The sequence below is a fragment of the Netta rufina genome (genome assembly GCF_964035555.1).
Source record: "Netta rufina genome assembly, chromosome: Z".
Taxonomy (NCBI): Eukaryota; Metazoa; Chordata; class Aves; order Anseriformes; family Anatidae; genus Netta; species Netta rufina.
This window is the reverse complement of record NC_140126.1, coordinates 67,017,126-67,089,214: the sequence shown is the minus strand read 5'-3', so window position 1 is coordinate 67,089,214 and position 72,089 is coordinate 67,017,126. Positions and strand designations below refer to the sequence as shown.

The 72,089-nt window shown below is 41.5% G+C and overlaps 2 protein-coding genes across 2 annotated transcripts; one reads left to right on the top strand and one right to left on the bottom strand.

Moving 5' to 3' along the window:
* Positions 1 to 5,108: 5,108 nt before the first annotated feature.
* LOC311221527 (interferon tau-2-like) lies at positions 5,109 to 17,171 on the top strand (the record flags this gene model as incomplete). Its single annotated transcript, XM_084305590.1, has 2 exons — positions 5,109 to 5,678; positions 16,860 to 17,171. The coding sequence occupies 2 exons, from the start codon at positions 5,109 to 5,111 to the stop codon at positions 17,169 to 17,171; spliced, it is 882 nt and encodes a 293-aa protein (XP_084161716.1).
* Positions 17,172 to 30,645: 13,474 nt separating this feature from the next.
* Positions 30,646 to 46,719, bottom strand: C9orf72 (C9orf72-SMCR8 complex subunit). The gene is made up of 10 exons (XM_084305803.1): positions 46,671 to 46,719; positions 45,328 to 45,813; positions 41,284 to 41,379; positions 40,549 to 40,613; positions 38,455 to 38,527; positions 35,445 to 35,561; positions 34,498 to 34,733; positions 33,931 to 33,988; positions 33,206 to 33,315; positions 30,646 to 33,130 (listed from the first exon to the last, which is right to left on the bottom strand). The coding sequence occupies exons 2-10, from the start codon at positions 45,769 to 45,771 to the stop codon at positions 32,944 to 32,946; spliced, it is 1,386 nt and encodes a 461-aa protein (XP_084161929.1). The 5' UTR covers positions 45,772 to 45,813; positions 46,671 to 46,719; the 3' UTR covers positions 30,646 to 32,943.
* Between the last annotated feature and the right edge of the window lie 25,370 nt (positions 46,720 to 72,089).

The following is a 72,089-nucleotide window of genomic DNA, read 5'->3' as shown; positions in this document are numbered from 1 at the left end:
AATGTTATGCTAACTGTTTATTACAACTGATTGCAAGCAGATGAGAACAGCTGAGTCACAGAAATCTAACACGAAGAATTTGACAGAGCAGCCAGATGGAAATTCCCTTGGAAGACCAGTCTCTGTACGGTATTCCACCTCTGTTTTCCCAGCAGGGTATATGTGGCCCTTTTACCTTCTCCATGGCAGATGCTCCAGTAAAGACTGATCCCTGCAGGTGTTCCTTCACTTGTACAGCCTTCAGTAAGGTAAATACAGGATGAGGTGGGTATTTCATAAGCATTTAGATGAGACTGTGGATTTCCTGTTGGAATTGCTGGTCCCCAGCTGAGAGAAAATGACCATAATTTGTTAGGGTGGGCAGAATCTGACAGCCCCATAGAGGCAAGGCTGCCAGAGCTGCGTGCCTCCAGGTCCAACCTGCTGCAAGGAACACACACACACAAACACGTACACAGTACCCATGCACACACACATGCTCACTGAACACCCCTTGGTAAGTCCCGTGCAATCCTGAAATGCTCAGCTCCTGCATCCCATAACGTGTCCCATACCTCCAGGCCGCAGTCTGTAAGGTGCTCCAGCACTGGTCCTTCTTGACGGGTTCTTCTACCAGCCCACAGGGCTGAGGCTCTGCTGGGGCAGCTTGGAAGCAGCCCTTCCTCACAGTCCTTAATTTGGGTTCCCACCTGCCCTTAGGATGGGCCTTGCTGGGCTGATGGCTCCCGTGATGGGCCTGGGGCAGCCCACACAAGTGTTACGTGGACTCTCCCTGACACTGCCTCTGTGCTCTGACGCTGGCAAGCTTTTGGCATATAACCTAACAGAGTTAGGTTATCACCACTTCTTCAGCAAGCACACAGGCCAGTATTGAATGAAACAAGGATAATCCAGAAATTCATGTAGCCTCTCTCTAAGGACTTACAGCATCACCTGGATTCAAAACAAACTTGCTCTTGCCACTTATTTCCCCCATTTTTCCCACCATTACACATGACACACCCACCAGACAACCTTGACACAAAGCCTGGATAAAGCCTGACAAAATCCCAAGGCATGTAGTAGCTAGGTATATTTACCTTGTAAAGATACATTGAAAATACAGGAAAACTAAATGGCAATTTGGATGCGGGCATCATCTAGGCGAATTCAGATGGGGATCTCAGTTTGATTCACTTGACTCCTAGACATTTGCACTGGACCTGTTGCTTCAGCTTTAACTTCTGAATTTTGTTTTCAGCTCCTACCTGAGCCACAAAACTTTCACATCCTCAGCTCCTAGGGCACAAAATAGGATCTACAGGACAAATAAAGTTTTTTAGCCATTGCTGAAGGACAGCTGAGCTTGTGTTAGTACAGCCACCAGACACCCTGCTCCTACTTCTTACAAACATACAAAATCTATAATGGAATCAAACTTCTTTTTTAAAACAACAAAAACATTTTTTCTTTCTGTATTTCTAGAAAATACAGTTCTTCCACGGACTCTAGTTCCTTTGACCAAACTCCAGATGAGTGCTTGGGAGGAAAGAATGTAATGCGAAGTTTCAGAAAACCTGGAGCACTGAAACAAAAACACAGATTCATAGCTCCTGCTTTGTTCATTCAAATCATTTTTCTCATTTCCATGGGGAAAGTATTTGTATGTCTGCAGTAACAGCCAACAACACGTTCAGAAATGGCCTGTGTGATGAGACTGGTCTCAGAGTGTATGGTTTGCAGTGTTTCTCTTCCTCTCTGATTTTTGAGGAGAGGAGAGTTTTAATTCAGATGGCAATCTTCCTGTGGGTAAACAGATGTCCTCCAAGAAAGGCAGTTGCACAAAACATTGTGTAGAGACAATGTAACTTCCCCAGAGAGCAGCCATCTTCACTTGTGCCTAGATAAGAAGCACCAAGCCAACATGCCGGCGATCTCTAACCAAGGCCAAAATATTCATCCACAGTGAACACATCTCACTCCTTCACCACCTACAATCAACTCATCTGGAAGTGACTGTGGATGGTTTTTTCCTTGTTTATTCTTCTGGGAGAAAAGGAAGTTTCTTCGGTTACTCCTATGACACCTAAAAGACTTTTAATTATTGCTCAATCTCCCACTGAAAATGTGATGTTTTTCACAACAGCCAAATAAGTCATGGATCATCTATGAAATCACAATGCAAGGAAGACAAAGGATGAATGGGGATGTGATTATTCACTCCAGTGTGTAAACAGAATACAAAACCAAAAACAAATAAACAAACAAAAAACTCCATTTAACAATGGATCAGATCCATTTCTGCCTCGCAACACTAAGTTGTTTTTCTGTGTTGCTTTTGATTTATGCCAATGTTGTTCCACTTAATGCAAGAGAGCAGTGCATATATATGCCAAATTGAAGTTTTGTGTAGGTCTGAGATTTTCTCTACAAAGCTTGAGCCAGTGTGAAGGTGAAATGAATTGGCACATAATTCTGAATTGAGCCACCAAAACCATGGCCACATTAAAACTGCGTTCCTGATGGTGAAGTGTTTGGGCCAGACCCTGGTCCCTCCCGTGTTACTAAATGGAGGTCTCTCCTAAATGCGATTACTCCAGCTGTACCTAGACCCGGATCCAACTTGTTTTATTCCCATATGCCACCTTGAATAAATGCACTTCAACACACTTAACTAATCTCTCACTACACACTTCCAGCCATGCATCAAGGTCTGTTTCAGTCCACTACTTACTTTTGTTCTGCTCAGTCAAGTCAATCAAGCCAGAATCCTCTGACACTTTAACTTCAATTGAAAAAGACATGCTCCACTGCCTTGTTTTAGCTCTCACTTTGTGTCAACATAAAAAAAAGTCAAAGCAGAGTAATATTTGCTACTGATTTAGATTGTGAGTTGTGACTTGTGTGTGTGTTGTGACGGTGTCCTGCAGTCTTTTGTGACAGATGCAGTTTCAGAACGTATGGTTATTCCTCCAGCACAAGCTTCAGTAATCTTTTATGATGATAAACTTCAGTTAGATGTTTTGATCGTCAAAACACTACATGGTAATTACAGGTTAGCTTAAATCATTTTGATATGTGCACAGACTTCAAGAAAATGTAAAGATATACGACAAAGGCAATGCCTCCAATTAGGTTTAGATCCCTTACATACTAGAAGCCATATGTCTGTGCTCAACTATACAGATACAGCATAGAGCTAGAGAAATGAAATAACCCTTCCTTTAAAAAAATAAGAAGAGTGGAAAGATAAAGCTATTGAATGTCTCACTGATGGGTTTCTGTGGCATATCCATGCATTATACCTGCCATATCCTTCTTCTGTGTCCAGTCTTTCAATCACAAAACCATACTTACCACAGCTTCATTCATAACTTCTCTGAAGATCTCCCACTCTTAATAGTTTATGACAACACCACAATTATTACTACAGCATCACCATCAGCAGTAGCAAAACAAGGAAAATAACCACAGGAGCACTACCACATCAGTAGGTAGTATACCTGCTATAGTCATCATGGAGCTTGCTAAAGAAACTGCTCATCCGTAGCAATCTTTCAGTCTGTCACACTGTAACAGATCCTCCCAAGCATTAATTTTAGGAAAATATTTTATAATCTCAAGAGCATCCAGGAGTTCCTTTGCTGCTCACACCAAACATTCTTGCACTTCGCCATTTTTCATATCCTCTTTGAAATATCCCTGCAATTATGCAGGCTGAATTAGATGAGGGCACATCCCCCGGCTTTGCAAACTGTACGCCTCAGCGACCAGATCAGGTCAGTTCACATACAGATTTAGCAATCCTCAGAGATTCCCACAAGAGAGGAAAATCTGCCGGCTAAAATGCCCTGTAACTTCTGCTCATCTTAATACCCAACCCAGTCGTCCCACTCAATCTCCGTTGAGCTCCCATACTGCAATCACAGGAGCCAGCTAAGCGGGCTGACCGCTGGCTTCGTGGCACCTCCCTGGTGCATGTTCAGGAGCTGACACACCAAGCGAGCCCTCCCCTGCCAACCCGCAGTGCTCTACTTACGTAGGTTGGTCTCTGAACTGCCACCACAGCAGGATGAGGCTGCTGGGGCACTTCGGTTAGCACGGCCTCAGGTAGTCCTGCTACCAGCTGGCCCACAACCTCGACACCCACAGAACTGCACTGGAATTGCAGTGGCCTGACGCTGGGAGACCCATTCCAGCGTTATTCTGGCTCCCAAAAACAGGGCATTTTGATACCAGCACAGGGAAATTTCAGTCTCCCTGAGAGCTTATCTTCACAGGAGGAGGCTTCAGAACAGAAGCTGCCTTCTCTGCATGATAAAGAACTCCTCTTCTTTACCTAAAAGAACACTTGATGGTGTCAAAAATTTAGTTTACGGTGTCAAAAATTTTGACTAAATTACGGATTTAGTCAAAATCTAGGCTCGCTCACCTGGTGGTAAAGTAGAAGAAAGCTCTTCTGAGCAGCAGATGATCAGAGATACTGGGGAAAAAGGCATCTGCCCTAGGAGTTGTACACACTTCTTTTTGCCAACATTGTGATAGCAACAAATGCCCTACTGAGTCGATGCTGTTGTGGCAACAACAGGGTTCTTTTGCTAATAAAATTTAAGCCACTCCCCAAACAAAACAATTTGTCCTACAAAAAAAAAAAACAAAAAAAAAAAACATCTGTTTTTAAATCGACAAAATTACATCTTGCTTAGGGCACATAACTGTTAGCTAGGGATGTGATCCTTTTTCAGACTGTTTTCCAACTTAACCATAAAAATAAAATTTCTCAGCATAAAGCAATTCTAGTAAGAATAAGAAGACTAAATGCCATTATCAGATGCTGATCTGCCCATGTCCACTGACTAACCATACTGATTCACTTACTCTTCTTTTAATGAAATGAAGTTAGAGTAGAAATGAGCAAGCCTTTGCAACTGAAAGCAACAGCAAAACTTGGCCAGAATCACAGTTGACACAAACACAATTCCTACAAAATGAGTAATACCCAACATGTCACACAGGGGAAATAAATTCAGAGTCATGAAAAAGCCGCATGTGAACACAGAAAAGACGACCGAGAAACTGCAGGCTTACAGATCTGCACAACGGCAAGTAATGCTGACCACTTTGTCAGCATGACCATCTTGGTTCAGAGGAGCTTGCTGCAACTTTGCATTGCCTTGGCCTTGTGCTCCAAAATCTCACACCCCGTTTGCCTTTTCCAAGGAATCGAAGCAAACTACCAGAACATGAACTTTCTGCGCAAAATGGGTGGATATTTTTCTCAGCCGTGTCTCAGCGAAACAACTGATTTCAGGTTTCCCGTGTTGATTACGAAGGTCACAAAGAAGAATGTCACAGTGGTTATCTACGAGTTCCTCCAGCAGACCTTCCAGCTATTCAGCAGAAACCTTCCCGAAGGTGCTTGGAGTACAAGCACTATTGAGAAATTCCAAAACGGAATTCATCATCAAATCGAAGAACTGGAGACATGTGTGCTAGAAGAGATACCAAAACCAAGGAACAGCTTTCAGACGTGGATCCTAAAAAACACAGGTCTCAGTGTGAAGAAGTACTTCCAAAGAATCTTCAACTTCCTAAAAGATAAGCAATACAGCCGCTGTTCCTGGGAAGCCGTGCAAATGGAACTGATATCATGCCTTATAATTTTTGACAGCCTTATGAAAACCACACGTCAGAAAGAGGTAAAATCTTTTATACTTGGCTTCTTTGTGGGAATCTGGTAATTTTCCCATTTTGGTAGGCTTTAAATTCCTCAGTCCAAACATTTCTCAAATTGGTACTTGTTTACAAAAAGCACTCAGTGGTCTAAGTTAAGCAAGTAGAGTACTTCAGTGAATGTTGGTATGGATGTTGGGGTGATTGGTATCACCACCTTCTGTTGAAGATGACCTTTTCGAAAAAGGTGTGGATAGTGCCTCTATGTATTCTCTCTCTGCACTGAAAAATATTTTGTGGTCTTCCCATAGAATATGCCAGTTGCTTTACAATCTGAAACTCTTGCATTTAGACGCTGCATTGATTTTACTTCTCTAGTTACTTCTCCTATGCAGAAAGAGGTCCAAGGTGTAGAGATGCATAAGATAGACAGACCTTCCTGGAGTCCTGTATGCTACAAAGATTTTAACTTACAAAACAGAAGAGAATATAGCATGACTCATCTGTCTGACATATTAATGTCAGAATATAACAACAAAGCTCCTTAAACTCAGAAGTAAAAAATAATGGTGCTTAGAGCTCCCAAGATCAAGAAGTCCATTTCCAGCCTTGATCCTTATCTTTCAAATAGACACATCCCTACAAGATACAGAACCCATCTTCCTCTACAGCATATTTAATAACTACAGCATGGCTTTTTACAATAAGTTGGTTGAAATTATTATAGACAACATCTCTCTCTTCTATCAGCTTTCAGTTCATAACCAGACAAGATTAATCTGAAAATACTTACAATATGGACATAGATCTAAAATTTATTCCACCCCCCTACCATCTTTGCTTCCTCTGTACAGGCAGAGCCAGGCCGTGGTTTAAATCAACATCTGTCTTCATCGGTTTAACTGCTTCCCAAAAGACCTTGAAAGCCTTGGGCCTCCATGCCATTCCCTACGTATGACAACACTTCTCGACATGGATTTTTCCCACTTCAGATTTCTAAGAATATCTGATTCCCAAAGTATGTTCACCGTAATGGAACATGTTCAATCAGAATGCAAGAGCTAAAAAATACATCTGTGGCTATATGAGAACGAAAAAGAGGGAAAATTCTAAAGACAAAGAGTTCAATATGCTGCTGCTATTACCTGAATCTCAACATTTTGCCTGAGACGTGAGGGGCTGGACAGCAACTGTCAACCAGTATCTTTCCCTTATTTAAATGAAAGACGTATGTCGAAATCCATTCTCACTTAAAAAAAAAAAAAAAAAAAAAAAAACAACAACAAAAAAAAAACTGTGGGGGGAAACTAAGAGAATAGCTACAACTGCCTAATTTTATTTGTGTAAATTAGACATAGAACTAAGGTGGTCAGGCCCACACCCATCACTCTCATGCACTCCTGTTTGAGAGAAATAGGAAAAAGGGAATGGATTTCAGACTCCCACATGTGTCTGCTCTCAATCACCAATGTAAAAGGTCAGTTCTTTCACCGGTTGTATAGGGAGCTTAATTAGGAATATTCGCAATGAGCTCGTTAATCAATCTCTAAAGTGGAATCTCTCTTTTGCTAATTCAAGTACTTTGCAACTAAATTGGGACCACAGATGCTTGAAGTTTTTTTGTTGCCATCAAGCGTTCCATTCCAAATTTTTCTCAATTTTTGCATTTAATATATGGTTACTGTAGGCAATTCATATAGCCCAATTTTGGATAACCAACTAAGTAACTTGATGAATTGCAGCCCATGAACTTGAGTTTTCCCTGCGCATAATACAAGATGATGCTACTCAAATCTGCACTTGGATTTCAGCCTCAGAAAGGCCAAGAGTCAGCACAGGGTACAGCAGTATGACATGACACAACCTTACACATCCTATTAGATTCCTTTAATTTTTTAAGGGATTAAAGGATATTTTGTGCAGGTAATGAGAGCCCATGAACAAAAGCTCATCCCTGGCCAATGCAGAAACATTAGCCTCCTTTATCTGCCCTTCTGGGGAAGAGCTTTCATTAATTTTAACCAGATATGCCTATTAACTTGTGTGTGCTTTATTATCAGTTGTGACTGACATTTCAAGATGCAGTTTTATTTTGAAAAGGATGAACAGTGAGATTGTAAAGACACATACTTATTAGGTGATAGTTCGCAGTATCCAAGTAACCTTAACTCATTAGTGCCTGTTAATTGTAGGGAACAGGTGTTGAAGAAGTATCCATGCCAGCTTTCTGCAAACATCTTCGCTTTTACAAGTTAAAGTCAATTCTATCTTAGAAGAAAAAAGTAACTATTATAGCTTATAGCCAACAGCATTTTCACATTTCCTGTTTGCAATTCAGTACTAACCCTCAATGAGGACACATATGCAACTTTCCATTCTTGTGGAAAGAGAAGACCATAGTTAATCTCAGGCTGTGTAATGATTATTTCAAGTCAAAGAGCTTTGAATCTCTATCTTTTCCTTTAAAGGATCATTTAGAAATGAAGTACCACACTTTACTAAGAAAAACCCTAGAGTTCTGTTGTTACATCTAACTTCTACAATTACTGTAACTGAAGACTCAAAGAATCAAAAATATATCTGTTTTGTTCAAATTTTCTTAAGTTGTGGGTTTTGATACCACTATAGATACACACCACTTCAATGCCTTCCTTTATTGAGCACTCTATTATCATGTCAGTGCCACTCCAGAACAGGACAAACAAAGGCATTTAATTGTGAAAGCAAAAATGGCGTTAAAACCACTGAGGGGTTGGAATTGGGTGATCTTTAAGGTCCGTTCCAACCCAAACCATTCTAGGATTCTGTAAGACTGTCAGAATCCATAGAGAGATTTAAAGTCACTTAAAATTTCTTTTAAGGAAAAACCTATGTTTCCAGATCCAGGAACTGGACCGTTTCTTGAATATTTTCTTCAGTAAAAGAAAAAAAAACGGTATGATTGTGTATTTTGCAGAGAAGCACTGTCTGAAATGTTGACTACTAACTTTTGTGCCATGCAGTACTGGTTAATGAATGCTTGGGTCACTCTGAAATATAGACAGCTGTCTGATGGAGAAGACAAATTGCAGTTTTCCCAGGATTTATAGGTGGAGTAAGTTTTGTATGACTGAAGAGTGAGAAATAAATCAGGACTTCATTTCTTATAGCTCTCAGCCATGTTTCTTTGGTTTCAGACACAGAGTGATATTTGGTCACGGGCTGTGTCAAGCCTCCCCCAGCTTTTTTACACGTCTGTTGAGCACTCATTCCAGTCCCTGATTTACAGACTGCATTCATCTGTCTGCCTGCATTTCTTTTAAAACATCAAAGCTGCTTAATTAAGATATGTTTTTTTTGTTGTTGTTGTTGTTTTTTGTTTGTTTGTTTTTTTTTGTACTCCCAAATGGTAATAAATTACGAGTTACAAAACAAGTTAAAGTTACAAAAAGAAAAATCAAAAACCAACCAACCTCAGTACACTGAGGAAAGACTCGGTTTTAAGTCCAAAGGGGCAATCTACTACCAAGTACCTGGATATACTGCACATTACTAGCCAAGGAATTTGCCACAGACCTTCTGCGTTAAACACCTGTCTGTTATAGTAGCTCAACCATATGGTCAACCTTGAAACAAAACCAGAAAATGCATTTTTTCTGATTGTAGTGGCGCAGAAAGAAAATGCCCTCAACAGCAAAAGAGGCAAATATTTTAAATCAGATCTGAACACATTTTTTAGAGCAAAGTGATCTTGGAAGATCTCTAATGGTTAGACTGGAGGGTTAGACTGGAGGGTCCCCTGCTCATAAGAAGCATGTTCCCATGAAGATGTTTGATTAGGCTAAGTCACTCTTTATCTTTTCTGAGGAATATCAAACTAAAGTTACGGTTTACAAGCCAGAATGACCCTATTTAATATCCTTCTCCCATCCCCAACTTTTTAAATCCCACTCTCTGGTCCTGCTCTAACATTTATTGAATCTTTTCCTCAGCTCAGCAGAAAAAAGAAAGTGAAATGTGGCAGCAAGACTTCTTAAGTACCACAGGGAGAAAAACCTTTTCCTCTGTTATTGTGTGATCTGAAATCTCTTAAATGACAGCCTCTCAGTCTCTCTCTGAAATATTTACTCTTAGACCTTCAGACATTCCCGTCGTTCCTTTGTGACCATTTGACCTTTTCTTTCCTATTAATATGCTAATTACCCATCACCAAATAAACTTACTGCAGTAGTATGCTGCAAATTTCCCCAGAAGTAAGTTTAAATGTACACCAGCTAGCATTAAGATGCCAGTTACATCCTACTCATCTCAGCTTCCTGTACCCGTCTTACCTGCACAGGCCTAAGTCCACTGCTCAGAGGAGGCTCACAAACTCATGTCTGTCCAAGGTACCTCTGAAACATCAATGATTTCCTAAAACAGAAAAATGAAAATAACGTTGTTTTTTTCTGTATTCTGAGAACTCAGTTTACCTGACTCACAGTAAAGATTAAATATTGAACAAAGAATTATACCACATGGTTTTCCTGTAACATTTCTAAACAATTAGTACTCCAAATTACTCTGAGATCCACGTTTCCAGGGTACTCAGCCCTTTCTACTTTTCTTAGTTTCTGTTCCAGAACACAAGTACCTTCCTCTGGGATCTTGAATGATGCTGAGTAGCTTGCCGGCAGCTGATAAAGAAACATTTATTGTGACAAAGTATCAGCAAAGGAGCTGAAGTGATTTGGTCCAGTCCCAAGTTTCACATTGCTCAGTAATCTGTTCTAAGCAGCAGGGGCTACTACAACAACACTGTAGCAAACAGTATTAAATCCTAATTCCTAGCTGCCTGGTGCCAAACAACACCATACTCTTCTGCATCCCCCTCTTTTTACTCCTTAGCACTTTCTGGAAGCCAGTATTGCTTGACTGCACCCTGCATACCTTGTGTTCCTCTTCTTTCTGTCCTGCCTGCTCCGAGATCTGCACACTGTCTCTGCTACAAAAAGCACAGTCTCTTCCTCTTTCATGCCAGGAACACTTTTACCTCCCTCCTCCCCAGAGAGGAGAAGGAAACAAAGGTTGGTCCACTCAGGAGAGTATGCAGATGAATAGGAAACTTAGGATAAGTTGCTTGACTATGGTGGGAGAGAGGGCAACAGGTTCTCCGCCTACATCCTGAAGAGCACCTGGACTGTGAACTCCTCAGTTCAAGAACGTCCATAAGATTTTCTCCTTCCGTTCCTCTCTTTACAAGCAGTGACAGCACCCCTTGTTATAGATGAATTATACCTGTGCAAATTATCTCTCTGTCCTAGCTGAAACCAGGACAGTAAAAATGCAATTAAATGGCTTGAGGAATAAAAACAACCCTGTTGTCTGTATGAGAAATTACTGCAATCTGAGCAGGGGCGGGAAGGATCCTCAGCCACCATTTATCCCTCCGATAATCAAAGAGGCAACCAGTTCTTGCTCCGACTTGGTTCAGGACACACCCCAGCATCATTTGGAACATTTTGTTTATGAGTGCTGCCCACAACCAGCCTCAGAACGGGCTGATCTGACCACCAGGTTGGAGCAAGAAGGCTTCTACATCTTTGGATGCCATCTGGCAGTGCTCTTGCCAGAAGACAGGCAGACGGTTTGCAGGACCAGCTGCAAGCAGGACTCCCCAGGAGCCCCACCAACCAGGACCTCTCCATGCTTGAGCTGCAGCTCTTCAGCCAGCAGCGGGTACCTCTAGGGTTTGCTGGTCCTCGCACCAGCAATTCCTCACTTCTCCGCAACGAGCCTCTTGGGTAAGCCTCTGGGACACCAGCTGTCAGGTTGTCACACCGTGACGATGCAAAGACGTGCGCGGAGATCTCAAAATCCGCCTCCCTCCAGTGCGCGAGGAAGTTTTGATCACAAACCACTTCTCGAGGAGCAAACCAAGCACAAAGCCGGGCACGCCGAGCCTGTCCCTCAACCACGCGGGTCCGCGGCACGGCTGCTCAACTCACCAACCTCGTCCCTAGCGTGAAGCCAAGCGCAGCCACCGTGGCGTTAGCCAAAAAAAAAAAAAAAAAAAAAAAAAAAAGAGAAACAGAGGTGAGGGGGTGAGCCCCCAGCCTGCGGCGCTGCGCCCGTCCGCATGCCTCTGCTCTCACCTCTCCCTCGGCGGTGCGTGTGAGAGGGTCGGGAGGGCGACTCCAGGCTGGGGGTTTTCCAAACCTGCCTGGGTTGCCAGCAGGGTGGCCGAGACGCCCAGACACCCCGCCAAGCCCAGGCAGCAGGTCTGCGGGACCAGCACCTCGCCGAGCAAACCCCGCAGCCCTGCGGGGGGGATGCGCGCAGCACCTACCTGCGGGGTGCCGGGGCTGCCGAGCACAGCACCCCCCAAAACCCAGCGGGCACGCACGGAGCTCGCAGCCAAACCCGGCCCGGAGGAGAAGGGGAAGCTGGGGTCCGGCAGAGGGAGTGTGTGTGGGGGGGGCACCTCCACTTGGGCTAAAAACAGGGGAAATCGGGCCGGGGGGGGGGGGGGGGGGGGAGGAAGGGGGGCGCCCGCTGCCGCCGCCGAGGGAAGTTCGTCCCCCAGCCCGGCACCCACCCGCCGCCGCCCCTGCCTTACCTCCGCCTCTCCGCCGCCCGCCCGGGTGCCTGCCCCGCCGCACAGCCGAGGTGGAGGCGAGGAGGCGGCTCCCCCGGCCCCACAAGCCCGGCTGGGCTCGGCACGGCTCGGCCCCGGCACGGCTCGGCTCGGCTCGGCCGCCCCCTGTCGGGCTGCGGGGCGGCCGCGCGGTCGCCGAAATGGCGGCGCTGCCCTGAGGGGAGCCCTGAGGGGAGCCCCGCGGCACCGCCCGCCTCCCGCGGGGACCTCGCCTCTTCCCGGGGGAATTGGGTCAGTCATTAGGCAGGGAGGGCCCCAAAACCTCCCCCCGGGGCTCGTCGTAGCCCTGAAGGGGTCAGTGTGCGGCGCAGGGGGGTGTAAAGTGTGCCCAGGGCAGCGCAGAGTCCGGGACACGACACGAGCCCCTCTTCCCTCGAGGTAGCAGGTTGTGGTAAATCACGGTGTGCCCACCGTCGTTTTGGGGTTGTCTGGTCCGTGGAGCCTGTGGGACTCTGCTGGTCCCATTGTACAGCTAAACACACTTTTGCAAGGCCCCCAACCCAAAATAAAACGGCACCTCAGCCTGGTTTGGCACTCTCATCACTGTTATCTCATGTTGCCACATAGGAAACCGAAGACAGTAAAATAAGTGTACAAAAAAGTTTGTGGGATTAGATTCCTAAAAAGAAGAGAATCGAAAAGAAAATGCTCTACTCAGAAGTTCCTAAAATATTTGGAAAGACTTTTTGACAAGCCAGGTAAAAACCCAAACAACTTTGGCTAATGGAGAAGACCAAGTAAAACTATTTTCAAGCAAGTAACCTGTTAAAAATAACTGAACCACCTGCACAAGCTATAGTCTTCCCATTGTACCAATACCCACAAAGTTTAAAACTTGGATCCTGCTAAACCCTATGGAGAAGGATGTTTTAGAAATGCAGCCGGTTAGGCTACTATATACACTCAAACAAGGATAGACAGTGTCTCTCCTTGTACAGGATTCTCCTTTCTGAGAATCATTAAAGCATATCAAGTAACCACCAGCTTTGCCGAGGCAGAAATTATTTTTGGTGACAAACTGTGGCCCCAAAAGGACAAACTACAGACACGATTCTTCTCCCGAACCTCAGTCCCTGACACCCTTGCTCCTTTCTAATCATCACAAATCACTGGAGGTGTTAGTGTACTCCAGCCAGAGCAAGAAGTGAAAGAGATGAAGTGCTCAAGGGCACGTGGAGGACAGGTGGCTTTCCAAGCAGGAAGACGTGAGCATCTCCCTTACGAGCAGTCACGTTGTCCACGGGAACATGATGACCCCACAGCCACACTTTAACAACCAAGGTTTTTGCTGCTGGCAGAGAAGCCAGTGACCACGACCATGAGCCTCATCAATCAGTTTGCTCCCCCAGAATTTAGACAGGAATCGATTCAGTTGTATATGCCACGTTATTCTAAGCAAAGACGCTGAAGGCAAGGTTGTTTCTTCTTCCTATAATACAAAATGCGCAGCTCAAGAAATAAATGAGCAGGTCTTCAGACTAATTATTCTCAGTACGAGCAAAATGAAACACAATTTAATTCAGCATCAAATGTGTGAGGATAGCTGTTTGTCTTCCACTGCTGGGGCTGCAGAACAGAGGAGGACACAGATGGCGCAGATCACGGTGTTACTATAATAATTCTTTTCAGAGTTGATTTCTGCCTTATTTTTCTTCCTAACCTCTCTCTTAAATGGCATGCCCTTTGAGGAAATAATGCTTAGTCTGCAAAGAAAGAATGAGCTGAGAAGGGCTAATTGTATTCTAGGCTCTGCTCCTACTAAAGCCAGAAAACCTCTGTCTCTACCATAGCATTGGTATAATTTCACAGCAGGTGATTTTACCTATTACAAGGATAACAGTGGGCTCAAGAAAACCTCTTTTGTCTCACGTCACAGTAATAGGAGATCATACCAGATAGTCACAGTAATAGGAGACCATACCAGATAATTGCCCCTCAGTCAGACATATTAGAGATTATTGGTAAATCTCATGCAAACTATTCTTTTTCTTTTAAAACCAAACACAAAAAAATGTTCTACCAAACTGAAACGTGAGGAGGGACAGATATGGAGAGACATTTCCTACAGGAAATTCATTGTAGGTGAAGTCCATTGTAGGTGAGGTCCAAAACCAGCAGAAATATTCTTGCAACTTGTGATTGGGTCCAGACATGGCTTTCAATGCAATACCTTCTAGTAAAGGAAAGAAGCAGGAAGGTTTCTATGGGAATATATCAATATTTAGAAAATGAAAGTCACGAACAGGGAACAGAGGGACAGGTTTAGTTACATATTAGCAACAATAAAACTTGTTTTCATCTAATGGTACTACTTCAGTGCAGCTAGCATTGTATTGAGTGAAAGGACATTTTTATTACACTTTCAGCCTGGACATGGTATACGTTTGTTTTTTTTTTTGTTTTGTCCCATTAATCATGGCCACTGTAGGCACACACAGACTGCTCAGCATCCAGAGACAGCCTGTAGACCTGCCAGTAGAGGGTGGGAACATTTTACAGCCCCTCGCTTGGAGTTCACACGCACAGAACTGAAAGGTCTCATCAAGACCAGGCAGGTGGCACTTTATAAAACACACACAAACTTGCAGGCTTCCCAGGAGCAAAACGTGCTTTACTTGTGAACAACATCAACTAGCAAAAGCAGCCTGTGCTGGTAGTGTTCTGCTTGGTGTTAGATGTTCTTGGTGCTTGGATGTGCTTAAAGAACCAAGATCTTGCTACTGGAGCTAAAACACTTTTCTTGTGGCTCTTTTCCCTCTGGTTATTTTGTGCATGATACGATTAAACTCTTGCTACTTCCTTGGTGGATCACTAAGTTTACACATATCTATTTGCCTACCCTGATGTATATTTGCACAGAAGTTGCTGGAACTTTTTGTCTTTGAGATCTGTATCCCTTAACCAACCTTTTGAAACCAGCTAGAATTTGACCTGGGAACAAGTAGATGAGTAGAAATATGGATGTAACCAAAACTCTATCATAAATCCTGCTTTATCAGGAGAAAAAAAAAAAATGAAAAAAAAAAAAATTAGAGCCTGCCTCATCCCCTTTCCTTTTTCAAGTGGCCCACTATGGTTTTGGCTTAAGACTGGAAGAAACAACTGTGGCTTTGTTAAACCCAACTTAAATTAGGAGACAATTTTTAATCCATTCTAAATCAAACCGTAAAACCAAGTTTTAGATCAAGGTCCAGAATCAGCTTAAACCAATGCAACAGAGGCCATTGCTGGATGCTCACTGGCAGAATCAGCTGGGGCTGTTTAAGAAGTTAAGAAGTTACTATCCACAGCAGCTGATTGCCTCCCATTTGGGATGAGTAACATACCCAAAGCTGACTCTGCTTTACTTTTTCATTTAGGTCAGCCACCATCAATGGCAATTCACGCCTGCTGATTTTGCATTAAAGTAGGTTGTAGGGGCTGTAGACACGTTAAGCTGCAAAATGATTAAGTAAAAGCCTTGGAATTACAACTTCAACAACTCTGTCTCTGAAGGAAGTATGTCTTTGTGTTTACCAACACTCAATTCTGCATACTTTAGGACTGGCCCTGTGACTGAGTGTAAGTTACAGAGCTTTTCAGAAAACACAGAACTGTGCCAGCCTTCACCTGCTGAGCATATGGCCAATGACACGTAACTAAGCTGTTATCAGATATATTGTGTTTGGGGGATTTCTTAAAAGTTAAATAAATAATAATAATTAAAACAAACAAACAAACATAAACACTAAGTCCTTTTTTCTGCTATTAAATCTAATGTTATCCAGGGTACCAAGGGTGTGACCAATGTAACCTTTATATCTGCAGACCATGTCTTTCTGTACAGCCACCTTCAAAAGACTGTTCCTCCCTTTAGTCACCAGAAGGATTTTTCTCCCCTGCCAAGTCTACAGAAAGATGATTTTGTAGAGAAATTGAAAACAAAGAGTCAGCACATACAAAGAACCAGTCAATGAAGTTCTGAATAGGTTACAGCCCACAGTTCACAGCACAACCATCCTCCATGCAGCACCAAGCACTAAGTCCCGATTTACCCCTGAATTACAAAGGGCAATGAGGGCCAGCTGCCCTTGAAAATCCTGTACCTGGGGCAGATCTAGCATGGCTGCATCCCCAGCAGTTATGTTGACATGCAGAGCATCCACCAACCTAGGCATAGCCACAGCAGGCAGAGCCCCCAGCAGTCAGGAAGCATCTCTCCTAGTTTTATTTCTGTTCCCTAGCCACCAGCTTTGCGTGGCAAGAGCAACCCTGGAGGTTTGGTCACAGCAAGACCTTGCCTGTGCCCCTGTGAAGCTTGGAGCCGGCTCTTGTGCAAGCCATGCTCCCTTCACAGCCCTCACAGTGAGGCTGCCAGCCAGGTGAGCACAGGGAGGGCCCACAGAGACATGTTATGATGGGAGAAGGAGAAGAATGTCAGATAAATTAATACAGTTTTCTCGAGAAACACATCTCCCACTGATAAGCCTGGCAAAAGAATGTGGTTTGGATGCGGAAATTTCAAGCAGTGTCTCTTGTGACCTGAGTGGACACAGGATCAGCTTTTCCATATTATTGACTTATTTTCTCTCTCTATTTGTATTTAATTTAGGAAGGCATTCAGCAGTCTGGAGATATTCCAGCATACTCACTACTGTGGCAAGCAGCAGCAGTGAGTGTAGTGGTAAAAACGCCCTTTAAGACCAGCTTTGCCATTCTCACAGGTGGCCCACAGAGCACCCACAACCAGCTCCAGTGCCACGGCTCCTACCTGCAGTCAGAGCTCCCAGTTCCCAGTGCTGGTCAGAGGCAGGACACAAGAAGGGACGACAAAAGAGCTCCGAAAAGAGAGCAACTGGATGTCCCCACGGCAGCTTCATTAGGGCAGGAAGCCCTTTTTGTTGATGTTGGCTGGAGATTATGATGATCCTGTCAAAAGCCTATTTTCTGGTTCAGTGGCTCAGAAAGACAGCTATTCCCTCCACTGACCCTCCTGGTAATTATAGTTGCCTGCAGAAAGGTTCATTTCCAGCAGCTGAATGGCATCAGCAAGAACATTTGGCAGCCTCTGTGCGGTGCCAGAGGCCTGAGCACATTTTGGTGCATTGAAGTCACTGCTTGCCTGCCTCTTCTCCAGGTCTGTCATAACTGCCTCAAGAGCACGGCTTCTGGGCTGAAAACTTGGTGAGGGGGAAAGAAAACCTCCCCGTTCATCTCTGCTGCCTGCCTGCCTCTGCCCACCTGCAGGGTACGCTGACAGGTTCCTGCTGCTGGCAGCGGATGGGAGAGCAGGACCCAAGTGTTCCTGCTGTAGCACAGCCCCTTTGGTGTTCTCTAAGCAGAGTGAACAATGCTAAAATTAAGCAAGAAACAGAATATCTCAAAGGAAAAGGCAGCATGCGACCAAATCATTAGCCTTGCCTCTCTCTGCATTAAGTATCCTTTCTAGAGCTCCGCAGTGCCACATGTAACTTTTGTGCTGGTGCTCATAAATCCTTCCAGATTTTGTCTTGAAGTACATGGAAACAAGTTCTGCCCAATCTTGGCAGGATACACCAAGAAAAGCTTCCACTCCTAGCAATGAAGAGGTTATAAACTTATATGAGGGTGACCAGGAGTGGAACTCAGTGCCCTTTGTCCCTTTGAGATTATTGTTTGCCATTCCTACCCAGGGAAAAGTAAACAGCAAAATCCAATCACAGTTTCCTCTAACTCAAACACTGCTCAGGGCTTCCCTCAGAACAATGGCTGCATTCAGGCTGCTCTCTGGGCTTAATTCTGCTCTTAAAATTGCAATGTCTCTTTGATACAGATTTGCCAAAAATGCGTGGATCAAAAAGTGCTGTAATCTTACTGCATTTTGACAAAACAGAAGTCCCCTCCTTTTATTTATTAATTCACTTCTGTGAAATCCTTTCTTCCTCTCCCCTTCCCCTCCAAGACAGTAGCTATAATTTCAGCTCAGGAGAAAAAAAAATCGAATTTGTATCAAAAGCTGGTAGAGGACACTAAAGTTAGCTGTCAAATGCCAATGCTTTTCAGATAATGTGACTGCCTAAATGGTTAAGACTGCTTGAGGATAAACAGCAGAAACAGTTCAATGCTTTCCTGGAACAAGTGGCAAAATTATATCTCCTCCTGGGACTGCTTCAACATTAATGTAACACGAAGGCACTCTGGCAGATCCACAAAGCACACACTGGTTCAGTTTCCTGCTCCATTAAGAGCTGTTTGATTAAAGATGTTGGTTTCAGAGACTTCAGTCACATCAGCGGTAATGCCGTGGCCAAAACCAACTTCCATCAGTGATCCCGTACTGCTGAAGCCCAGAGCTGTCACCCCTCAGCAAGTGTCCCGCTTACCACAGGACACACAGAGATGACAGAGATAGCTACAGTGACAGGGATAGCCAGCAAGGCTCCAGCATGGCTCCTTCCTGGTGTACAAGGGCTACTTGACATACTCTGTGGCTGTTGCTGCCTCTCTCTCCAGGTTTTCCTCTGGTCTATCTCCCTCTGCTTCCAGAGGTTCCCCGTGGATCTTCTCCACTCCTGCTCAGAGATCCCACGGTCCCCCTGCCACCTTAAAGCTGGTCATCAAAAGACCGTATGCAACATCCTGCAGGCTGCCCTCTTTGCCCAAGTTCCCAGTAATCCCAGCATTTAATAGGGGTTATGCCCTTTTCCAAACACATTCTGCATTGTTTCATGCAAAACCCAGTAACTCTGTGCTGTATTATCCTGGCGTGCCACTGTGGGGTAAATACCTTAGAAAAGAATGAAAATTGTGGAGATTTTCGGTTGTCTAAATATTTTAGCCACGTTTGTGAGAAACAAAGTTGTATTTTTGCAGTAGAGAATTACTTTTCTGTATTCCAAGGTAGTTGTGTAGCCATAACAAGGAGAAATGTTAAGTAGGTAAGTGGACAGTAGAAGGTCTCACTGTTCCAAAATAAGGTAGAAGCTTGAGGAAAACAGTGTGAGAACAGCAAAACAAAGATCACAAGTTCTCAAAACATAAGAAAGGAGAAATTGAAAGGTTGAAAAAAAAATAAAAAATTGTGCATATATGGTATAGAGGAGCATTGAGTAGCTTGTGAACCTGTTGTACTCACCCAATGAGGAAACAGGAGAGGTGATCAGGTGTCGGGTAATAGGGAACAAAAGGCTACGATTTGTTTACCAAAATGCACTCCTGATTGACAGGACACCCGCCATTGCAATCACAAATAAAATAGCTTTACAGAAGAGCCTGTCTGAAGAAAATGATTTGAGGTTTTTCTCACACATTTCAAAGGGAGACCCTCAGTGAAGCCTGTTGTGTTTTGCAGCCAGACACTTGACAACAGTTTGCACATCTCTGGGGCGCAGAAAAGTTTGTATCTCTTATACAAGTTATAAATTACACATCAGAACAGTTTGGGTATGAATATACACTTTAAAAGACACCCCTCCCCCCCATCCCCCAAATGATAAATATTATTATATTATTGCTTGTCATTTAATCCTCCCCATTGAGTGCTGACACAGCATTTTAGCAACGTTCAGAAAGATGTATATGCAACAGAAGAGATGTGGATTAATGTTGTTTCAGCTTCAGGCTGGCCTATTCCCTGTCTGGCTGTAATCTCTCCTTTTTAATGATGCTGTTCGGACGCCAAGGCTAATTTGGAACCTGGCAGCCCACTTACGAAGTGGGACTGTATGACAGGAGAGCATTACGGTGCTGCTCAGGCAGCTGCACTGGCTGCTTGCAAGCCTCCAGGGAGAATTCAAAGCTTTCAAAGCCCTAATTGTTTTGGATCTGGGTTATTTTGTCAGGAGAAGAGGCACTCCACTTCGAGAAGCCTTGATATAAAAGAGAAGTGGGTGTTAAGGGCACTTGGATGTTCAGGTCTGTTTCTCCCCAGATTAAAATCCCAGAGGTATTATTAAGGCCTATTTTCCAGCCTGACAATTGGGATAGGGGAGGTTAGGAGAAGCTCTTTGCAGCATATAATTAGTTTATGTGCTGGGTGCAGTAGCATCAGCTGGCAGAATACTTTGAGGATGAAATTGTGCTATTTTGAACATTACCATAAGTTAGGAAGACTATTCAGTCCTCGGGGAAACATTTCTGGTGTGCGTGTCTTGCAAAACATACCTAAATAAAATATACTCTTGGGAATTGTCCTCTGAGACTGGTGTCGCCAGTTCGGTGACAGAGATGTACTCTCATGAACACCAGGCCCCAAGAAGAGTGGGCTGATGCCCCACAGAAGGTCTCAGCCCATAGTACCGGGGCTCCCATGTACAGCTGTGGGACCAAAACCATCAGATTTTGCATTCAAGGTGCCACCAGATTGCCTGCTTTGGACAGGACAAAGCTGAGGTCCACAGCCTGGCTGCTCCTCAGCTGTCACAGGGATGTCCTGGCTAACCTTGCGTGAGCTGGCTAGCAGGGTAGAGACATTTATTTTCTGCCTGCACTCTGTGTTTCACCGAGTGGATCTGTAGGATCACCCAGATGAACACAGGAGCTCCTCCTTGCACATGCAGTAGTCTCTGCAAGTTTTGCAGTTACTCCTACCACAGTCGCTGAAGGACAAACAAGTGCCGGGTACCGACCTGAGACGTACACAAGATACTCCCTCATGAAACAAAGGAAACCAGCAAATACAGCTCCAAAACACGGCTACACCACAAAGGCTTATGTTTTCCAAGGTGACTGTCTCCTTCAAACAACATCAAGGACTCACTTGCTAATAAAGGCAGAATTCTTTGTCTAAAATCTCATCTGAAAGCACACGACTTCCTTTTTTTTTTTTTTCTTTTTTTTTTTTAATTAAGTTGCTAGCTTAATAACAGCCCTGTCTCTCAAAGCACCAATTTCATGTCTGTAGATAAAATATGATGCAGTTATTCATTGAAAAGCAGGTAGCAGCACACCCCTTCATCTCCACGAGAGATGGGAAATGCAGGCTAATCCATCACGAGATAAGACAGCACGCTGCAGCGGGCGCAAAGGAGTAATGGAAGGGACTGGGGAAAGCATTTCCAAACGCATAGCTGGCCTAGTCATCCTTGTGTATTGTCTGCAGTAGTGCAATTTATCCAGGAAATACAATTTGTTCAGGAGAAATGGAGGGGTTTGAATAAACGAAGGGAGTTGTACATAAGTGGGCTCAGTCTACGTGCAGAAATCTTGGTGTAATGCCAGCAAGATTATACAGATCTGAGTGTGAAGCCCTGTCCAGATACTTTAATTTGGTGTCACGGTGACTGCCTTGCCAGACTACATAAACTGATCGCTGGTTGTCTGTCTCCAGACGGCCACACAGCCTCTTACATCAGTTTAGTGGCAGGGACCTCCAATCACACTGACTCTTTGCATCCTGGCTGTGAAAGCTCTGTCACTGCTGGCTGCTCAATGCAAGCACAGAGAAGAGGCAACGTGGTCACCCATCCACATGCACGTGACACAAAAGAGATGGTGCCTTCTGGCACTGTAATCCTCCACTGGCCTCAGTCAGAGACCTTATTCTCTAGAAAAAGTGTCAAAATAGAAGAGAAAGTATGTCAGCCCCTAAGTTTCCTTTTGTATAAACGCCATTTGCATCTTTAATCACAAACACATTCTGCTATTACCATTTTTCACTGGACTATTGCAACATGTTCCTGTGCCTGTTGACATGGATTGCAATCTCACAGCTTCAGTCTCTAGGAGGTCAACATAGGACCACTCCTTTTGCTCACCAAGTTCCATTATGTTTTTCAGATTCATGCATCCCCTGAGCCTCCCTAAATCTGCTGAGACCAGAGAGGCACGTCTTTTCAGGCCAGTCGAACTACGAGTTCATGAGACAAAGAGGTGAGTCGGCCCATGACAAAATATTCTTGACAGGTACCTCCAAAGTGAAGAGAAGGCAGTATCTGAAACCCCCTGAAAGTGATGTTCATCCACGCAAGGCAAACCAGAATCCAGACAGTGAAATCCCAACTCCACCTCCCATGGAGGAACCAAAGGAAGAACTCAGTTCTCATCCAGAAATATTGCAATTCACTCCCGTTTTGCCTCAGAGACAAAGCTTTTGGGTATATTTTTCCAGGTATGTGTCACTCTGGGATGTTTTTGATTTTACATATATTGCATAACTCCTATGAATTACTTGGTGTGAAAAATGGTTCCATCAGGACTGGGCCAATTCAGCCAGTTCTGTGATAATTCTATCTAAATGGGTCCAAGAGCATGGCAAACCATGTGGAGGAGCACTCAGGGGCTCAGATGCCTGAGACTGAAAAACTGAGAAATTTCAGTTTGGCTTTTCAGCAGGTGAGGCTGCCACTTCTACAAACCATAACACTGCTTGTCTGAAACCAAGTAACACAGAAAATCAAAAATGTCTTTGCAAGTTTTGAAATGAAACAGTAAAAAGCCTAAAAGAAGATAATTCCATTACAACTTTTATGGTTTCTCTTTCTGTTTCCCTTTCTTCTTCTGTTTCTCTCTCTCTTTTTTTTTTTTTTGTTTGTTTGTTTCTTTTTCTGTTTCTCTTTCTTTCTTTTTGTATCATCATGGCAATGAAATACTGAGGTAGGTATACCTTCTAGGGTGAAGCCTAGCTTTCTTACCGACAAGCCATGACTTGGCTCAGATTGACTTTGGGACATGTCTGCTCTTGGGAGAAAAACAATCTGTTTTGTTAACTAAAATTTTCAACTTTCAAGAGCTTTTTCTGCCACTCTTTAACCCAGAACACCACTAAGAACAGTTATCAAATGGTCTCAAGGAAACTTAATAGCAAATGAAATGTGTCCTTCAGAGAAATCACTTACTAAAGCAAACCAGTATAAAAGCACAGCAAACGTTGAGTAATTCCTGTCCCAGATTGTCTCTAGCTGGCTTCTTGTGGCTGGCCACAATCACTTAACGCTAATGAGCCTCATCACCTTTTATCTCTGCAGCTGCTTGCCTGTAGAGTCATTAGTACCCATCAGAGCAACCTCTAAGGAAAGTAAGGCCAACAACTCCAGCACCAGAGAGCTGCCGAAGCCCCCACTCCCTAGATCCCTGGAGATGTTTTTTCAGATATACTCAGCGCATGAGTTGGAAGGCTGAAGTGGTGCCATGGTGCAAAGAAAGTCCCTCCAGCTTGTAGTAGGTACCATGTAGGTCTCTCCTGGCTCAGAAATAGTGGAAACAAGTAGGTCTTGTCATTTGTTCTCTTTCTTCTCCTCACCTATAACCTCCCCCCAGCACCAAGCCAAGCAGATTTCAAAATGAAACACTAAAGATATGCTGGTTCTGATGTCTGTGCCTTGAAGTCAGCAAAGAAAAACCTTCTACCTTCTGCACTGCACAACCTTACAGTCATGGACTCAAACAGTATAAAAACAGATGGGTCTTGCTTCTGTTGGGGAAAAAAAAAAAAAAAAAAAAAAAAAAAACAGCAGTGCTGTTTATAATAATGGCTTTATTTGTCTTCAGCTATTGGAGAGATTTGAAATGCAGAATAGTCAGCATTCCACAGCTTCTGCCCACAAGCAAGTGTGAGATGGCTCCAGGATGCCTCGCTCCTTTGTACTGCAGGAGGTTTCTAATGAGAAGCCAAACTTCCGAAAAGTGGAGATGCTGCAGCACACAAAGCTCTTGGAGAGGAACCCTGCAAAGCTCGGTGGAAGTGGAATTAAACCAGGCTGCATTTGAAACTGACAGGGCCCTACAGCAATGAACGGAGTAATGAGTACTTTTCTGTAGGCTATTTCAAACGAATTGTGAAAAACTTAAACATAGTAAGTTTTTCCAGGACCTCATCCCATGACTGGTGTCAATAGATGTTTTTCAATCCACTTCAATGCCCTCTGATCAAGCTGTATGTCCTTACAAGTGCTTGGACTCATTACAATTGTTTTAAAAATTCTTCTCATACTAAAGCACGTGGAGAAATATTTGCTGGGGCATGTTTCTGCTGCTTTTTTGATGCATGCTGCATCAATTTTCTGCTAGAAATAAAAAGGTTTCCTGCACTCAGTGATTAGCTGGCAGGGAGGAGAAGGAAGGGAAGGAGCTGGATAAGTGTGTTTCAACAAACTTCTACCACTAGAGACAAAAGTATGGTAATCCAAACCAGATGTGAGGGAAAAACTAGAGGCAAATACAATCAGGCAAATAAATGCAAGCATTCTAATTCCTGTGTGATTTCCCACATCCAGATTTTCTTTAATGATGCTAATTCAAATCTGTTCCTTATAGACTATTTTTTGTAACCAGAGGCAAAGTTCTCCACTTACATTCGTTTCTGCCCTACTCCATGCTACCTTTGAATGTAAATGTCTGATAATACTGCTTTCTCCTCTTCTTTGGGAGCTTCCTGGAGACTTTATCCTTTCCTTTCCCCTTTTCCTTTTCCCATTTTCTCATTTTTATTAACCTTTTTCCTTTCTAGTTTCTACATGCTTGTGACTGGTCAGAGGGAGCAAGATCAGCAGTGTTTCAGCACAGACCACGAGCACTCCCTGAGATCGTTCACCTGGTCATCCACCCCTCCTTGCTGTGGTTGGTTCACCTAAAGGACAGAATAAAGCAGACTGCAACCCTTTGGGGTGAGTGGGATGATGCACTCCAGCCACTCGTGAGCAGTCAGTGTATGGGATCAGCCAAAGCTCCACTCCCCAGGGCACCCTGATGCCCCACGCAGCTCTGACTCAATAACAACGTTTTGCTCTTGGTTCTCCCCTTCCAAGAAGGCTTTGGCTCAGTTTTCCTGACCTCCACCACTGGGTCTTTTTGTACCTTCCCACTCGGCAAGATTTTCATGCCTAGCTGCTCAAAGTCCTCCTCCTTCCACCTAGATCTTTTCTCCATGCCGGGGCGAACGCTGCCCTTTCAGCACATCTGTAACCACGCAGTCTGCTTGCGCTGTGTCATCATGCTGTTCCTCCCAGCTCCTTCCTCAAAATATTTTGTACATTCCCTTGGCACACAGAGGGTGTTTGAAAACCCAGCGGCTGCTCCTGCTGGGATCGGTCAGGGGCAGCCCTGGCTGCACCAGGGCTGCTTGCAGCAGCTGCTGCCGAGGACAGGAGATCTCTGTGAGCCCTCCAGGGATGGGGACGGCGTGGTGACCGCTGGCACCCACCTCGTCTGAAGCCTCCCTTTCACAGCCTGAATAATTGATCTTTCATCGCACAGCAGAATAACGCCGGGTTGTGTTTCGGGAAAGAAGCTGTGCTGTTTGGGTTTGAAAGCAAAAACATTTTCAGCCTCTGCACGATCAGGCTCTTTGGGTTTCAGGCTAATAGCCTCATGTGAGAAATACTTCTTACCCGTATAAACTGCTGCAAGGCCACGGCGTGATTTCCCCCTTGCAAAGGGAGACCCCTCAGCCCCTCATGCAGCTGCCGAGCCAATGCAGGTTGCTCTCTAATTTCAGCCTCTGGCTTCGACAGCACGCCAGTAGCTCTTGGCAGCCCAAGGCTAGCCTCAAAATTGCTGAAGCTCCCAAATATTATCTTCTGTAAAAGGGTCTTTCTTAATCCAACAAACAGAACTTTTGGCCTCTGTCCCAATCCATTGTTTTTTTTAGTATGTGTCATTAGTAAGCATCAGAAATCAACAAAACAATGGGACTAAAAATGAAAGTTGTCTGAGCAAAGGCACTTTGAAAGGCTCTGAAAGGCATTTTGGTATCCAGTCTGTGAATGTGCAACCTCAGATAAAATAACGAGTGGAGAAAGCAGGACAAAGCCACACAGAGTGAAGGAACATTTAACATTTGGAGATTCCACCAACACAACCATCTGCTCGGAGCACTGCACAGCTCTTTATGTGTACACATTCCAGAGTAACAAAACCCAATAACTACAAAAACAACAACAACAATAATAATAATAGTGTTACACGTTGACACTAATGTTTAAAGCTAGTCCTGTAGCTTTGTCTCCCTTTTTCTATTGCAAGCACTTTTATAAGCTGGCATTTCTCTGAGACTAATTAAGGAGATCTTGGTGTCATCACATCCTTAAGACCAGCCAAGCAAACATTTCTTTCCACATGTGACAGAGCAGTAGGCTGGCCCACAAATGGATAAAAGAATCTATTGAAATATGAGCATGTGGGAATGCAAACTGGGCGATTGGTTTGAAAACAGCCTTTCTGAAACCTTGTGGCGTCTATTCACTACATTTTTGGATGGGCATTTTGTCCCTCAAATGCACTATCAGAGAGGCAACTGGAATGCTTTATTTTCTTCTTGTCGTTTTTATAGCCTGCATTTTATTTGTATATGTTTTATATTCACATGAAAATTTTGCCCGAGGTACAGATAGCTGTAAATACAGCCCAGCCAGATGCTCCTGTCATGTGGGCTGCAGCTAATGTAAAAATGCTCAGAAATACAGCTGCCCTTCGGTGAACAAGGAGGAACCGAGGGATGATGGAAAGGCTGTGCTGCCACAGGAGGGGGACTTGTGAGTTTCTCCCCTGCCCTTTGGTGTGCGTGGTGAGAACTGGAGGAGACGGGCAGGGGAACTGAGGTTGAAGTAAGATTGTTGTGTCTGGGAAGTGAATAAGGTAAACAGAATCCAGCCAGGCTGAGCTGATCAACACTGAGGAAAGCTGGGCTGTGAAGCCACTCATGCCAAGGGACTCCTGTTGATAAGGGCAGTATTGCCAGCATCAGAAATACCAAATTTGGGTACAGGTATAGCAAAACTGGGACCAGTACAGAAAAGCAACTGGAGCTCCTGCTGGGAGGAACTTGGCAGTGGAAGGAAGATGCGAGGATGACAAAAAGAAGTCCTCTCAAAATAAGAAAAAGAAAAGGCCATATGGTGTAAATCCAGGCAGAGAAAAGAGGAGGCAGATGCTCCAGCAGAGGACATGCAGCCGCAGGCAGCAGTGGCGTGGAGCTGCCATGGGGACACCTCAGACCCTCCTCGGGCAGCTTGCTGTCAGGTCTATGTGTCCTCAGAGCTGGTGAGAGGGGAAACAGATGTGCAACTCCGCACCTACAGAGGTGTAATTCAAGTGTGAGTATGTTCTTACCTACCTCACTGGGATTCAGATCCGTGACTGGCAGCTTTGTAGTCCAGCCCAACGCTCTGCGTTGTAGCGCACTTGCAAACTGGTGTATCTCATTGCCCAGATCACTGACAGCTCTGCCGCTCCACCAGTTTCCTTCTCGTGTGCTCATTAATTAACAAACATCTTCATCAATTTGCATCAGCTATGTCCCAAGTCTCCAACCTGCAGGGGAAGTGTCAAACGTTGGCAGTAGCAGTGCTAACAGCAGACTGAACCCAAATTTTTCCTCAGCCTGCCAGTGTCCAGTTCTCTGCCAGAAAACTGTATGGAGTTAATTAGTCATTACTTATTGCCCAGGCCCTGCATACTCCATGTGGCTTGTCTGTACAGCTGCCCTTGGATCAAAAACAAAAAACAAAGCAACAAAAACAAACAGAAACTATAAAAACAAAACAAAATCAAACAACAAAAAAAATAACCCCAAAGTCTCTCCTCCAGAATCTAGGTTATCCAAAATTATCCAAAATTATTTCCAAATATGCTGTCACAGAGACAGGCCAGGGAATGCCAGCAGAGCTCGACGTGATGCAGGATTAACCTCTGGTAAACAGGTAGCCAGAAAACAGGCAGATATCTCAGGAAGGGCAATCTCTCCTACACATCCCTGTGGATGAGTGTGGAAGGCTGAAAACACTGCTCATAGCTCAGCTGTACTACTGAACATTTTGGCAGAAATACTGGATTACTGTATGCGCAGTCTGCAGTACTAAATTTCAGTATTCCCTGACCTGTAATTTCCTGTGTTTCTGCTTCTACTGAAAATCAAAAGCCTGGCAACCCTCAGCCATATTTAACACAAGTTGGACAAGACGCTCTCTCTTACTATGATGAGACGATTTTCTAAATGGAAGAGAAACTGGCATTGAACTTCGTGTTTCACAAATGAGCTTTTGGCTGTTGCCGTTCTCAAACATTTGGGCTTGTTATTAGATGCGTGTTAGGGATGAAGCTTCAGACGTTTGCCTTTGAGGTATCACAGCTTCACAGCATCAAGCTTTTACTTTGAAACTTGCTCAGCCAAAAACCTCTTTCATGACTTTATCTGATTACCCTTGCTTGCATGCCTGCGTTCCTCTCTCTTCAAAATCTTTGGTCTTTTGCTGCAGGTAGCTGTTTCTGCACCAAGTCTTGATCAGCCCCCGTGCTTCAGTTAATGGGTGTGCTGCTGTGAACTGTACCATGTGTTAGTCCCTGTGGATACCGTGCTTCTGATGGAGTTTATTCAGCCCCTGCTTTCACCTGTACCACAGGAGATACTCAGAACTGAGGAGGTGATGCCACAAACAGCTTTGATGGAAGTTGTTCTGGGTTGAGCAGAGGGTCAAACCCATCAGCCTCCAGTGGCTACTGCCCACCTCAATCATTATTTGAGCCTAAGCAGCAGTGACTGCAGCCTGTCTGTTGGGCTGCAGCACCACAGGACAATTGGGACCTGCAGGGGCCTCAGGAGGCCTTGAAGTCTGGCCCACGTGTGTCCAGAGCAGGCTCAGCCCTGGGGTCAGGCCTTTATCCCACAGGGGCTGGAGACCCTCCAAGCAGGGAGATGACACCAGCTCTCTGTGCCCTACTGTCCACATGGGGAACAAGCTTTCCCCTCTCTCTCCAGCCTCTCTGGCCCTGCTCGCTCCCTGCACAAGGCCCGTGGCCTTCTCCTCAGGCCACGAATAGAGGTGGTGAAAAGGACACACCACTGGGAGACCCTGCAGGACCCTATGGGGCACCAACCTTCAGGCAGATGCCTCCCAGTAGCCACCACCTCAGAGCCTGACTACCCAACCACTGGGACACCCACTGCAGGCCCCATCACCCAGCTTGTGCATGAGGACACTGTAGGAGTGCTGGAGCCTTGCTGAAGTGAACATGAGTGACATCCCGTTTTCCACTTGCCTGTGAATCCAGTCTTTTTCACAGAAAGCAACGAGATGGGCTATGACTCAACCTTGGTCAAGCCACGCTGACATTTTCCCATCACATTCCTCTCCTCCATGTGGCCTGACAGCTGGCCCAAGAGGGCGCTGGACATGATTTTCCCAGCCACCCGAGCAAAACTGACCAACCTGCAATTTCCCGGAAAAACTGGCAGTCTTGCCATGACAAAAATATGGGAACATCTAAAAGATGGGAATAATTATCAGTTGTCATTCCACTGGTTTTCCTTACAAAAAAGAAACTTCATAGAAGTTTCTTGTTCCACTTATCTTTTACTTTGAAAAGTAGCCCTGCATGGTAATTGAAGATTTGAAGTTCCTTGCATGGTTGCTCAATTACTCTAGTTTAAACTGAAGTCAAACTTGCTTAATCGTCATTATTAGGATTGTGTCCCATTTTCATCATACCTCTGAAGTTTAACTGAGGTCTTCTGTGTTTGAAAACTGGACATTCATACAAACAGTCTGGCTTTGACAGGAGAGCTACTTCCTTTAAAACAAAAATCACATGGACAGCCTGGAAAAGGACAGACTGCCAGGGACTTTCCTTGGTGTTTTGCCCAGGTAGGAGGCGTAACAATTACAGCTTAACAGTACGCCAGGACAAAGGTGAACTACACAGCAACGTTCTACCAGGTGCAAAAAGCCACTCAACATACTATCTTTGTTTTCATTTTCTTTCTCTTTATTGTTGAGGAAAGGACAAAGTACATTCTGATGAACCAACTCCGATTACACTTTAGGAGTAAGCAACACGTTTGTATGAGATAGCCCTCCTATTTTGGACCACTTTCATTTCTCTCGGTGACATGATTAGATTGGAGAAGTCCTCTGCAGTCCTGAGGAAACAGACATTCCAGATGAGCATCAGATGATGCCCTCCTGTGCTAACTTTGTAAGGCTGCAAACACCAGGAATCAGGATCAGAGAAAATATGCTGCTAAAAATGTGCTATAGCACTATTCCTTTCCAAATCCAACTGGAAGAAACACAGTTACTATATTCCTTAGGCTGTAAGGAATCAGAACCCTGAAGAAAGGTTTTCACTGATGGCTAGAAAGAAGTGAACTTCTAAAAACACTTATAAATTCTCAGTAGTAGAGGCTAGATTCTTATTTAAGCACATCACTTCCAAAATGACTTGCTAGGTCTCTGAAGGAGTCCTCGACAGAAATAAAAGAACAAAGTTGGGAGACCTGTAGAAAATCGCAGTTTTGAAACGAATCAAGTCAGACACAGAGTTAGTAACACAATTGTCCACCAGTGACATTCTAAGACTCACCAGCCCCAAATACACACATTTTTAATGTAACAAGAAGGAAGAACATTTCTTCTTTATTTCAAAGGAGAAAGGATCACGATCCCGTAATATATAGAAATTCTATTAAAAAAATCAGCAGAAATTAAAATAAAAAAAAAAATTGCATGACTTTTATTAGAACACTTTTTTCCTGAGCAAGATTTACAACACAACATGCAGATCCATTTAATAACTTACTTCACTATACATTCTGCACTTGTGACAGTTGTGCAACAAAGGTAGCAATTAAGTTTCCAGCTTTTAGTCATTTCAAAGTGACAGCACATTCCATAGACAAACAGAGCTTTACTGTTAGTAGTGTCAGTGTTCAGTTTGCAATGCCTATGAAGTGATTTCAGCTGCACATTTAAAGCTGTTTAGACCTCAAACACAACTTCTACATTAGAAGTTTGAGAAGTGTTTATTACATTTTTTTTTTCTACAATCTTAGACATGAGAGTAAAACTTAGCAAAGGGCTCTTTTCTGATGGATAAATTGACTAAAAACGCAAAATGAAAGGATAATGTCAGTAAAACAAAAATAATTTCAGCACAAGTAACTTATGTCACTGTATGCCTGACAAGTTCTTTGGATGAAGTGCTGACCTCACATTGCAGGAATCCAACATACATGTAAAGCACAAAAAAGAGGCTACAGGACTACATTACATTGTGTAAGGGCTACACAATATAATCATCCAGTAACACAGCTGATTTTTATTCATAAAAAATGGTATGCAGTAGGGGCCAAGTTCCACCTGTTTCAGAAGATTTGAATATTTAATTGTAATTTTTTATTTTTCATGAAATATAAAGGAATTCCAGACACGTGGGGAAAAAAAAAAAAAAGGCATTCCCTTTAAGAACTGAGCATTGGACATTTCAGGAAGTTTTGGGTCTGAGTCATTAACTCTTATGCATGAAGAAGATGCCAAAAAGCTATTTTGAAAACAGAAACCTCTTCATGAAGGACTGCTATGAACAGTTTAAGCAACAAGAAACAGCAGCTTCTCAAATCACAAGTGTATCTCCTTTACGAGGAATACAGAGTTATGAGGTTACACTAAAACATGAAACAAATCTATTCCTGCCTCTGTCCAAAAAGATAAATACACATCATGCAGTGCAGATGTATCACTGATTTCGATATAACACACCAAATGTGCCAGAACCGTCAAAAAAAATAGGTCTGGTTAACTTGACATTGCACTTCTCTTCATGTTACTGAGAAAGAAAGGTTGAGGCACACAAACAGATGAGCTTTTGGACCTCCCTGTTTTATTCTTTTCAAGTAAAACAAAGTTGAACATGTGCTAACTATGAACTAAAAAGATTGGCACTATTATTGACTTAAATTCACTTAGTAAAAAGTGAATCATACTAGTTCATAACTGTGCTGCTCTCTGAATTAAGGATTAGTAAATACATTAATGGCAAAGTAAAAAGAATTATTTTTATCTTTTAGTTTGGCTATGAGCTTGGTGTTCTTTGGAAAGGTCTAATACTTTAATCTGAACCTTATTCTAACTGACAATAGACAACGCAGAAGCAATTTAGACACAAAGACAACTGCTGCTGAATGATACAGGTTTCCTGCTTTGTGTTTTGAAAGAGCTCAATTATGCTGGATCACTGAATACTTAACCGCAGGATAGCCAACAATCTGTGACAGAGTATCCTGGTTGGCATTTACTTGCATGAAGCAGCTTAAATAATGACCCAGTTCCCATGTGCAGAGTGCTGCTATTTATGCTGCTATTAGCCAACAGTTCGCCCACATGAACACTGTGTAGCATATTTAAAAACAAACAAAAGACACAAACCCACAAACAAACAAAAAATCCCCACATCTTTAAATGCTGCAAATGGAGCCAGTAGTGTATAAAAGGGAGATAAAGGAAGGCATATTTCAGAATTGTACCATATACATAAGAACAAATACATTTAAAAACTCCTTGAAACTCCGGAAAAGCTCCTATCCCCTGACCTCCCTGATTAGAGAGGACATACTCATTGTTTTCTTTACTGACACAGCAGAACGGGGAAAAACAGACACACACTTGAAGGAAATCTGAGGGGAAAGAAGATAAAAGTGCCTCCCTTTGTCATACACAACACGTTCAAATTTACCTACTGAGCCCATATGGCAAAGGAACGTCTGGTAACGTTTATTTTTACGGTTAAAAAAAAGCACAAAGAAGAGATGGATTCATTATAATCATGCTTTCCTTGCTCTGCTGATATTCCCTCTGATACAACCCCCTCCTGCTTCAGACAGATTGTAGTGTTACTTGATTCCTACTGATCCATTCTAAATCAGGTCAATGAGTGTCACAAGTTCACACTGAGAGACTTCTTTTAGTGCCATGCAAGGCAGCGATATTACACATTAGCAGTGAAGAGCTTTAAAATGTCATTAGCATATCACGTTCCTGCACGCTAGTGTAGAACGGCCTCCCAAAGATGAAGGAGTGTAGACCCGGTTTAATCTTCTCAGCCAAAGCCATTATTATGTTAAGATCGCCCTCTGCTGTTAAGTCAAGATCAATCTTTAAGCTACGAAGAGACTTAAAAGGCTTTTTTCCTTTTTGCCTGAAAGAAAATAAAAAGGGGGTTTGTAAAAAAGAACAAAGTTTCTCAAAGCCTGCTTTAGATCTGTTCACTTACGTGTCATCCTCTATGTATTTTATTAAAGTTAAGGCTTTTCTGTGAAGGACTAGTAGAAATTGTGCAAGGAATGTACTCCTCAGAGACAAGCCAGGTTTTAGATGAAAGATCTGTTAAAAATGATATGAGAAAATCAGCTAGATACAGAAATTCAAGAATCATTTTAAGAATGTGTAATATAAAAAAACATTGCATACACATGTAACGTGTTCCTAATTATATCAAAGCAAGCATATTAGCAGCAGATTTGTAGGCATACTCAAGATTCATTCTTAGTTTTCTTGCCACTCAGATGCAATGTGTTAAACTTTAAACTTCTACTTCTACCTTTTTTTTTTTTTTAATTTTATTTTGATAAAGTACTATTTCCCTTCTAAAAATGATCTGAAATGGATCTCAGGTAGTTTATTCAATACTGTAATTGTAGACACTCTTACACAGCAAACAAAAATACGCACTGTTTTCCATATATAAGAAGTAGGTTCAGTACTGTATTATTACAAATGACACTTAAGCATTTTTTTTTAAATAATTTGTTACCAGACAGACATTTTAAACGGTCAGTTCTTGATGCCTTCTCTAGCTATACAGAAAAGAATCACAGCACTTGTATGAAAAAAGAGGTACCACACCAACAAAGCATCTATTCACGTTAAATTACCTGTTACTAAGAGTTCAAAATACTGTTCTCTAGCTCTTGTTCTTTCTGAAAAAGCAATTATTACCTGATCCAGAAAGGCTTTTACTAATGTATCTCGATGCAGGATATCTTGAAAGACATTTCTAAAGAAAAAAAAAGCAAACAAATACGTGAGGTAATGACATGAAGAGACAGCTATGTCCAGCAGCTGTGCACATAATACTATTGCTTTTTACGGTTTGGCAGAAATTGAAAGTGCATTCAAAATTTGAGTGAATTATAATCGTGTTACTTAAAGGTAATATATAACTTTTAAGCAGAACTTTCAGGAGAAATGCATTAAACCCTGAAAAGCCACTGGGACTTGCCAAGTACACTTGGCTCTGGAATATGCTATTTAAAACAGGCAACAAAATTACCATAACACTGTCAGTATCACTGGATTTCAGTAACACTTAATGCAACAAAAACACTCACAGAACTCCTAAATTCTGCAGAACAAATACAACCACCAGAGCTGAAGAAGCTTCTTACAAGAAAAAAAAAAACAAAAAAAACCTCCAGTACTTTTTGTATTAGAAAGCATGCTTTACACCTTGTTCTTTCATCTCAAATCAAGTAATTTTAAGACGCTTGGGAGGGAAGTACATACAAATCAGGTGTGAAACTCTCATCTGTGTGGATAATAGGATCTTGAGACATTTCTTCATCTGAATTAGCTCTCCAAAATGCTGTCAGCTCGGACCTCATATACCGACGTTGGTTGTAGATGTGTTCATGACATGGGGGCATCTGCTTCACTGTATTGACATCTACATCTATATGTGTTGTGGGATATGGAGCATACATTACTTGACGGAAGGGCAACACAAAGCTTCCTGTTGCATCCTGTTTTAGTCAAAACAAAACAAAACTCTTCTAGTTACTTAGAAAAAAACAAAACCAAATTGGAACAAAACAATAGGAAAACATCATGCCTACATTTCAAATCCCATTTGTGTAGACACATTTTGTTTGAAAGAAATCATAGCTGTAACCAGACAAATGTCCTCAATACTGCATGATTCTGCTAATGTAATGGTGAAAACAGGTATTGAGGTATCCTGTGTACTCCACTGCATCATCTGATTCTTGAATCCATTAACATTTCAATATGATATTTATCTGTGAAGTTTAGACTGCTCATTAGAGCAAGAAGTATTACTTTCCTAATTACCTTCACTAGTTGCTACAGCCCTTTTAATAAACTTGGAAACCATAGGACTGATGGACTGTTCTCTTTTACTGATGACACAGAACCGGAATGCTTTCTTGAATTCTAGCCCCAAGAAGGCAAAATATTATTATTATTGTATTAAGCATAGGAATAATTCTGATCAATACTCAACCCAAGAAATGTCTGGGTCAGAGAAAAGACTGGCTTAGAATTTTAACATGCAAGGAGTCATAAGCCAGCTCTTGCACCAAGAAGAACTCAAGTGAAGATATATTTCTTCAAACATGAATACAATTATGCACGTGCTTATCATATGTGCACACATCCACGTATACTGAAGAATGCTCTTAAACACAGAATAGAATTTTACTAAGTGTACTTACTTTGAGTAAGCCTTGAACAAATAGCCCTGACTCATATTTGAAAGAAGACTCATTTCTACAGAGTCTGGAACATTTCCGCTCTGATGGTGTAAGAAACAGACACAATGTTCTCACAATCTGCATTAAAAAAGACAGGTTCAAAAAAAAAAAACGAAACAGGAAAATGTAAGGAATTAAGTGATCTTCAAATGCAATTTCTGACTTCATCCTGCTTACTAGAAAAAACTAAAATTGCATAACATCAGAGAATAGTGACATGCTTAAATAATTAAGATGTAAGCCATGCAAGTCCAATTTCTTGTCAAATGAAAAGGAAAGCCTAAATTTTTGGCAACATTTTTTGCCAACTATGTAGAACAAAAAAACTTTTGCCTTTTGATGCCTCTTCATATTACATAAACGTAAGTTGCTGTGATTAATTTCCTAGCCTTTTAAGCCTCTTGTTCCATATTGAAATGTCAGCTATTGTCTCCAATGAGGCACATTTAATGTTATAAATAAGCATCCATGCTTATTTCCTCATTAATTTGCTCAAACTCTCCATTAAAAGCAACAAAGGTACTTTATTATTTTAAGCTTCTATGCTACAACTGCTGCAGGCAATCATGTCCAAATGCAAATATATATTCTTGTCTCGTAGTCAAACATACATTACTGACTAATGTTTTTGCCTGCAGTAGTGGTTTTTATTTATTTATTTATTTAACTTTAAGTAAAGCTAAGGTATACTATAAAAAAAGGAATTACTTCAAAACATAGCACCACAACACAATGGCCACACTACTGATAAGAGCCTACGCAATTTTAAGTAAATTTGTCCAGAATAGATCTTGAGACTCACATTCTTCTAGACTGCTTTTTTAAGTACTCAACTTATCAATACATTGTTACACACACTCATAACCATTTAGACACCTAAGCCTCTTTATTAATTATAATGCTTAGTAGTGTATTGCACGTAACTTAGTAATGTGCAAATTCTACATCACTAAAATTATGTGTATTAACTATGGTTAACTGACTTCCTCTGAGGACTGAGATTTTTCTTTTCTCAGGTTCCCTTGTTGCTCATAGTTGTTTTAACTGAGCACCAGCATTTATCACTTATTTGATCAGAGGTGCTTAAACACTACTGCCAAAAACACACAAAACAATGTATTCTTTCTCCAGATTCCTGTAAAGTGTTCTGAAGAGCATATTTCGAAACACAGGTTTGCTGAAGATGCCTTACATTTTCTGAATCTTTTTACAAGAAGGTATGTTTCACTGCAGCAGAGAACCCTGCATACTGTAAAATATACATTATACAATTGTATATATTATATAATTAATACAGGCTAACCGTTAATTTTATTTGACACTGAAGCTATCAATAAACACATATATCAAAAAAGCATCAACTTCAAGAATTATTTTTTTCAAAGCAAGGCTTCAGTCTTACTAAATGAACTAGAACACAATGCCTATTACAACACTATTAAAAGGAAAGTCAGACAGAAAACCCCAACATGAATAAAAGATTTCCAATCAAAAAATGAAGTTACCTAAATATACTGCTTCACCACATGTACTGCAGTAGAAGCTTTGTCCTGGTCTTGGAATGGGGAACTATTGTTACTGCATTGCACAGAGACCCCAGTGTAAATTGAAAACTTATCGTGCTACGGAACTACAAAGAACCTTACCCTCACAGCAGTACTGGTATACTCATTAAGTGCAGTGGTGCCTAATACCTAAAAAGCTGTAGGATTGCACATTTTTATAAAATCCTTCTTTTCACTCCCAGTTGCAGGGATATTCTGAATCAATGAGGTTTATTAAAGGACTCAACTGTGAACATAGAGAGGCAATTGATTTAGTGAAATACATTTTCTCTCTAAGAAAATAACACTTTCTTCAATGATTTGTCTCTGAATATCCTAACTGAAAACTAACAAGCACTTTTATTAGAAGGGATGGAATAACAGCCTAATTAAATGCCAGTCAAAGGCAAACCTTTCTGAACAAAATGCCAATACATTGCAGAATGCTATAAAGAAATACTTTAAGATATATTTCAATGGGAAGTAAATACAAATGTATCTCTTCCAAGAATTGCTTTCAATTTATCTGAAGCAATCAGTTTGGTATAATCAAAAAACCACATACAAAAAGTACTTGGAGAATTCTGAATAAGGAACATTTCTTCATTTGATTTTTCCTTCACATACTCAGCTTAAAATAAGCATAAAGAAACTCGTCATTTACACAAAAAAAAAAAAAAAGAAAAAGAAAAAGCAGGGCAGGTTATAATTTTGTATCAGTTCAAATACAGTATTTGATAATGGGCAAAAAGAAAACAGCATGGCAAAAAATTCTGTCTACCAGAAAATGTAATTACGTTCCTGTTCTGAAATGACTGATTCCAAAAGTGACCTTGTTTCCTCCACATAGACCATTGGAACATATATACATTCTGCTTTTCTCTATTAAGAGAACAGATAATGCTTTTTTTTTTTTTTTTTTTTTTTTTAATCATCTAGACCTGAAGGCTCCTAAGTATCATACCTACTGATAAATTCTGCACGTGCTCCAGCAAGTTTGCTGACACACTGAGTTGGTTTTTTTTTTTTGGTTTGTTACAGTACTCAATTTTAGGTGTTTATATCTGTATTTTGCTTCTCTGGTTCTTCTGGAACCGGTTACAGCTACAGTCAGCTGTAATCTGTTCAGATAGCACATTTTAGCTAGCAAAACTTACTTTAGAAGCTCAGACTCAATTAGAACTTATGTATAACAGTATCAATTACATTAAACTCACTGGTTTTCTTGTGGTTTTCAGAATACAACTGATAAGGCAATTTTCTGGCAGAATTATTAACTGCTAGAACAATCAACAGAATATAACCAGACAATATCCTCTCCTTCTCCAACCTAAAGCATGTTTATATAAAAAACCTTTTTTTTCAAATAACACACTAACACTGCTTGTAATTGGCATTTAAGTTTCATTTATTAAGAACTGTGTTACCTTATTAACTTTTTCTGCACTGCTTCCTACAACTACAGAACAACCACAGGTCTGCAGATGTGAACTAATTGCACTGCAAATAAAAACAAACATAGGTTAATAAATTTAATCAGACTTTTCAAATAAAACCATTATCATCTTTACAATAAGAATTAAGGGCTGGAAGTTATACTACAAGTCTATAGCATAGCCCTCACATACGTGGGTACTGCTGAAATCCAAAGTTCAGCAGTATCTGTATTTGCAGTTTGGTGAATAAAAAGACTGCCAGACAGAACCTCCAAACACCACTTACAGAGCAAATACAAATCATTACTGTATCACTGTATCACAAAATCAATTAAAAAAATATCATCTAAAGCAACAGAAGCATTAATAATGAAGGATCTGAAAGTGTCTTGAAAGATGACCTGTTCTCATTATTTTGACACAACTGTGGATCAGAAGCTAGTTTTGGGAGACCTGGCAGGTAAACTACTAATTTGGCAACTACAAGGGTAAGGGCACTTCATATTCCAGTCCCTTGGAATACAGCCAGGCAAGCTGAGAGATGGGTGATCTTGTCTCATGAGCCGCCATCAGCAAAGCCATGATTTAGTTTATCTTAAGTTTGGAGGGTGCAGTAAGTACACCTGGACAAACCATGGTAACTCTTAACCTATCCCTAGCAAACGTCTTCTCAGGTTCCTTTCTTCACCCTCTCCTTGTGCCTCACCTTCTCAAACCCATAGCTGGCCCCCAGTTTCAAAAAGTCAAGATACCACTAGATAGTTTTCTCCAATACCTATTGATATATGGAAGCACAATTATGTTATCTTACTGAAGGATGCCTCGTATGGTGATTGACCAGTTCTAATAAGCACTTCTAACTGATAAGGACTGGAACAGCTACACTCAGACTCTGAAGTCCAGGAGATGGGCTTTATACTGGACTCATTACTATTTATCTTACCAATTTTAAGTTGGATTTAAGGTCACTTGAATTCTTCCTTTGGGACAAAATCAGAAGTTTTGTTTCATTTAGAAGTTACTAAGAAACTATGAGTTTATTTTACAAGTTGGTATTGTTAAAATGGCAGTTCATTTTGCTTAATCCAGTTCTTATCCAATGACATAGAAATCCATTCCAACACCACATTCAAGACTCAAAATCTGAACCTAGATGAGCAGACAAGCTTTGCTTCCCTCTAAAAAGCAGACAAGCAGACATTTCAGCCAATCACACAAATCGTGATTCTTTCTTTGTCTGCACAAAATTTCCATGAAGAAGTAGTAGCACAAAGAGAGAACTGATACCCTTTGTTATCCCTGCAGTCTATTATACGCCCCCAAAATTTACAAATGAGAATAGCTCACTAATCAGTAGCTTCAGTTATTAACAATAACTCATTCCCTAATATGCACTTCATTTTTTTCTTGAAAGATTGCGTTGTAAGTCTGAAAACACAAAGAAATCCTAAATTCTCCAGAAAAGTGAATAAAACATTATTGTGAAGAATTATTAAATGTGATGCTGTTTAAATAGACTACAAACTCTTTAGCACTAAATGCTGTTATATAGGAGATGTTCTGAAACACAACACCGGTTAAAATATGCTTTTCCATATGAAGAGGCCAAGTTGCTCCGAAGTGCAACTATTTCCACTTATGCAGCAGAAATGGGGGGAGAAAATAAAAATGGATAATTTAATAATAGGCACTCCACATGCCATGCCATTAATACTTTTATTCATAATTAACGCATTAGGCATGACTCAGTGTTTTGGTTAATTCATAAAGACGTTAGACTTTGACTTAGAACTTCAGAGAAAAAGTGTCAAGCAAAAATTGTATTTGATAGGAATTCTATTTTCAAGCAAATGACTGACAACACAGTCGAACAGCTGCAGCTACTAGCCCAGAACCATTCTTTTAAGAACAACTTACTGAGATTTTTGTCTAAGAAATTCTGGAGAAGTCAAGAAGTCAAACAATTTACCCCCTCCTATGAAAAAAGCTATTATAGCACACGTTGACGTGCACATACAGATACGTGTACACTCACACAAGTTTAATCAATTTTACTACAGCATAAGTCAAAACAGAAATTCATACTTGAGAAGAAATCCTTCATGGCAACTATCCCCAATGTCATCATCATTTAGTACTGTCTCACTTATCTGAAATGCAGATAAACATAAACAAAGGTTAGAAAAAGATCACCTTAGAATGAAGTGATTTTGTTTTTTGATAGGTGGGAACTGTTTGGGATCCATTTAAGGTACATTGTAAGACTGCCAGAAAAGAACAACCTTAAAAAGACCTTGTCACTTACCCAAAGCATTTTGAAAATAAGAAAGTCACTCAATTATTATTATTATTTCTCCCCCACCAGCAGTAACAATAAGATCCCTCCCAGTGTTTTTTCTTAAAGTCTTGTCCAGAATACTTTAACCTAGTCCACGTGAAATCATTCCTACTTTTTTCATAAGAACACTATACTACATTGGAACAGATACCAACATTAAAGCCATCTACCTCCCCATTTGTTTTTCATCAAATAGCCTTTCCACATGGCTCTTCGGAAGCATGTCACCCCAGGCAGTCCATTTTGCTAAGTGCTAACCATAAAAAGCACTGCTAGTACTGTTAGCATTTACCAAACTAAAACTGTTATACCATTCCCTACAGCATTTAGGAGAACTTGATGCGAAACAGCAGAAGCATACAGGAATTTATGACAACTGGTTTTCGTTTTTTTTTTTTTTTTTTTTTTTCCTGCCAGAGAGCAGCAAATTAGATTGGTGGTGTCTTTCTCTTATTCAGAACACAAAGGACATAGGGACTTACATCTATTTCTTCTGGAACACTGTGTGATTTCATAGATGAAAGGAGCTCCATTACAGGAATGACTTCTCCTGTCAGCATTGGAATGATGCTCTGGCCCTGTGCAATAAATAAAATGCTTGAAGTGCAGTATGAGAAATTACTAATAACATAAACTTGCAGTATTATCGAATTATAGAATCATATAGGTCGGAAAAGACCTCTAAGATCATCTGCTCCAACCTCTAACATGCAAAAACATCTTTAAAATCAAATTACATGCAAAGCATCTTTAACTTCCTATTGTTTCAAAGTGTGGTTGTGGGTGTCAACTGATACACAGTCTTCTTTGGTTTTGCTGATCGTTCATTATGAACTGGAAACATGCATTTCACTTTTCAACATCATGTCTAAAATACGTTTTCAGGGTCCTGTGCTAATTTTCCCAATCAGTTTGATCTGCCCACACAAGACATATTTGGAATGAGATAATCTGATCATATCGTATAACAAACAATTACTATTGTACATTTATAGATCCGAAATCTGACATTTTGATGACAGGAAAACGAAATCAGGCTATTATTTATCAACACGTGAAATTATTTATGATTTATCTGATTTCATCTCTTCACAAGAAAACCAAAGCCACAAATTTGTATTTGCAGTTTCAGAAACTGAAGTCTTTTCACAATCTTATGCATTAAGTCTACCATCACATTTCAGCACAACAGACTCTGTACGTCTCTGTAAAACAGCCTAGTGAAAGACCACCCTTGACAGGAGGAGAGCATAAATCTAGGAAGCTACTACCTTTACAGAGCTTCAAGTTCAAGTAAATGAATTCCCTTTTCTGAAAGGTAATATTCTTCATAGATTTCCACTTCTCCCACAAAGTGATGAAATACATTTTCCTTCAATTTGTTCACAGCTTCCATCATCCTATCTTCATAAAGTTTGTCTCCTGTGCATGTCAGGTCACCAGCCAGTCCAAAGTATCTTCCTGGATCCCAAAAATAAGAAGCAGCACCAACTTCTACAGTCATCAGATCCAGTCAAACAGGTTTGTGGTGGTGGGCCATATGCATCAACCAGACGGTCTTACCTGATCCTCCATTCTCTCCGTGCCTTCCAAGACAATCTTCTGGAAATGTTCTTGCCTCTCCTGAGCAAGAGAAGCAGTTAAATACTTGTTTATATATGTATGCACACAACAGTCATATGGAACAATTTCTTCCCTGTTGAGGCATGCTTCTCAGGTTCAAATTTCGATGTTCAAGTCTTTTTTCTTTTACAGAGCTGATATTGGTAGGAAGCGATGTCATTTTAAACAGATCAATGTTCCCTGAGATTAAATCAACACCCCATCAAACCTCTCACATGCTTGGGAAGGAGTGGCAGCAAAACGAGGGTGTGATGGCAATGACAAAAGAACAACATTTTCTTCGTTACAGACCAAGAAAATGCCATATGATCAGACTATGGTGCAGAACTCCACTTTATGCATTTCTATTTCAAATGGGTAAGGTACAGACTGATGGTTCCTGATGCAACCAGAGAAAAAATGAGATCTCTTGAATGAGGAAGATTATGTCTGGGGAGGGTAGGTATTCACCTTTTTTTTTTTCCACATCTTGAGACAATGACAAGTCTTTAAATCATTGTTTTGTAAACAAGTACAGGAGACATGAAACCTCAAACTACGCAAAACACTGCACAAAAGACTGTACAAAGTTCTCAAAACAGACTAATCAAAAGCTGAGCCTTAATCACCAGAACAATCGATACAGTATGTAAAAAAAAATCAAAGACGCAGACAGAAATAACGATAGCTTTTGCTATACACTAAGTAGTTGTTGCCTTCTTAATGGTTGTGACTGAATTGCTTGAAGCTGATCAACCTCAAGTGGGAAGAGTCCACATAATGTTTTTTGAGCAGATGAATAGGTAGCAAGCTACAGTTAATTGCCCTAAAACAGCTGTAAAACTCATCTGACCACTTTAAAGAAGCATCAGTGAAAAATAACATTGGAACTTGGCAGATTATTCCTTTGGGGACCTTGAGCTTTGACTTCAGTAAGACATACTCGATAATGAAGATCTTTTGCTTCAAAAGAAGTCAGTCTTCATGAGGACCAGGCTGAACAAATGACATAAGCCACTTCTTTTTAGAAATACAACCGCTACAAATTATTAGACAAACACCCAGACCATAAAATTTAGGTAAACATTTGGGGTTTCTAATCTCACATAGCAGACTTGATTGGAGTTGCTTGTCTTTGCCAGTCTCAGCATTCATTGTTCCATGTTTCTCCTAGTCCTTGAGTTCAGTTTCTTCTCTCTGAACATAAGTTGTGACAGCTGATAATCACAACACCCATTAGAAATGCCAGAAGAGATGCATAGTTCCTCTCAGATGCTATTTCAACCTTTTGTACGCTGTTGTAGCCATAGCTGCTGAACTGCCTCAAACAGCAAACTATAGTATTTGGGCCTGTTTTTATTCAATACTGTAATTCTACAACTCATACCTAAATTTTAATTTACACTTTTAATGCAGTTTATTATCTTCTAGGTAAGTCTGCAGATATGCAGTTACATGCAGGCACACTTTTCCTCCAAAGAAGAAAAGTAATAATAAAAAAAAAGACAATAAATGTCTCTTTTAGAACCTTGAGTTGTTGTGACTGATTTAGTTGACCTAGCTATTTCAAGATCACCTGAAAAAAACGTAAGAACTTCATGACTAGTTTCAGAGGGAACTACAAGAAAACATTTTGTCATTCTCAAAGCCACTTGAGGGCCATTTTTACTGCAGAAACAGATTGATATGGGTCAATGTCAAAAAAAGAGTGAAGACATACAGTATTTAACAATAACAGACAATTCTTATTTGACCATTCACATAAGACATCAGTGGAGAAAACACTAAATGACAGAGAAACAATGTAATCAAGAGTGTGAGGTAGCATTCGCTTGTGTCAAAAGTACTAACATCCAGTGAACAATTTATTTTAGGAATTAGGAACGTACCATTGCTTTCTACTCTATTGAAAATGAAAATTTATGTCCTAACTTTACTCCAAAAAAAATAAACACTAGATTATCAAGAGCAAACATGAAAGAAGACACTGCCAACCATCAATGGACACTGTTAAGTGCAACAAAAAGGAAATGACAATGCAAAATTTATGTCAACTTCTTATTTTTGGAATCTTAATTAGAACACTTAAAAAGGAAGTTTAAAATATGTTGACTAGAGGTCTCAGAAGAGGAACAGAAACATGATGGAACAACCATGCATCACCACACACATTACAGCTGACATGCAATGTATTGCTCTAAGACAAGTTGTACTCCGTGAAGACAACAGAGTGTGTTTTTATTACTAGAATGCTATTGACTTTTAACAAAAATACGTAATAATTTCATTTGCATAAGGAAACACTCATAAGGTACCCAAAATAAAGAGCTGCAACTCTTCAAAAATTTTACTATTTTTTCAATTTTTCAGATTCAAAAGCAGCAATATTTGGACTCAAGTAGCTGTATTTTCTTTGTTCTCCCATCAGTTTAATGCAATTTAACACCTGCCAAACAGTTTGCTGATACCCTTTTTTGATAAATAAAATGTGACTACAATACATATGATGACAGTATTAATTCCATCAGTTCCTGTTTTGAACCTCAACAGCAAAATAAATAAATAAATAAATAAATAAATAAAATGTGAAGCAGTACATTTACAATTCTACCTTGGTTAAATACAGTAATTAACACAGTTAAAAGCAATGACTTAAATTCAGAAAGACGAAAAACTTTACAGGACAGCTAATTTAACTAAATAGCCTTGTATACCCTTCTATAATATTCCCAGGGCAAATCATGTGGCTAAAAACCCCAGCCTCAAATCTGGTGACATATGGATAACTTTCTAACTTCAAAATCCTATCCTTGTAGAGAGGTCAGCCTCCTCCAAGTTCCTGTGTCAACATAAAAGGTGTCACAAAATCTTCATTCTTGGTTTTGCTCAAGACAACTATTTTTAGGAATGAACAACAAACCTACCTTATGCATCCATATTCTTCCTTTCCTTATAATATGCGTTAACCTATCCACGCACACTCTGTGAAGAGGTAGGTAAAAGCCAAGTTCGCTTTGTGGAAGTATGATTGACAGTCCGTATGTGCTTCTGTCTCCGTTCCAGTTTCCATCAAAGATTAAAGAAACAATTATAACCCTTTTTTCTGCCAAGACAAAGAACTTCACATCTATCGCACCGCTTTCTGCATTTCGAAGTATTTCTCCGTTCAGGGTGTGGTTAGCAAGGAAGGTTATTTCACCATCACTGAGAAGCACCTGGTCTGTCTTTGGGGCCCAGATATGCCGCACTCGGGGGCCAAGAATGTTGTCCCAGTAAGCAAAAGTGGCAGCTAACAATGGTGACTCGCCATTCAAAGCGATCTCTGTTTTGGCCACTGCGGGAGATGGCGGTGGACAAAGAGCTGACATGACTGCTTCCTCTCTTGCGTATCACTGAAACGCTTACATGACCTAAATAACAAAGGTTTTGGAGAAAAAAGAAAAAAAAAAGTAACTAGAGCACTGCTCATTAATTAGAGCACTACTCATTATGACCACTTTTTGTTGCGTTTCCAAATACGACTTTAAGAGACAGCTCTGACTTTTTACACCTGAGATTCCACTGTAGACTACGTTCACAAAGGAAACCCACACGCGTGCAGCAACGGAGCACGCGTGACAGATGTGTCAGACCTCGGGGTGCCCTTTACTCACTGCACAAGTATGACCAGCCTGCACAACACCCAACCTGGGGACTCTGCATGGTAAACACCGCCTTCACCTACGGGTGGCTGGGACCTTCACCTGCGGGTGGCACGCTGGTGGCAGGGACACCAGGCGAGTCCTCGAGCACTGTGCGGTGTGTGTGGATGGAAGACGCCTCGTGTTCCTCAGCCACAACCTCCTGGGCGCGTGCCCTGGCAGCTGCCAACAGCCCCGCTGCTTCCCCACCCCGAGGGCTTGGGGGATGATAAATACAGCAGAAAGGGGGCTGGTGAGCGCGCTCGGCCCAGGACAGGCGGCTGCCACAACACAGGCGCTGCTCCGAGGGCCAGCACCAGGCGCCTCAGGGTGCCAGCCGTGACACCCCCACACCGCGCCCCTCCATGCGCACCTCACGGCGGGCACCGCACCCCCAGGCCCGACAGAACCAGGTTAGCCCCCGCCCCGAGGGCAGCCTGAGCACCGCCCAGGCGCTGGTTTTGCCTTCGGGCAGGACCCACACCCCCAAGACCCGGCTCCTCAGCGCTCCCAAAATCGCTCCGGGGCCGCGACGCGCAACCGCCCCCGCCGCCCGCCTCCCACCCGCCCTGCCTGCCTCGCCTCACCTGCGCGCCCATCGACCGGCCTCCGCCGCGACGCGCATGCGCGCCGCCGGCACCCTCCCCCCCCCTCCCCCTTGGAGCCGCCCCTGTGCGGCGCGGCGAAATGGCGGCGCCGCGGCGACAAGATGGCGGTGGGAGGAGCTGCGCAGTGCCCGCCCCGCAGGCGCGGGGAGGGCGGCGGGTTCAGGCAGTTGTCGCGCTGCCCGGTGGTTTGGCACTGTCACCGGCTGCAAAATAAACAATCAAATAAACAAACAAACCCACGTCTGGTGTAGAAAACAAGGGGAGAAGGTGTTGCTTGTGAAGGAAGCCTCGGGTGTACGTGGCTGGGGAAGGAGGTTTGTGCTAGCTGCAGCGTTTCACGAAGGGACTTTTAAGATAGGAAGTTTATGACAGGTTAGAGACCAAATAATTTGTATGCAAGGCAGTGAAAGTGCGCTGTTTCAGGCTTCATTTAGTTTTACAGATCCACAGCAAGTACTTTTACCTTGTTTCCAAACTAAACCACCACACAAAACCTCTGATTAAACAAGAGCACAGAGAAACAGCAGAAATAAAATCTTTTAGGAAATTGCTGATACTTGCTGCAGTCAAAAAACAGGTATCAACATCGATGGAATTTCACCACTTGCTTGTTGCCTAAATGTAAACCATACAATCACAGAATCGTTTAGGTTCAAAAGGACCTTTGAGACTGATAGAGAGAAAACTTGATGACCAATGTTACCAAGTGGCTATTCTTTATTACAGCACTGAGTGTGGGGTGGATCACTCTGCCTAACACACACACCAAAGGTTACTGCCAGGGTGCTTATAATAATGACATCTATACATATTCATCACACTTCCCTGTAAGTCTATTGCATATTCATGAGGTATCTGAAAAAGCATTGACACAGGTTTCCACCCCTATTCTCATGAGCGCTAGAGTTCTTGGGTGGCTACCCGACATACTCTGGTGGTCTTTTGCTGAAGGCCACAAGTCTTCCTTGCTGCTAAACTTCTGACCCTTCGTTTCTTTTACAGACTTCAGCAGCCCAGCCAGTTCTTGCTGGTTCTATTATCTGTGAAGTCTTTCCTTCCCTTACCTTTTAGGGTTGTCCCATCCTCGTACTCCCTGCCTCAGCCCTGTCCTTGTGGTTGATGCACAACATGCTCCCTGTGTTAGCTAAAACCTGCAAAATCAACATGCTTTCCACTGTTCCTTGTCTTGAGATCATGAAGTCCACCAAGTCCCATCACTATAACATCCCTTAGTGCCATGTCCACATGTCTTTTAAGTGCCTCCAGGGATGGAGACTGCCATTTCCTAGGGCAGCCCATTTAAGTGCTAGAAACCCATGCAGCTTAAAAATACTTACATTTCAACAGTGAAGATAAAACCTCTTGTAGGCCATAGACTCTGTGGTATGAAAGATGCATTGGTAAGTAATTCAGGTAAGTAATGATGTAGGAAAAGCAGGCTTCAGGGATGGGGAGCAGGGTTTATCTTTATTTTGTCACTGAAATGTCATGGAGCCTTGCATTAGGCACTTGATTTTACCACATTGATTTCCCATTAGGAACTGCTTTAAGAATTCTAGGTGTGAAAGCAAATCACCATATTATATGCAAAGAAGCACTAGCATGAAGTACAAATCTTTTCTTTTGAAATAATAGCTGAGTCTCTGTAATTGCCTGAATGTTGTTACCGGCAGTGTGAAATTTCTGTCTGTTTTAGTAATATTGACCTTTTTATTTTTTTTTTTCCTTCAGTTTTTAGTATTTTCTTCAGACAGAGAGAATCACAATCCCATTGCATACAATCTGAAGAGACTAATAATAAGTCTGCAGGTGCATTGTGTGGACACATCAGAGAAGTGACAGGCTGCATTGTAAGCAGGATTTTTTTCCCCAGACATCTGGTTATGAAGCCTAATGCTGCATGCCTGCAGATACATTAATTAGACTGTGGAATGCAGAAGACGAAAATGAGCTCAGGTTCTGAGCTCAAGCAAAAACACATTTCAATTTTATGTTTTTAGTAGGGCATCCTGAATCATCATTTTGACTGATGCCTTGTTTTAAAATAAGGGAGCACATAGGCAAAAAAAGGAAAGGGATGAAAAAAGCAATGGAATTCAGTTGCTCAGCCTGATTGAGAAGGACCATTGAAACATGGGGATGGAAGGAACACAAGATATTACCTAGCTATCCTGCTACGCTGAAACCATGCATGCATTCAGGCTAGTGCAGGTTTGCACTGCTGTAAAAAACTTGGTCTAGAAGAAAGCTAATTGCACAGTAATAAAAACAGTGTTTTCCAGACAGATCACATTGCTGCAAAATTGATATACAAAGTAGAGCAAATCAGGATGATTGGCTGGGATTGAAAAAAGCAGGAACACCTGGTGGTTGTGCAGAAATCAGTGGCAAGATTACACACTATGCACATATAAACTATATAAAGCTAGATTTAAGACAAGAAGAGGAGAGGAGAGAAGAGAAGAGAAGAGAAGAGAAGAGAAGAGAAGAGAAGAGAAGAGAAGAGAAGAGAAGAGAAGAGAAGAGAAGAGAAGAGAAGAGAAGAGAAGAGAAGAGAAGAGAAGAGAAGAGAAGAGAAGAGAAGAGAAGAGAAGAGAAAAAGAAAAAGAAAAAGAAAAAAGAAAAGAAAAAGAAAAAAGAAAAGAAAAAGAAAAGAAAAGAAAAGAAAACGACAACTCTTGCACTTTTGCACTCCTCAAGCCCCAACTATTCATTTCTTCCAGCAGAGGGAAGTTGGGACTTTCCATAGTATCTTTGGTGGTTTAAGGCTGTAGTTTCACATCCATGTTTAAAACAGTAAAGTACACTTCACACACGATTAGGTTTATGGAGTCTCTTTCCTTACTACTTTTAACTCGTTCTTAGGCACGAGCTCTCATAAGTGCTAGAGCCCATGCAACGTTAAGCTTGCGAAAATGGGAAAATTCTGTGCCTGGAAGGATGCACTGAAGTTTTACATGAGCAATTCAACTTCATACTGATAGGATAGAAAGACTGGATTTACGCAGTAAAGAAAATTAACTCTTGCTTGGCAGTTGGGGTCACATTACAGTTCCTCTTGAGCTGCCAGACATTTAAGAGATGAAAAAGCAAATTCACTATCTTTACTATAGATGCCTAGCACTGATTAGAAATCATTAAAATTAAAAATTCAAAAGGTGATACAATTTTATTTGTGATGCAGTAGTGATCATGTGGGCTTTGAGTTTTTTTTTTTATTGATTCTAGAGTAGTTTTCAAAACAGCAAGACAGTTTCTGCCACAATAAGCACCCATGTGGTTTTATCATTTGACTTGTCAAACTAGTAGGAATATAGAGTCCACAGCATATTGCTATAGCATCAGTTGGAAATAAGTTACAAAACTAAAGGAGAATCCAGCACTGGGATAATATACAGCTCAGCTGTTTTAGTCTACAGCCACTGAATGAGGTTGTGCTCTCAATAAGAAAATAAATGATGTTAAAGCAAGCGTACAATAATGAATCAATGTTGTTTAGCTGGATTGCGGAGATAGACATGTCACTTTCATTAAGTAACAGATAACATCCTGTGATTTGTGTATCTCTCTGACAGGCTGTGTAAAACTGAGATCCTTGTATCAGTGAGAGCTTGGTTTGAACAAGCTGTGATGCCCTGTCATCTACAGATGTCCAGTCATCTGTTGCATTTGGCATGGAAAATACAGTGTTTGCAAACATTACAAGGCACCCTAGGAGAAGAGCACTGGCCCTGACTGAACTCCTGACTGGGAGTAAGTAAATAAGTTGGTGCTTGAATTTATTTCAGTGTAGACTATTGCACAAAGCTTTTGCTAAAAGTAGCACAGGATTCTTTCTTTTTATGTTTAATTTGAAAGGCAGTTCCCCAGTCAGAACTGTGATCAGGTCTTTGGTGAATTATGTGTAGAGCATGTGCTGGGGTGTAGTTGTATCTACATCATGTGTAACAGATGCCATGGGTACACATCAAACTTTAAACATTTAAAAATTATCTACTTCCCATGATTCATGTTACTATGCTAGGTGTATTTGACTTTCCTAGACTCAAAGACATTGTTTGGGTGCAGTTACAGAGCTGACTTAGTAAAATCTAAATTTGCACAGACACTGAAAACAGCTGGTCTGGTTTGGTCTCATCTCTTTTTCCAGTCAAGGGTAAATGTTCCCACTGTCCTCTTTGTGCTTGTATTAACACCTGTGTGATGATGAAACCTAGATGTATACCAGATCAGGCTCATCTCTCTGAAAATCCATTTCTTTTCTTTTGAATTGCCATGCAAGCAAACCTAAGTTTAAGAATGATGTACAAAAGCAAGTATATATCATTATCTCATATTAAGGTTTAGAATGATAAAGTAGGTCATAACCCAACACATTTTAAGAAAGAAGATGTATACTTAGGGAAATAGTCAAGTCTGAAGAATGCAAAAACCTGGCATTAACAGGAAGTTTGCTTCAAGACATTGTGAAGACAAAGACAGGAGAAACTACAGCAACCACTTCTTCCTCAGTTTCACTTCTTCTGTTGAGTTTTACTTCTCTTCTTGGTGGAGATGGACATGTACTAATGAAAATCTGTGGCAACTTGCTGTTTTTAAATGTTGTAATTTTTCCATGGCCATGCTTGCTGCTGGCAATCTTAAAGGATCTTTAAGCAAAGCAAATCTTGTCCTTTCCTCCAAGGCTTATGAAAATGGCTTAGCACTACTCTCTTAGGACAGGCAGGTTTGGGGAATATTTTAAAATCTTTGATACGAATGCATTAGCTTTTATCCACTAAAGAGAAGTAGACTGCAAAATAGACTTCACAGCTGTCATGAATGGTTTTCTTGAACTTTGGATAGCAAAACGGACCAGGACTGCCAACGCTGAGAAAGACTTTCTGATGACAAATTGCATTTCCTTCATGATAAGGAATGGCTGAACAGACTTAGTCCAGAAGTCTGATGTTTGATGGACACTCCTGAACATCAGACAAGCTGTACTGTTCATGCAATAGTAATATTCATGAGAAAAATGATATCGGGAAGCTAATGAGGGCAATTTAAAATTCGTTTGCTTATTTTTAAGAGTCTGAAGATTTTCATATTAAAACTGAAAATATTTGAATTTGTTCAAGTTTTGAATTTAAAACATCACATATATATTTTTCTGCACCTTACCCAGCTATTTGCTTGGATAGACAGCATTTTTATAAGCCCTGACATACAAACTTTTGAGATTTATGATATTCCTGTACTTCAAGGATTTCTTCCACTTGTAACAGAAAATTAAAGTACAGAGTTTTTTTAGAATGTATTTTCCACTCCATTATTTCCTGTCTCATTTTCTCGTGAAAAATGCTCACCGATTTTAAAGGCATCTGCCCTGCTGATGTGGGAAGTGTTTCTGTACCATTCTGCATACGGGGAGTGCTTACTAGTCTTGAAGAAAATACATAACTTTAAAAATTATCATGTGCTCTCAAGATACATTAATGTACACTCTTAAATGGGATGGCAACATTCAATTTCAAATTTGACTTTGGAATCTTGCTGTGGAGAGACTCGCTGTGGAGTTATCAGAAACTGGTCTTCTTCCAAAGATGGGTAAAAAGTTCTCTCTAGTTGTATCTAAGGTCAGTGCTCACAGTTTTGGTGCACGCTTTCCCAGGTAAAAGGTGGGATGATTCCAATGTCAGAATTTGTATCAAGAGATGGCAGCAGGGGCATTCTGATGCTCTTGGTCTACAGTAATGTCTTCAGACGATATTGCTCCATAAGCAAAAGCAGTTTCTGTAGGACTTTATGTAAACTGAAGGCCTTTGTGGGGACGTGCAAGTTTCCTCAGAAGTTATATTCCTCATAAATCTTCCTGATGAGTTCTCTACATATACAGTTTTATGTAGTCAGTTAGAACCAATGGCCATCAAACATCTGCTTATTCATGTGTTTCCAGTAAGAAACCATTTGCTTTTCACGTTATCTTGGCTGTACCTATATATTCTCAGCACCACAACATATTTAAGTATTCAAGTATTTAGAGGGGACATACGAGAAGGCTGAAGAGTGACTATTTATCAGGAAGTGTAGTGATAGAACAAGGGATAATGAATTTAAATTAAGAGGGTGTAAGTTTAGATTAGATTTAAGTAAGAAATTCTTCACTCAGAAGGTGGTGAAGCACTGGCACAGGTTGCCCAGAGAAGCTGTGGATGCCCCATCCCTGCAAGTGTTAAGGACAGGCTGGATGGAGCTTTGGGCAACCTGGTTTGGTGGGAGGTGACCCTACCCATGGCAGGGGGGTTGGAATTGGATGGTCTTTGAGTCCCCTTCCAACCCAAACCATTCTGTGATTCAGTGGTTCTATGGATATACAAAGCCAGCGTGATACCTTTGATAGCATGATAGGTGCATCACAGAAGATGACTGCAGCCATGAATTAATGAACCCTAGGCAGCAGCTTCACTCAAAACTCAGAAAATAAGGCTGGAGGCAAGAGGCAGGATCTGCTATCTGCTATATCACAACTGCTACTGACATATTTCTGCCCAAGCTGATCCACCATGAAAATGTGGTTTAGGTTCCTTGTTCATCATTGTAAAGAATTACAATGAGAAACTACAGGGGGGTTGGAGGGCTTGGGAATGTGACAGAAGGCAGATGTCTGCACAAAAAGTTGTGAAAACCTACTGACACAGATAGGTCTTGTCCTCACTACAAAAGTGATTATGTTACAGGTTTGAATGCAGTATTTCACTGCTCTTTTAAGTGTAGGTTGCTGGATTTTTATTTTTTATTTATTTATTTATTTATTTTTTAGAAAGCATCTGCAGCTCTAGAGCTGTATAAATGTTCACATCTCCATCATCAAATCAGGATCTAAGTGATCTAAGTTTTCGTGATTTACTAGTAATATGAAATTAAATGGCAATCAATGAAGTATGCATTCAGTATCAATATCAGCAATATATAAACCACTACTGAAGTCTAGCAAAACATTAGTATACACTTACAGATTTTTTTGTGTCATTCTGTAATCCTCAGAAGTTAAATATCATTCACAAAAGCTGTCCCCCAATCAAATGGGTGACTGGACTGGTGGGTCACACAAGCTCGTGTCACCTCTTCTGAGTTCTGCTGTGGGTGGCAGGGTGCTCCATCTGCCTCTGCACCTGTGCTGCCCCTAAAGCCCACTGGCCCATGTGTTACTGAGGAAGTCTCCTTTAAGGTCCCATAGGCACATCCCAAAAGGGTTAGGAGGCTGTTGCTACAAACCAGATCATATCTTTTTGGTGCTGTGATTGTGTTTTGTACATGTAATCCATCAGCTCAGATACTTGAAAAGAATATGAGTGGCACTAGTATGTTTGGTGCCTGAAATAGCACCAGCTGGAGCGTGATCACAGCTTTATGGAGCTATGAACGTTGAGCTAGTCTGCAGCCAAGCTGTTTAAGTAGGTTTGTCTCACTGCCAGCTCATTTTAATCTCATAAACATAAAAATTGTTTGCTGTTATTAAGACATTTACAGGTATTGAAGAACTAGATATTTTTTTTTCCTCTGAAAAAAGAATTATTGTGGCACCCCATATTCACATGTTGTTAGAGCAGCTTCCTCACCTCTCTCTGGCTTATCCACCTATATGAGACAAAAGGTATCTCAGCTGGATTTTATGGAGAGCTTTAAATGCACTTTTATGAGCTCATAGGTGTGTCGGCTTCTGTGCTCCCCCTGTAGAACCAAACAAAATTACTTTAGCTATTTTTCTATAGCTCCAAGTCTGAAGAAATACATTGCCCTCCACTTAGACAGGACATACTCAAGGTACATAACCAACTCTTCCCAGACACATAGCACCTACCTCCAAACAAAAGCCCTGGGAGTAATTTGCAAGCAGAAAATGGCAGTAGCTGTTCATTGAGGGATAGCTAGTTATTCAGCTAGACACCAAGGCAGTGAACTGGCACCTTAGGCACACTTGCTCTCATGGTGAGATACTTGATTATCCATCAGCACTGTCCTCATAATGGTTTGCTGCCTTCATTGCCTGTAGCTTCAGAACAGGTACTGAACTTCTAAGAGCTGTTTGTGACTCAGGAGTCAGTCCTGCAAACAATTGGACTAGGCAGCCGAGGGAAATGATGGTGTCTGAGGATCACAGCAGTTGCCAAGTCTCATATCCTTTCCGTATGGGAAAGTACTTAAAATCCAGATGCAGCCCAGCACTTCGTCGTCAGCTGGAAGGAGCCACATGTGAGATTGTGTCTTTCAGCAGTGGTGAGTGTGAGCCATGTATGTAACCACATGAATAAGTAGCTGCTGGCTGCATAGCTTTTAGGAGTGTTGATGAACAGATTTCTTCAAGCAACCCTACAGCTAACTAGCAGCCACACCGAACACATTTAACAAGCCTTCTGAGCTACTTGTTAGAAATTCTGGTCAGTATATGTCAGTTTAATAGCGCAAATAGGATATCATACTTAAAATGATTGCAGATACTTTCTCATCTCCTACAGCTAAGGCAAACTGTGTCGTGTTATCCAGGCAAATGTTGGACTGCTTATAGTATCAGTAAGACCTGCAGGAATAAACCTACGTTGAACATACTCCTCTCATTTTGCGCTGCCTTTTTTTTTTTTTTTTTTTTTCTTTCACTGCATTTGGTTTTACCTCCACTGGAATCAGTGGTGAAAGTTTTCTTTTGATTTCCAGGAGAGAAAAAGTAAGCCTTGAGGCAGAGCAAGACATTATTTACTGCAGCACTCAATGACAGCTTTATTTTAGAACGACAGTGTGGGCACAATTCAACACTGCCTTGTAACGTGTATGATTATTTTCACTGGCAAAAAGATTTGGTAGCTCTCTGCACCTCCTTCATTTGATCCTGTGCTGCATAGGAAGCTTGCTAACAGAATCGTGCTTTGCATCTGTGGCATTCTGTCTTGACTTCAATATTTGTTTTCTCTGTTTTTCTATCTTTTGGCCTTGATTATCTTGTTTGGTATGTTCAAATATTAGAGAGCAGGTCTTTCTGGATGGTACTGAAAAACTGTGTTGTAATTCATCAAATATTTGTTTTAGTGTTCAGCTATACTTGTATTAGTTTATGGCAGGCTTCAGTCTCACAGAAGCTTCTCTCTACATAACCTAGTAATGCATTTTTATTAGATATTTTATTTGTCCCTTTTTTCACATGTTACTGTCATCAGCATTACAGAGAAAACATATTTGGTAATGGGGTTTTAAGAACTGGTGGTGTTGGCACCAATGTCCTCCTTTATTGTTTCACACACACCCTCTCACACTCACTTCCCAAAGTCACTTTCAGCCTTGACTTCCCATCCCACTGGGCAGACTGGAGCTGGTCCTGGGGAGCTGTGAAGGAGTTGTTGACTTTGTGCCTTCCATTTGCTTGCAGTTGCTGATCTTGGGTGTCACTGGCCAAGACTCCAAGCGTCTCCTAGGATTCTGTAGATGCATTTCTGGGGATCTTCCCCCATTTCCAGGAACTCTTCCAATTTTACAGATCTGCATTTCTCCAATTAAATATTATGTCTGCAGAAACACAACGTGCTCTGTCTCTTAATTGAGGGTTCTGCCTGATGTACGGCATGTGTCTTTTTATTCACTGGAGGATTCAGTACACGTCTCCTCTGATTAGTGCAGGTCTTACTACATTTTACAATGAGCCCATAGGGGTTGTAGCTAACAAGTACCAGTCCTGTGCTTGACAATTCAGTAGCTTAGTCTTGAACATCCACTCCTCCTGCCACTACAGTTACTGCCTGCCTGTTGATGTTAACAGTCTAAGTTATTTCTCATCCAACATGTTTACTTGTATCAACATTTAAAAGGTCTAAAACCACAAACTATTGTATGCTCTGCTTGCAATTTTTCCTGTCTTCTTAATGAATAGCCTTATTCTTAGTTTCTTATCCATGTTTCAGGTAACACGCTATTCATTTTCCACTGGGGACTTAAGTTCCTATCAGGCATTTTAAAAGTAAATGCTGCTTTGCTCTGCGGTTTGACATGGGTGGGCTAGCCTAATAATATGAAGGGGAAATTCAAATTGTAATTGCTCAGCAATGGTAATTTGTGAGCAAGGCATGGAGGGCAAAAAAGCCTGGCTGCAGAAGGGGTTAAACTGGGGGAGCAGGGATGCCAGAGACAGAAGGACTCAATGGCAGGGACCAGGGTTTCCCTTGCTGAGGAGATAAGACAGGGTTGGGGCTTTGTCTTGTAGCAGTGGTGCAATGGACCACTCAGGGTAGCGGGACTGGGGATGAACGCGTCAGGTGGCTGAGGTGCCCTGTGCCAATGCTCATGGGATTGATGATGGGGCAAGCATGTGTAAGGGGCCTGGGCATGACACATCTCTGCAGACTCCTCATAGGACTCCTCATAGTACAATGCATTGTTCATTAAACCTCTTCGTATTTAAGCACAGATGTGTGTTTAATTCATCTCAATGGGTACAATAACAATGTTCCAACAATGTCTTCACCTCATTGCAAAAATCAGTGGCTTCTGAGAAAGCTCTGAACTTCTAGAGACTGGTTATAGGCATGAAGTACCACATCCAATATAAGAAATGCTTGGGGTTTGGAAATACAAGGCAATACTTAGAGGCAAGGGAGAACATTTAACAGTCTGTTTCCTGTTCACAAGCAAGAAGAAACACAACTGAAAAATCAGGTCTCTCTTCACACTTTCTGTTTTGGCAGAGCTGTAGAACCTCAGGAGGGAGCTTTGTCTGACTAGGTAGCATGGATAATATCTGAAAACTGCAGTGCAACCAAGGAGCATTAAAAGGGTGGCTTAAAAATACAGACCTAAGAGTAGGAAAGATGTGAGCTCCTGGAAGTGCTCTGGCACTTGCCAGCAAAAATATATCTGTATCTATATCATCTATATCTATATCATCTATATCTACATGTATATCTATATCTGTATCATCTATATCTAATCTATATCTATATCTATATCTATATCTATATCTATATCTATATCTATATCTATATCTATATCTATATCTATATCTATATCTATATCTTTTGTCCCTAACTGAAAAGCCACTTCTCTTTGCCGCTTTGTGACAAGAATTTATGATTTCTCTGTCATTTAGCATCATAGAAGGTTGTCCAATATGTCTGAAATTTTCAAGCAAGCTGTAGAGCCTGTACACTTTCCCTGGTAGGGTTAGTAATTGTTTTCTTTCCAATATGCAAGTCAAAGGTGCTGGTATGCTGGCCAGAAATAACCACTAGAAATATGAGATATTAGATCATGAGAAATTAAACTGCAGGTGCAGATGAAGAAACTAACCCCAGAGAAGTAATAAGCATATATGGAGTCACCGTTATTGTCACAATGATGATTTAGTAAAAGTACTGGAAGAAGTGTTGGATGAGGAACAGTCAGCATTTATTTTACAAACACCAGTTCATTTTTGTCAAGATTTATTAATGGCAGAGGCAGCAAACTGGTATTGGGTGCAAAGATTAAAAAGCTCATTTCCATCTGTTATTCAAACTCAGTCAGCATGTTAGATCAGAAGTTCTGCCTTTAAAAATAAATAGTTTTTCAGAGACCTTGGAAACTATGTAGCTGTTCACAAACAGTAGATATATGCAATCCATCAGTCATCGTGGCTATTGAAACAAGACAAGAGAATTGCCCCGGGTTTTGCCCTGTTAGAATAATGCCCTTTACAGGAAGCACAAGGCCAAATCTGCACTTCTCGTGATAGCCAAATACTTGAGAAAGATACCTTTTCAGATGTTTACTGTGTTCAATCAGTACATTTAAATAGAGTAGCAAGGAACAAGCTTCTCTCTTATTAAAATAAATATTTGAGATCAGAATCTGTAGCAGGAGTTAACAGTCTCTGCAAACAACATGCCTCTTGCTAATGAGCTCAATGCAGCTCTGCTGCTGTGAGGTACATCAGGGAGACAGGTAGGTGACGGCTTTGTATGGAGGTTAGCAGCTGGCACCCATGGGTGTCCTTCAAGGCTGGGGGCACTTGAGTGCACTTTGGGTCCTGCTGCGGTGCAGCTGAAGGAGCGGGGAGTGGTTTGTTTTCACCTGTTGGTTACAGCATGCTTTTCACCTCAGGACAAACAAAAAAAAATGCATTATTTCAGATTCTCTTTGCTAGCAAGTGCCAGAGCACTTCCAGGAGCTCACATCTTTCCTACCTGCTCAAAGACCTGTACAATAAGTGGACACTTTTTAATTGCAGTGCTGTTTTTGAATACACAGAAGCCAAGATACTTGCCTGATCAAAGGTTTGTTCAGTAACATTGCCACTCTCAGTTGCTTGAAACTGCACAATTACAGTGCAGATGCCATAGGAGTTTGAGTGCAGCACAACAAAAATACTGCAAAGAACTGGCATCTCTGCCACAGCAGTTCACGTGTGAATCAAATGCTTGGCACAGACTGGTGCTGTTATGTAAAGTTCACTTGCATTTTAACAGCTCTTACACACTTCCAATGAATATAGCAGGAAGGTCATTTAGGAGAAACACAGCGGTTTCATTTGATATCCCCTTTACTGTGCAGGTGGCATCCACCCCAATCAAGGCACACTGTGATTTGATGTGGGGATGGTGGAGCAGGTACAGCTCTGCCGACATTCAGGGTGCTCAGCAAAAGGCCAGGTGTGGTCCATCTGCTGTCATCTACTACTCCACTGCTGTGGGGTTTTGTGGGGCTAGCAGTATTTTGCCATGGCTAGGAGTCAAACACCAGCAACCACTGCCACTGAACATTGTCACCAACATAAAGACACGTGTTGACAGTGACCAACGTATGTGCTTTCATTGTGAAATGCCATTTCAATCAGTTTTGAGGCATGCCTATTACTCAACCTCTTCCAAAGAGAAAGGTTTAGTTTCCAGAGCATATTTCAGAATGTAAGTTCAAAATAAAGACTGAAAAGCTTCACTGTTTCAGCTCTCTCTAGCATACCTGACAGGGAATAGACAGAGTTTAAATTAGTTCGTTCAAGAATCCAGGAATTGCTCCAACACAATGCCATTTAGAAAATTGTCAAATAGAGCCAGGTAGGTCCCCCTAGACAAGTTTTCCAGGGTGTTATAGCTACAGTTACATCTGACCGCATCTTTGGGGATGGAACTGAACTCACCAGCTGATGGATTAGCTGCTTACCACCTTCAGAAGTAACTGAGTTTTGTGTGCTATTGATGTGAAGTTTGCCCTATTTGAGGTCGCACGATGAGGGGTGATATATCCTGTAACTAGTGTCCTTGACCACCCTGACTCTGAAGACCCTTGATCCATAAGTACTATAACCATATTATGAGATCCTGACTATGAATCCAACCTTGATATGTTTATCTGAGAAAACTATCTTGTACAAGCAGGACATGTGTGAAAGTCAATTACGTTATTTTGTTGATGGAAGAAACAATAAAAATTGTGGACAATGCTAAAGGTGCAGAACACAAGTAAGACAGGAAGCCGCACCATACTGTTACCTACATTTTGTAATTGCTGTGCTTTCTCAGAGATTGTAAAGGAGGTCAGTCACATGAAGCTTAATGTCATCCTGCAGTGATTAATTACGGCCATGTCTAATCTCAGTCAAGAGCCGGTAATGAGCCACTTGCATTTTCCCATTCAAATATTTCTGTTGAGCATTTTGTCAGTGTGCAAATTATGCTAAATACTATGCTCAACAGATGAAGGTACTTCACTCTGCAAAAGCATCACCCTTAGCCACCCAGGTGGGAGGAAGAAGTTTTACTTTGCGTCAAGGAATTGAGAAGTTGCATAAAGAGAGTGGAGGCTGTGTGTTCCCGTCACAGGACACTTCTGTGCCTTGAGGAATGAGCTGAGCTGGCTGCTCAGAGCAAGCAGCTCCATCAGAAAGTTTTCTCTGATGAATGCAGCCTGAAGCAAGGGACCTGAGCATGACTGTGATGTAAACACATCCAGTGTTCAATCGAAATACCTCCTGCCCCAACTCTGCTTACTTTATTAAAAGCATTTGTAATGATGCTGTGTTAGATGTTATAATGCTGGTGTTTTTTTTTGTTTTTTTTTTGTTTTGTTTTTTTTTTTTTAATTAATTAATTAGTTAATTTACTTATTAAAAAATATATGTATTTATATTTCTTTTTACTTCAAGCTGGCTTGTTTTTAGGTTGATTTTAAACTAGCTTTGTAAGAAGTGAAGCATTTTCTTATATGGGGGAGTGGTGTGTTGCATTTGTAAACTGAAGATGTGGCATCCTAGCAATGTGCACAAGCCCCAGCATATGTAGCAGGCAGCAGAGCAGGCCGGTCTGAGACCTGCTGTCTCTGGGCTCCTCGCACGGTGCTCTGGCATGCAATGAGAGGAGAAAGGACATGTCAGTCCCACAGGATCCAAATGCCTTACAGTTAGAGGAAGTTTTAACAAGGCAGCAGTGGGGATCCTGGCCGGCCCCAACTCCCACGGGTACTGAGGACCACACAAAACGCCATGTGCTTCACAAGGTGATGAGATTTATTCCACAAACACCTGGCAAGTCTCATGGAATTACATTTAATGCATACTCAGAGAAGCTGAGTGTATTCCTAATGATAATACATATAGCAATGCGTATTTTAGGAACAGGAAAGTATCTGCAGTATCAGTGGAGCCAGAATTGGGGCAACCAAGACCCTTTAGTCAGAACAGAGGAGCAGCTTCTAAACTCCAAGGAACCCTCTTTTGCCAGATATTGCATAACTGCTTCAAACCTCTGCTTCACAGAAACCTGATCTAGAAATCTTTTATGTCATTGTTCTCTTTCGGTCTGCAAAGTCACATGGGTACTTTTAATTGGACTTCACGCACGTTATTAAATATTTTATGATGCTACCAATCTCCTAGTACTTATTGGAGTATCATTAAAGTTTTTCTATATTTTTAAATGAAAATGACAACATCAGTCACATGCAGAGTTATAGGTATGCTTGAGCAGCTGTCCAGACAAAGCACAGCATTCAGGCAGAGAAGGCTTTTGGTTACAGCATCAGCTACAGAAATGTAATAACAGAGGCATATGACACAGAGTAGCAAGATTAAGTCCTGACACCAAACTGAAGAAGTTGTGATGCTGAACAAAAGATCTGTAAAACAAATGCGTTAGGCAGATGAACAGCACTGCTGATTGAACCCAAGGCTGCTGTAATTCAGTCACTACTATTTTGGTTTGAAATTTATGAACAGAAGAGAAAAAAATCTTCAGACAAATAACAGTGGAATGGGAAGAAGAGGTGAAATCCTACTTATGTCTTTGTAAAGCTCAGGGCAGCAGGATACACATATTTCCAGTGGAACTCCAGGGCTGCTAAAGTGTATGCTTTTGCAAAATTATAGGTGATTATTCATGTGGTAGGGCATTTGTTGTCAGCAGCAGGAGATTCCATATGAGATGCATAAGCAGTGGCAGGCAGAAGATTAGTTGTTACACTTTTCACCAAGTAAGTACAATTTCCTAGACAGAATCCAAGAGGTGGTCAAATTGCAGCATTAGCTTTCATGGTTTAGACCAGCACCTCGCCTGGGCCAGATGGACTTCTGTGGAGCTGGGCCATCTAATACCAGAGGAGGACACGTTCTGTAAACATGTAGTCAGATTAGACTCAAAAGTTACCTGCTTGGCTATCTGCAGTCATTACAGATGCTTCAGTCAGTTTGGCATTTTCTGGCTGTTCAGATGCCCCAGCTGCTGTATAAGTAGACTGTTTAACTATTTTCGCTGAGAGAGAGGCACACAACCCGGCAGGGTTCAGACACAGTACCCTCAGAGCGAGGATGAGTTAAAGTTTATAACCAAGGACCCTGACACCCATAAAAGATAATAGTTTGCATTTTTACTTTGTGACTATTAAAGCTAAAAAGAGGGTAATCTCACAACTAAATATGTTTTATATATCAGGGAATTAGTGATTATTGTGATGGGAATTTTTAGCAGACTGATTAAGCAGGCTAATTTTAAACTCAAAGGCCTTTATTAAATTCATCTATTAACAACTCATTTTGTGCTAATGGTTAGTTCTTACACGGTATTAATCATCTTTACTACGTATGTAAAACAGTTTGTCCTCACACTGCTACCCTGAATCACTTGTGTGTAAGCGGTACCTTGAGGCCAATGCCGCGTGGTCTGGGCCCTTGGTGGCCAGAAATCAAGGTGACAAGGCCCAGGAGCTCTTCGATGAGGACAGCCTGAACAGATGTGTGCCTGTCTTCTTCCTTCTCTGTCTTTCCTTGTCCTGCCCGATGTCTGCGTGCTCGTTGGCCCCCTCCTGAATGAGGGATCTGATCTGATCCTCTTGCTGCTCATCTTAGGTCTGGCTTTGACCATTGTCCTTCTTCTGTGTGTAGCAGGACATCCTGCCTACTGCAGTCTTTTATATTTACCTGGTCTGGCAACTTCTTCCTAGCCAGGTGCTTCCTGCATGCAGCTATATTTATATGTGCTTCCTCCTTGACTGATCACATTACTTAGACACTTATGTGAAATGCTCATATGCTGTGCATGGCTATGCTGTCATGATGGCACAAAATACTTACATTGGTTACACTTTTTCATCTGCATTGGGTTCAAGGTAAGCTAATGTTAATTGTACCCTAATTAGTGTACTCTCAGTCTCTAGATGTCACAAATCCCTGCTTTGGCCACAACAAACTTAATCTTTCTCTAAAACAGGAGTAATGCAGCATGCCCGTCTATATTGGTGTGAGGAAAGCTACTTTGACCTCATGCTCGTGCCAGTCCCTGCAGGATGCAACAGGGATTATTGTCAATGTTCTTGGCACATTGCTCTGGAATCATGGGTTTCTTCTTGCCCACCTTGTGGCCTAATACTGGTTGTGTTTGTAGTAAAAAGGAGTCTTGCTAAAGCACAAGGATTGCAAGGTGGGGAGGAGGGCTACAAGTATGGCATAGCTCTCATATGTTCAGGCCTTGGTGTGACTGAAGCGATTAAGGAAGACAGAAATCTGGAAAAGGACACAAAAGCCATACATACACGAAAAAGTGTGCCATGTATATGTCATCCAAATTCAGACCAGCAGTCCCCAAAACAGTTAAGAGAATGAAGGGGGGGAAAAGCAAATTCGGATGAAATTCTGTACTTTTAAACAGGTGTTGGGGATTAGTGCAGCTCAGTTACCCTTAGATGTCTGAAAATCCTACCTTATGTGGACACAGGGACAACAGAGACCACATTGTGGTTACGCAGTTGCATTAGCTGTGTGCGTAGTTTAGTCAAGATCCAGCATGTCTCATTTATTTCTGTATATTTAGACCAAAGGCGTGGCAGTGAATATGGGTAATGCTCAGTGCTATTCCTATCCCACAGATGTATTTTTGACGCAGATTTGCATATATAGCGATGAAACACACATCCTTACCTTTCAGAGAGCTCTGAAGGAGTGCTTGATACTTGTATGTCTAGAAACTTGTAGTCATGGAGTCTGTGATTCACTGTTCAGATGACTTGCAGTAACTTAGACTTGCTTTAATTTTAGGTAGTTCTAAAAAAAATGAACATTACTCTTCTGATGCCAGTTGAAAGCACTTGAAACCATAAGCCCTCCTGAGTATCTAATTGGGCATAAACACCCTGGATTGGGAACATCTGAAACTAAACATCACCTTAAATGAAATATATAACTTTAATCTCCTTGCATCTTAATATAATAGCAAAAAAACACATGGGTGCTTTCTAGTGTGATGTGACTGAAGTCAGTATCACAGTGTGGTGCAGAGAAATAACCAGTTCCTCAGGATGGCAGTAAAAAAAATATATTTTGTTTTCTCAAAGACTAAACAAAGATATTCTTAATAGGGCTGACTAGAGGAATAGAAAGGATACAGGAGCTGCTAGCATTATCCATCTCACAGGTATTGTAAGAGGAAGATATGTGTGTTTTATTTATTCTCTGGAAGCTCCCTAGAGAAAACAATAATGAAAGGAAGCAAAATCTTCACCAGTATGTCAGCAACCAAAATTAAAACAGATGCCAAAGCATGTCATTAAGGGAGACTTTTTCAAAGACAACAGTAGTTCAGTGCTCAACTTACACCAAAAATCTCGTTTCTAAAAGCCTCCACAGCTGTTGTAATAACTCTTTTCCTCCCCTTACTCAAAGGGGAGAAAAAGTTCTGCAGGACAAATCCCTTAGTAATTGCACAGCACAGCATATGGAAATAAAATAAATTTAAATCATAGCCTTTAAAAGGCTGAGGTTTTCTCTCTTAAAATAACACCTAATTTATTCAGAGAAGAAAAAAGTCACGCATTCAAGGAAAAGCTACAAGGACACTATCATCACAGTGTCATAGCATTTTCTAACCTACAAAATATTCTCCGTAAGCAGCAAAATGTGCACAGTCCTGGTGATAGAACCAGCTGGAGGCCTTAGGATGGGGCATGCAGTTATAATATGTGTGGCCAAACTTAAGAGCTCTGGAGAGGCTGGTGACCCTGCTCAGTTTATTGCACATCCAGGCCAGCCAGTTGGTCTCTTCTTTAAGTGTTTGAGCATTTCTTCTTTTGTTTCCATCTAGCAGCAGTTCAAGTGAATTCAAAATTTGCTCCCTTATTTGTAATCCTTGTTCCTTAACTGCTTGCACATACAGGCTGCTAGAAGCTCCTTCAGTTATTTGCTCACTGACCTGTTTGAACTTTTTTTTGAATAGGGTACATGCCTAGCCATAAACTGAGCAACCCAGTCATGAAATACAAAGAAAAAACAATGCCCCAATATTAATTTCTATATTTTTCATCCTATCAGGCACAAAATATCCTCTTAACATCAATTTCATTTCCCACACATTTCTTTTCTGAAAGCCTTTTAACCATCAGATTTATTTCTTATTTGCATTGACTTGAGGTTATCAACAAACAAACAAATAAAAGCACCCCCAGCCAGATATCAAGTGGATATGTAACATTACCACAAACTATTAAAAATACAGTTAGCTCAGAAAAGGAAGGACTTTGGATGAACTATGAAGAATCTAGCTGCAGCTTAAACATTTGTTTGTTTCTTTAAGAAGAAAGTCTAACTCAAGATCTACTTTTTCCATGGTTGGGCATTGTCTCTTTTGGTTTCTTTACTCATATATGGCCTTCCTGTATTTAAAACATCCATCAAATTGTGCAAGACAAAGTAAGAGGAGGTAATGAAACTGCAATCACTAGAAACAGAAGCTGAGAAAAAATTAAAGTTTGTGACCTTGCATTTGAAATCTAAAAGATCAGAGAACTGAGAAAAATTACTGCAGCAAAGCCCAGTGATTTCTGCAGGGAGTCTGTGCCCTGTCTGTCTCACATCTTATCCATGGTGAATGATCCTAAAAAATTAAATTATATATGTCAAAATGAACATAGGAATGAAGGAGTAGCAGTGAATGGGTTTTAGTTATTTAAAAAAAGGCTATACAATGGGAGGATTTTAATGAAAGCAGCAATTTGGCCTTGCACCTATCCTTTTGACACAACTCGTGGTTTCAATAGCGTACTGAGGGAGCAAGGTGCAATTTTTCTATTATACTGACCATTTCACAGAGAAGAAAGAAAAATTTACGGGCTATAATCGACCCTGCCCTTTCGTAGATCCCGTCTGCTGTGTCAGATACTTGCTGGTTTTCTGTTGTGCTTGTGTACTGATTGTTTAAGTAAGGGCTGTTTGGTGCCCTGAGCCTACTTTGTTACACATCCTAGAGGACCCCTCTTAAAAGGAGCTCTTGTCAAGGAACATGTACCAACCTTTGAGGCTAGTGTTTTTTTTTTTTTTTTTCTGACATCTGTCACGCAGGCAAACCTCTGCATCCTGATTCTTTGTGTGAAGTAACGAGGGCCCCTCTTTCACCCCAAAGCCACCGTGACCTAGACCTCAAGTTACAGAGGAGCTGAAAATGGCTGGAAGTCTGCTGACGTGCGCTTCACCTTGATACCTAGATTTGCCCTGCAGCCCTTGCTCATTGCTGTGGTGCCACCTGAGATGCCCTGGTCATGGTCACCAGCTCTTCCCTGCTCCAATTCCTGGGGGAGCAGCCTGACAAACATCTGGAAGGAACTTACAAAAGCCAGGAGGGTCAATGAATGCTCCACTTGTGAGGTTCTTCAGAAGCGGAGACTATGCATCATCCTCCCCTGAGAAAGGACAGAAAAAAAGATCAGTGGAGACATTTGTCAGGCGACGAGAAAGTCTGGATAATGCTCGGTGCACAAAGAAAATTAGTAAGCTTAAGAATATTGTGTATGCCTGTCTCATTCCCGGCAATTGGTACCTTTATTATTCTTGTTAAACTGGTGTACTGGGTCTGGCTGGAATGTTAACTTTCCCGGCAGCAGCCCATTCAGTGCCGTACTCTGTACTTGTAGCTGGAACAGCAGTGTTATCACACCAGTGTTGTGTCTACTGCTGAGCAGCAGTGGCACAGCATTGGGCCTTTCTCTAACCCTCCTAGAGGGTGGCCAAAAAGTGAGGAGAGAAACATCACTAGGGCAGCTGACCTAAACCAATCAAAGGGATATTCCATACCATGTGGTGTCACACTCAGCAATAAAAGGTGGAAACAGGAAGAAGAGGGGAGGGGTGGGCTCTCGTTGAGAAGATGTCAGTCCTCCTCTTGAACACCAGCTGCGTGCGTTGAGGCCTTGCTTCAAGGACGTGGTCAATCATCGCTCATTTGTGGGAAGTAGAGAGTAATTTCTTTCCTCTGCACTTCCATATAGCTTTCATTTATTTTGTTTGTTTGTTTTCCTCCCTTTTTCCCCTTTCCCTTTTATTTCCCCTTAGTTAAATTGTTTAGTTCATGGTAGTCTTTATTTAATTATTATAATTATTTCCCTTTAATTAAATTATCCTTATCTCAACCCGTGAGTTGTTCTTCGCTTTACTTCTCCCCCTCCTCATCTAAAGGAGGGGGAGTGAGAGAGCGGTTGTGGGGTTTAGCTGCCCAGCACGGTAAAACCACCACAACTGGAAACAAGCAGTCAGAGATGATAAAAGATCTGTAATATTTTGTAATAATGAAGCTTAATGCATGGTAGAGGATATGAAGACCTCAGTAAATTAATTTAGAAAAGTTTAATAATTACCACAGGAAACTAGGCAAAAAGGGAGGACTTTACTCATTTATATTACTATGTGTGATTTTTCCACCTCTATTTGTTGTTTACTATTCAGAGAGGCATTACTAAAGACACTGTGATAGCTGGGTGTTCAGCGATAATGCATTCCTCTGGGAAAGAAAATGGATTCACCATCTTTGCTGAATTACACTGCTCCCACCTGCAAGTGAGTCCCCTAGGGATCAAGGTGGGGGGCTTTGGTACAGAAACCAGTGTCTGGAGACAGGGTCGAGAGGGAGAGGGGGAGGGAGAGAGAGAGGGGACAGGAGAGAGAGAGAGAGGGAGAGGGACAGGGACAGGAACAGGGACAGGGACAGGAGATGAAGGGCAGTTTTTCTGGAGCCAGCCGTGAAGGCACACTGGGGTGACAAATTCTGAGAGCAGCAGGGAAGATGGAGGATTCTCAGAATGCACTGAAGCTAATGCAGTGAGGCATGAGAACAAACAGAGTAATTTTTGATAACCAGAATAAGCCCAGTTGTTTTCCAAATCTGCAGTAAATAGGGACAGTTGAGCAGTGGCTGTTTCTGTCTGGAATAATACTTTGTACCCTAACTGCTGTGAAAAATGGCAGTTTTCCAAAGTCCAGGTTGTGATATTGACCCAGCAAAACTGAACCCCCCAGTTTTTAATTCTAATATTTAATATGATGTGGGCTTAATGGACCCCACATATCTGTGCAGCATTCCACTGTCTCTCCTCAAGGTGTGAATAAACTTCAAGGTAATTATTAATCAATATGTGAATTAGATATTATCATATCACCTGTAGCAGGAATCAGCAAACATGCAAGAACAGGGTGTGTTTGCAGAGGCACAACACAAAAAGAAGACTTGTCCAACCATTAGTTAGGTGTTGATGGAGACAGATTTCATTTAAGGACTGCTCTAATGACCTTGTTAGCAGCTACATGGTTTATTTTTTTTTTCTGCACACAACTGCTCTTGCTCATTAGGAGGTTTTCATTTCTCTTCTCTCAGACATGTATTATGCACCTGTGGGTAAATCCACACCTGTGTTCCTAATGTTGTCAACTGTGCACAGCATCATCAGTTAGGCAAACCCAGGCACCACCCTTACCATCACCACATAAAGCATGGCACAAAAGTGCAGACCCACAAGGAGCTGGAAGCTCATGGCTCTACTTCAGTTTAATCCTAGCCAAGCTGCTTTCTTGACCAAAGGACCACTCGGTGGCACCAGAAGTCAACCAGAAGTGTAGGTACCATATGCAGCAGTGTTTCTGTAAGGGTAGCTGCTCAGTTCAGCTATAAAAGAAGCACTGTCAGTCCTAAAATGCTGAAAGTGAATTATTACTTAAAAAAGTACCTGGAGATCTTTGATTGAGTGGTATTATAGTGATGACATACAGTTTTATGACTAACATGGACTTTTTTATAGCTTGGAAGATTTGGGGGAGAAATGTGGTGCCCATCCTGGAATATCATGTGGAAAAGGGGAACTGTGGTGGCAGAAGGGCAGCGGAGCAGCCCCAGCCCTTGGCCACTGGGGAAAGACACCCAGGGCTGCTGAGGCCATCACCCAGCTCTGTTCAGAGAGTCCCTTCATGCCCAGCTCAGTCCTGACACATAGAGGGGCAACAGGAGCCCAGCAAACAGCAGCCACCTCCTGCCTGGGAGTTATTTTGGAGATAACTTGCCTCTGGGCTGTGTGGATGGGGGCTCTCTGCCATACAAACGTTTTGGTGTGGCTGACCATCCAGGAGGTCCTGCAGCTGTGGGACTGGGATGTGTTATGAAATTTCATGGGTTAAAAAGATCCTTGCTGTGTTTTATTTTATCATACAGTAGGTATGATTCGCAGAATGACTTAATAGCAGGATACTTGGTTTAATCATTTTCTTAATTCCTCAGTTGTTCCACTTTCCGCATTGACCACCTGCTGCAGAATTGCATACAAGTCTGAAATCTTTCATTTGAGGAAGAAAAAAAGGAGGGGGGTGAATTCTAACCCCATGCTGACAGAGAAATCTTTCCAGAAGTGAAGGAATATGAAGATCTATAGGGATGTTTTTCCAGAAGTCTGCAAACAGACTGCCATAATAGCTCACAACATCATCCATTAGCTTAAATAGTCCTTATCCTTCCCTGGTGCTTACCCTAATGTATTTACAGAGAATCACATCTTTGCTTGAAGCTCTTTTCTGCTGGTCTAAACATGCTGAGCTTCTTCGGTCTTCTTGCATATGGTTCTCCATCACTGAGCTCAGAAGGAGTTAGCGCAAATTGCAGAGGTGCAAGGGAGAGCTATGAAGATGAAGTTGCATGGCCAAAATTGTACAAGAAAGCTGTGGCTTCTGAACTGCTGGGCTTGACAGCTGTATTTTGGGTCCTTTGGAAAGAACAGATTTCTTCCCTGAAGGACTCCATGTGATATCTGACATATGTCGAAGAGCAGTGTGGTATCCCTTCATAAGTTCTGGCATAAGCCTTTCCTTTTTTTGTTTGTTTGTTTTGTTTTGTTTTGTTTCTATACAGACAGGCAGGTGGTTTCAGTCTTACCTATGCATCAAATAAAATCCAAAGACATCTTCAGGGAATGGCTATTACTCTAGCAGCTCATACTGCAACCCCTGCTGAGTTGCAGAAGGCAATGGGAGTAGAGCTGGTGGGGTTGGTGGAGCTGTGCCGGGGTACAGGGGCAGCACCTCAGGGACTTTTGTGCGCCGTGGAGCAGTGATGTTGGGCAGGTGTGGGGAGAGAGGGCTCCTCTGGCTGGAGGAGACTCTGAAGACTGTCTGCATAAGGGGTGTAAGAAAGAACGATGCCATCTTGCAACAGCACTGATGACTGTACTATTAAGGGAAGGTAAAGAAGTGAGTACCAGCTTTAAAAAAAAAAAAAAAAAAAAAAAAAAAAAGACAATAAACCCTTTAAACGTCTATAAAGGATATGTATGGGGATGTATAGGGAAGATGGCAGCTTGCAGACCAAAGCCTTAAGCATTAAATCAGCAGGCGACCCTTGTTCAGGATATCAGATGAGAATGTGATAAACTTTAGAAAGATTTCCGTGCTGCCCTGAATGAGATGATGCACAATTCCCATTGCATCTGAGTACACACTTAAAACCTGATAGAGCAAAGCACTTCAGTGACTTACTTCTTGTTCACTGATTTCCCTCCTTGACCTGAGTTACTCTGCTCTTATGAACTTAAGAATAGCATGAGAAGCTATAACAAATCTCTCTGCCTTTCCTGCAAGGCTCCCCAAGTATCTTCTTCACCTTAGATAACTTGATTAAACAGATTCGTTGGTGAAATTGCTGTCTGATAGTGATTGGTCAGTCAGCTAGACATATTCTTGACAGGCTCACCGTGTTCCACTGTGGGCTGATGCAGAAAAAAAAAACAAAGAGCCAGAAGTATAACGCACCTGAAAACAGTCAGAGGCAAAACTCAAAAGAGAGGCGAAAAGATCATAACTTGTAGTGTTTGAAACCTGAGCACCCTTGGAGGTGTTCTTTTAAGCAGAAACACCTACAAACCCACTCACTGCATAACAATTTCAGTGCTCTTTTTGCACAAGGAAGAGAGACAGAGTGCTGGTAAAATGCAATTTTATCATGTCATCTGTGCTTCACCTCTGATTTGGCTGAGCATTCATGGCACGCAACATTGAAAATTTCAGGGTCAGTAGTTCTTTTACGAAATTTTTTTTTTTTTCATGTTTATAGTTCACCTTAAGCTGATAAATGTTGCTGTAGACATCTGGGTACCTATATCATACTGCAGGACTGGGACACTGAAATGTAACAGTGATAAAAATCTGTACAGTGTTAATGATACATACTTTTCCTGTACATAGTTTTGTTTGTTTGTTTGTTTGTTTGTTTTTTGATAAAAAACTCTTCACTGTCAAAGACCCTGAAGACAAAGACTTCAAAAGCTAACCCTGGGCCCAAATTCCCACAATTGGGTTCACCCCTTTTTGCATTTCACTTGTGAGAATGGAGCAGTACATTGCTCATGGATGTTTCATAGAGATTTTCCATTAAAAGTTCTTATGCTCTGTAGTCTAATGCAATTGCTACAAGAAGCAAACCGAATAAGGGATCTTCATATATTTAGCAATAAAACCCAGAAAAGACATTACAATTAAAACAACATCCAGTCTGTTTTTTTGACTGTTTCAAACTTATCCTGACACTTATTTTTCTGCCTTTTACATTTTTTCATTTTACTGTCTTTTTGAAGTAGAACAGAGAAAAAAGAATGAGATCCTAAACAGAGAAGCTAGTG

What these genes read in the sequence shown, in the direction of transcription:
- C9orf72 (XM_084305803.1), bottom strand. Translation starts at nt 45,771, where the DNA reads ATGTCAGCTCTTTGTCCACCGCCATCTCCCGCAGTGGCCAAAACAGAG. An exon ending in GAAGAATATGGATGCATAAG is followed by an intron (nt 41,380 to 45,327) that starts GTAGGTTTGTTG and finishes TTTATTGCACAG; the next exon opens with GGCCAGAGCATCATTCCAAT. An exon ending in TAAAAGCCTTTCTGGATCAG is followed by an intron (nt 33,316 to 33,930) that starts GTAATAATTGCT and finishes CATTTTTAACAG; the next exon opens with ATCTTTCATCTAAAACCTGG.